The sequence below is a fragment of the Myxocyprinus asiaticus genome, chromosome 5 (assembly GCF_019703515.2).
Source record: "Myxocyprinus asiaticus isolate MX2 ecotype Aquarium Trade chromosome 5, UBuf_Myxa_2, whole genome shotgun sequence".
NCBI classification, from domain to species: Eukaryota; Metazoa; Chordata; class Actinopteri; order Cypriniformes; family Catostomidae; genus Myxocyprinus; species Myxocyprinus asiaticus.
The window spans coordinates 4836052-4893648 of record NC_059348.1 but is presented as its reverse complement, the minus strand read 5'-3'; the positions used below and the strand labels follow the sequence as shown (position 1 = coordinate 4893648).

Here is a 57597-nt window from a genome sequence, read left to right as displayed (position 1 = left end):
CTGCACATGTAAAAGTAGAAGGTAATGAGATGGTGGACAAACTAGCAAAAAAATAATTAAAATGCAATAATGTCAAACTCATAATACATTTGAGCAAATCAGAAGCCAAGGCGCTTATTCGTAAAGCTGCAAATAATATCTGGCAGAAGATTTGGGATAGAGAAATGAAGGGGAGACACTTCTATAAGATACAGGAAAATGTGGGTACAGGAGGAGGAATCACAGCTTTATTAAAAAGAAGAGAAGAACCAATAATAACAAGAATATGCATAGGTCACACTGGATTAAATGGAAAGATATATAAAATAAAAAGCACCATTTTGGGTTATGCAGTCATTGTGATGACCGTTGAACAGGTCATACTGCATTGCACAGCTTACAACGATGAAAGACAAGTTTTACACTCAGAATTGCAGGCAAAATGAATTAATGTCATGTCATTAAAAAGTATTTTGGCGAAAAAAGCAAGGAAAATTAGTTATGAGTGATGATGTTTGGAGGTTTATTAAAGCAAGATCCTTCCGCATTGCTGTTCCACACTCCAGTTCAGTTGGTGGCGGTAATGCACCAAAAGCTGATTTGCCAACCGTCTATAATCAGAAGAAGAAGACGTGCAATCACGTACAATCAGTCTGCTAACAACTATTGCAAGAGTGAAGACATGAATGATCCAAAAGTATGCAAAGTGAAAAATGAAGATAATGAGCAACAGAGAGGTTGGTGTACATTCGTTATTTTTCATAATAACAGTTTTGAGGAACACTGAGGTAAACAAAACTTAAGACAGTTTGCAAGATCTTGTTACAAACAAAAAGGCTAATACCAGAATCTACCAGATTTTGTGATACACGGGGAAGATGGGTGAAGATGCCCCCCTTAAGAAATGTGTGCATTTACTTTTAAATGGTAACATATTTAGATATGTGTTTAGCATGTACAGGAGTATGATGATGATGATTATGATGCATCACCCATATATTATCACATATGATCGTGGGAAATAAATAGAAACATTGACTAATTTAGTTTTCATTGCCCAAAATTAAAAGAAATATGAAAGGGGCCACCTTACTCCACTATCAGGGTAAGAGGATCCCATACCTTGGGCAAGAAGATTTACAGAATGTATAAAATACATTTGATATCATTATTAATTATGTATTTTTTGTCTTTTAATGTAATACATAAATAAATAAAATGTCCTATGTAATTATGTACTTTTACACTTTAGTTATTGAGTTAATAGTTGAATAATGACACACAAATCAAATAACAAAATCCCAGCTGAGGGGATTCTTTTGAAAGCAGGGGCGTAGCAATCATTTAAAAAGCGACAGGGGCAAAATTTTCAGCTCAAGACAAGTAGGCCTATATATTTTTTATATTAAAGCTACACTATGTAAAACTTTTCTTTTAAAAAAACAAAACAAAATGTTATTAATGAGAGAGTGCAACAAAAATCCATCTTCCAAACCATGTCTTTACCCAAATATGGATAAACCTATAATAAATATTTATATTTTAGAGCTGTCAGGACGAATTTTGCGGGAAATTGCATACATACGTCATTTGCCCATGCGTGTTCGCGTCATATTCGTACACAGAGAAAATCAGATCTGGCTACTGTAGCGTGTGTATGGTGTGGGAGTTGCGTGAAGCTGAATGTTTGTTGTCACAACGAATGAGAAAAATTGAACATGGATCATTCAAAATGGCAAACCTCCGGGGATTCACCGGTTGTAAAAACAAAGAAACCCCGAGCAAGCAAAAAGTGAAAGCGAAAGAGTCCATAATAAAACCCAAATCAACTTCGGCTTGGCTTTTCAGAGGTGGCAACAACTCCGAGATCTGAAAGGATTTAAAAGTGACCCAGAGATGGCTTTTTCTTACTCAACAGGTAAGATATTTTATTGATAGGGTTTATGTGTAGTTGAGTAATCACACATGTCTATGTGTGTGTAGTGAAATACTAATTATACTGTAATCGGTGCAGAACTTTTCACTTGCTAGCACACGTGTGTATTTATCTTTATAATGGCAATAATTTCTATAAATAAATCCTTTAGTCCTTGGCTTGCCAAGGACATGTGAGTCTTGAAATGATGTTGACCACTGTTTGGTAAGAATGACAATCAATAAATTAGTTACTACGGTGGTCTATTTGGCCAGAATATCCTGCAGTTCTAAAAACTTTACAACGTTTGACCTTATCAGAATAGCAATCGTGTCTAATGTTAACAAACGTTGCCTAACTTTTGTAACGTCATTTATTTCAAAACATCAATGTTTCCAGTAAGTCAAAACAACAGCATAAGATATGGCACTTGATGCTCAGGCGACATTGCTTTTGTTGGCAATTAAATGATAGTCTGTGTATTCCATTTCAAGAGTGTAGTCCATCAATAGACAAAGGTGATGCAGGCAGAGATAAATGATGAGGTGCATTGCAGTTCAACCTGCAGGTCATTTCGGTGAGGTTCGGTGGGGTCCATCCTAAGTCCAAGATTCAGGCAGTGGCATATGAATTATCCGATGTCTTAACAGCTGGAGTTGGCTTCAGTTCATCCTCTGAAGTAAAAAAAACCGAAGTGATGTCTGTAGGGCTGCCCCCGACCAAAGATTTTCCTAGTCGACTAGTAGTTGTTAGTTTAAGCCATTAGTCGACTAGTTGTCACACGTTTATGATATAAATTTAATTACTTTAATATTGGTGGGAGTCAGAAAATGGTTTGAGTTCCAGGGCTGAGAAAGAATGTTATAAGTAACATTGCTAACACTGTTCTACATTACAGAGAAATACTAAACTGTAATAATGAGCCTTTAAAATATACATTTTACAAGCGCACACACGAAGCGAGCCGCAGCGACACCGGCAAAAGCGGTAATGATTCTGAATGTGTCGGAAAAACAGCAAGGAGACTGTCTGAACATTTTGTTAATTTATAGAGAGAAATGCACATTAGGGTTGTGCCGACAGACGATGATCTCGGGGATCGACGATGGTCAGAGTGATTGCCGATAGCTGATGCCTTTGAGATGTCAAGATGATATTTGCCTCATTTTCCCATTAATCTATTAAATTATTATTATTATTATTATTTGGCTATTATTATTATCAAATTATTATTACAAATAATTTGCCCATAGACACACAGACACATGCTTGAAGAAACACATTTTATTATATTATTAAGAACAGATGACAGAAAATCCGTCTATGCGCATGTATGACACGCTGTTTGTTTGGAGGCGTGCAGTCTTATGGAACACGCGCATGTAAAAGGTTCTCACTCTTTCTTTGTTTCTGTCTTATTTTTTATTTTTTTTGCAAGAACAGTATCATCTATGAGTGCTGCAAATGTCCTCAGACATCTCAGCTCAGGAGGTGCTTTGAGTTCAGTTCACTTTATTTCTACAGAACAGTTCATTGTGAACGTATATCTACATCTGTGATTAAAACATAAAATAATACAAAAACACCTCGATCCATGATTTATATTTCAATGATTATCATCATCATTATAATTATTATCTTTACATTTATATTTTTTTTTTCCAGTTTCATTTGAATTTTTAGTTAAAATTCCCAAGTGATATTTGTTTTAAATTTGAATTGTTTTATTTAAAAGTAGACATTTTAAGCTTTCTTTAGACATATGTTTCATATTTGTCTGATAAGTATTCGCGGAGATTCAGTTCAGCTCGCGGAGACAGAGACGGCTGAAAGCGCACCCAGTTTATTTTCTTTATTTTACAAAAGCACAAGGTTTTGTTGTTATTGTGAGTGTACACAAATAAAAGTAGACCCTTTATAGTTTCTAATGATGCCTTACACTTATCTGTATGCCCAAAAATGACGGAGTATTTAAAGTTGTTTCCGCTGTTATAAGGAAGAAATCCAGCAGAACGTGCCGCCGCGTCTGTCGACCCCAGAGGGTTAATGACCATGGACCTAAGGTACACTGCACACCAACTTCTGAATTTAAAACAGAGCTCTTATTGTCCAGCTAAAGACTCTTATGAACTCTGTCGAGACGCTGACTTGCTATGTCCTAAACGATATATCCATTGGGGTTTGAGGCGCAGTTTTGCTGTCTCATCCTCTCCTAACATCTTTGTCCCTACCTATCGACATAAGACCAAAAAACAGTTTTACACTGGTGTTGATCACAGTAATTTAACATCGGTTCCCCGTGTGGAGATTAAGCCATTGTCGTCTCCGCTTCAGAGCCTGGCTTATGCCGCATTATTTAATGCCCGCTCCGTGAATAACAAGGCGCTGCTTTTATCGGATTTTCTTATAGATAAAAAGATGGACTTATTGTTTTTAACTGAAACCTGGCATAAAGAAAATGATGGAGTCCTGTTTAACCAGATCACTCCAGCAGGCTTTGGATTATTAGATCTCCTGAGATTATCTGGCAGAGGCGGAGGCATTATTGTTGTTTACAACCTGAAGTTTATCTTAAACTCTGTGCCTGTTCCCCAGTTTTCATCATTTGAATGCCTGGTCTTGAGTATTTCTGCTCCTATATCTATTATCATTGCTACAGTCTATAAACCACCTAAGACTAAGACACATGCAGCTTTTATGTCAGAGTTTGCTAATTTTCTGTCAACACTGAGTATGAAGTTCCACAGAATTTTAATTGTGGGGGACTTTAACATTCCGGAGTGACTCTGTGACGGCTAAGGAATTTCTGTCGTTACTTGATTGTTTTAACTTTTCACAGTTTGTAACTGACCCGACTCATAACAAAGGCCATACCCTTGATCTTGTGATTGCAAACGGCTCATTTGTATCGCATTTTTCATCTGTTGACATTGGTCTGTCAGATCATTAAACTGTCTACTTTAATCTGGAACTGTATCATTTATGTGAGCCTACCATCCGAACAGTAACATTCCGGAAGAGGAAGTCTATTGATCAGACCATTTTTTTTCAATTCTGTTTTTTCCACTTTAAGTGATCTGCATCCTACATCGTTGGAGGAGAAAATTCTACAGTTAAATTCTGCTCTTGCTACTAATCTAGACTCTTTTGCTCCCCTAAGGTCACGTAAGGTTACTTTCGCCAACTCTGCTCCTTGGTATAATGATAATCTGCGTACTAGAAAGGCTGCTTGTCGGAAAATGGAGCATAAATGGCGACTTACTGGCTTGACTGTTTATCATCAACCTTGGAAGGATCTTCTGGGTGATTACAGAACATTAATTGAGACTGAAAGATCATCTTATTTCTCTAAGACTATTGTAAACAATCAAGGAAATCCCAGACATTTGTTCCAAACTATAAATAGACTGCTTCAAGTCAGTGCTGTTAACACCTTGCCTGTTTCTCAACAGCTATGTAACTCTTTTCTTCAGTTTTTTAATTCTAAAATCGATAATGTTCGCAAACAAATTTCTGTCACATCTGATTCCACCGCTTCACTCTTTCATCCATCTGGGTTTGCTGGTGTTTCTTTCACTCATTTCTCTCAGCTTGATTCTGAGGCTTTCACAAGGAAGGTATCTAGCATGAAATCTACCACTTGCTTGCTCAATCCCATTCCCACAAGTATTTAAATCTTGCTTTGATGTTTGATGCCCTGCTATCCTCAGTATTATAAATGATTCATTGAATACTGGGGTTGTTCCAGCAGCTGATTTTATCAATTTTCGTCCCATCTCAAATCTTCCATTTTTGGCAAAAATACTTGAGAGTGTTGTTGCTTCTCAATTGTGTAATCATCTTACAATTAATAACCTCTTTGAACCCCTTCAGTCAGGTTTTCGTAAATTTCACAGTACTGAAACGGCTTTGGTCAAAGTTACCAATGACTTGTTGATGGCTTCTGAATCAGGAGCAACTTCCATTCTCATCCTTCTTGATCTTAGAGCCGCCTTCGATACTGTTGATCATGGTCTTTTACTTATCCACCTTGAAAGAGTTTTTGGTGTGTCGGGGACAGTTTTAAACTGGTTTAAATCCTATTTTATTTCTATGGGTTACAGATCTGACATTAGTTCTGTGCTCACTGGTGTTCCTCAGGGCACAGTTTTAGGCCCTTTACTTTTCAATATTTATTTATCTCCACTTGGGCATCTGCTGCGATCGCTCGGCCTCTATTATCACTTTTATGCTGACGATACCCAAATCTATATACACTCAAAATCTGGTGAAAACCTTGATGATTGTTTTCTTTCTGACTGTATTTCTGAAATAAAAACATGGATGAATAATAATTTTCTTTGCCTGAATAGCGGTAAAACCAAAGTTATGCTTATAGGTTCCTGTCATCAAATTCTCAAAGCTGGTTCTTTGTCTCTGTTTGTTGATGGCTTTGTTTTGGAGACTCAAAGTAAAATGAGGAACCTTGGAGTAATTTTTGATACCAGTCTTGCATTTGATTCTTTTGTACAGAGCATCCATTTTTCACCTCAGAAATATAGCAAGATTGCGCCCTATGCTAAATTTCTGTATAGATTACTGTAATGCCCTTTTCTAAAGAGTTTCTAAATCCACACTCAATAATCTCCAATATGTACAAAACTCTGCCACCAGGATCCTGACTGGGACCAGGACATGCAATCATATTACTCCTGTATTGGAGTCTTTGCACTGGGTCCCCGTCAGTTTCCGTGTTGATTTTAAAGTTATGATGCTGACATACAAAGCATTACACGGCTTGGCTCCTCATTATTTATCTGCATTGTTAATCCCTTACACCCCAAATTGCAGACTGCGCTCCTCACAGTCTAATTTGTTGACTGTTCCACAAACCCGCTTAAAATCTATGGGTGACGGGGCTTTTTCTGTCTATGCTTTTACCCTTTGGAACTCTCTTCCTCTAGAACTTAGGGAAGCTCAGACCTATGACATTTTTAAAGCTCAACTCAAGACATACTTTTTTAAACTAGCATTTGCTTGCTGATGTTTATCTTTTATTTCTATTTTTTATTTTTTATTTTATTTTATTGTGCTATGAACTGCTTATTTTGTGTACAGCACTTTGAGAAGCTGCTTTTAAAGACACTCTATAAAATAAAGTTTATTATTATTATTATTATCCTTGTCAGTAGATCGCAAGATTGTTTGGCAAAAATATTAAAGGGCAATTTCCTACACATTGTAATAATTTTATTTTCTGCCCAGGTAACATTGTCTTCCACATAAAGTTAGACAATGTTTTCTGATGTAATACGTTTTTTCACCCTCTCCCTGTCCCTCAAATTAAACGGACCTCACAGCCATACAGATTTGTCATATATTTTATTGATGTCAAACCTGACCATTCCTTGAGGAGTTAATTTCATGACTTTGCAAGCATGGATGTGAAAAATTGCACCAAAGGAGACAAGAACACCAAACACACGAGCTTGATGCATTCATTGCCAACAAATAAATAATTGAATTACTTCTCTATAAGTAGTGATTAAGCAAAGAGACTGAAAATGTATTATTACCACAAGAAATGGGAGGAGGGTTACTTTTTTGTATTTTTGCATTTGAAATGTGTCTGTTTAATTTACAATGCTAGTGTTTTACCAAAAAAAGGCAACGTTGAACGAAACTACAAAACAACTCATATGATGCTGACTTTCCTGCTAAAAGTGAGTTATGGAAAAGAAAGGTAAAGGAGCTAAAGTCATAGCTAGCAGCACAACAGTCGATTTTCACGAGGCCTGTTACAAAAAGGAAAGCATTGACCATTGCATGACCATGCTGACAGTTTTGCCATTTTCTTTTTTTTTTTTCTTTTTTTTAGATGTGGATGAAATTGCCTACTAAGTAGGAACATGCTTTCATTTGGACACAAGAGCCTTGGAGAATGAAATTCTCAAACTGCAAAATGACCTTGATATTAAGGCCAGGGCATCATCTGTGAACAGGAGGGAGTTCTGGGGGCTTCTGTTGAAGTATACTAATATAAGAAGATGTGCCTTTTACCTGTCAGCATTATTTGGATCAACCCATTTATATGAGTCAGTATTTTCTCACATGAAAATAATTAAGTCTAAATACAGATCTACTATGACCAATTAACACCATGTGGACTGTGTGAGACTTGCATTCAGGTGTAACTGCCCTGATTATGAAAAGCTAGCTGACACTTCTCAGTGCCAGTGCTTACATGAATGTAAATTTTCCATATAAGATGTGGGAAAATTATATGTTGATGGTATGTTGCCTCCCTGTATTGGTGTAAATTAGTTATCGTTATGATATCACTATTGCACAGTTTTTTTCCATGGCCTGCTTTTCAATATCAGAGTTACAAACTGACAGATCATGATGAAGCAGTTAAAGAAAAAGTAGAACTTATATTAAAAAAGGTTGGGCAGCCGTGGTGTAGATGCAGAACATTGGCTAAATATTGAGATTTATTCAAGTTTCTGATCGATATGAAGGATCCCCTTAACACCCCAAAACTTTTTTGTTGTTGTATGTTTATCATATCGCAGTTCAAATCGCAATTTAAAAAAAAAATAAACGCAATTAGATTTTTTGTCCAAATCGTTCAGCCCTAATGTGAGAGGTAATATGAGCGAAGCCAGGTGATTTATGAGCTGCTTACGACCTCCCAAAGATTTTAAACATGTTGGAAAAATTCTGACACTGTTGGCTTGAATTTGTTAGGTGTGTGAGGTTGAATGAGCCGATATGGCAATCTACCTGAAGTTGACAAATCAGGAGAAAGTGTTACAACTCGGACATTTAAGTAAATGGGCATGTTACAACTGTGCTTTTCACATATCAATAAATGATGGAGAGTTTTAAGTAAACGCAGCCCCTGGCCATGCCTGTCTCTTTCTCTTGGGTGCGTCTTCCCCCATCTTCCTCTAACATGAGAATGACAGAACTTATCTTCAGCATATCAGTGGTGACATAAAAATAGATACTTGGCTTTAGCTGCTACTTGTCATTAAATTGGAGTTCAACTGTATTTCTTGTTTCACATTTGTCTCTATTTACTGTTCATTTTAGACCTGATGGAAGTGAAAGTGGAAAGTCAAGAACTGAATTACGTGGATCAGAAACACCATCAGTGTCATAAATCTGAAAATGTCATAATGGGTGAAGAATCTTTTAGTTGCTCACAGACTGAAAATAATTTCTCACAAAAAGGAACTCCAAGAACAAGAGCCAAAAATGATTTCACATGCCCTCAGTGTGGAAAGAGTTTTAGACTAAAAGCAGATCTTCAGAGGCACCTAAGAATTCACACTGGAGAGAAGCCTTTCACATGCCCTCAGTGTGGAAAGTGTTTTGCACTGAAAGGAGCTCTCGAGAAGCACCTGAGAATTCACACTGGAGAGAAGCCTTTCACGTGCCCTCAGTGTGAAAAGAGTTTTACACTAAAAGTAAGTCTTGAAAAGCACCTGAGAATTCACACTGGAGAGAAGCCTTTCACTTGCCATCAGTGTGGAAAGAATTTCACAGAGAAAGGAAATCTTGATTGTCACATGAGAATTCACACTGGAGAGAAGTCTTTCACTTGCCATCAATGTGGAAAGAGTTTTTTACTAGAAGGGAATTTTAAGAGGCACCAAAGAATTCACTCTGGAGAGAAGCCGTTTACATGCCTTCAATGTGGAAAGAGTTTTGCACTAAAAGTAGTTCTTGATTGTCACCTGAGAATTCACACTGGAGAGAAGCCTTTCACATGCCTTCAGTGTGGAAAGAGTTTCACACAAAGAGGAGGTCTCAAAGATCACATGAGAATTCACACTGGAGAGAAGCCTTTCATCTGCCATCAGTGTGGAAAGAATTTCAAAGAGAAAGGAAATCTTAAGCGTCACATGAAAATTCACACTGGAGAGAAGCCATTCACATGCCCTCAGTGTGGCAAGGAATTTGCGTTGGAATCATACCTAAAGATACACCTGAAAATTCATTCAGATGTAAAACCTTACCTGTGTTCTTTTTGTGGAAAGAGTTTTTCACGGCTGGAATATTTTACTAAGCACCAGATAACACATAACGGTGTGAAAGCTCATGTATGCTCAGAGTGTGGTAAAGCCTTTAGCAGAGCTCACGAATTGAAAATGCACCAAGGAATTCATACTTTAGAAAAACAATACTAGTGTTCACATTGTGGAAATAGTTTCATTATGTCAGGACACCTGAAATCCATGAGAGAGTGCATACTGGAGAGAAGCCATACCACTGCACTTCATGTAGGAAGAGTTTCACCAATCATGTAATCTAGAGGCTCATCTAAAAAAGCGTTGTCCAAAGTTATCATTGTGAGCATAGTTTATTTTCAGAGTGGACACTTTCAAGTAAACGGTGTGAAATTCAGATAAACAAACATGAAATATGATGATCAGAAACAATGGGTCTCATTCACTAAGATCTGCTTATTAATGTTTTCACTCCTGGGGTCCCTTATAAACATGGAATAAACAAATTATATTTAGGCCAATATATTATTATAAATAAGAATTTTTATTCGAGCAAGCGTCGGTTCTGGGCATGCATTCTAAGTGGTAGAATGCACAAATGGCTTAAGCCCATCGTTCGTGACATTCTTGGATGCAGCTGGTGGAATGCTCCTATACAGCCCGGAAAAGGTTTGTCAGATGGTTTTACCATGTTGTGTACACATTTCATCTCACTCACTGCGATCCATTGAAAATTAGCTCTCAATCCAATCTTTTGTCAGCCGTGGAAGCTGGGTTGTAGACCAGCAGAGTGGGCCACCGCCTCCACACACAGTCCTAAGAAACATTGCATTTATCCGTCCCAGTATCCATCCAGAAACGGGCTTCAAGGCTCACCTCAACCGCTTTGGTGACTTTAGATTAGGGGTGCTCATTTCTGCACCTGGATGTCTATCTACCTGACAAATTAAGTTCCAACTCTAATCAAGCACACTTGAATCAGCTAATCAAGATTTTAGCTGTACTTAAAAACCACATGTAGCTGTGCTACAGCAGGGTTAAAACTAAAATCAGCATGAAGGTAGATTTCCAGGAACAGGATTGAGCAACCCAGGTCAAGTAACCTTGGGCCCATAGCGCAACCCTCATGGCAGCTACAACTCATTAGATTGCGCTATCAACTTTAGATGTTTTAAGCGCCTACTATTAGAGTTCGATTCCGGAGAGGGAGCTTGAGAAACCACATCCAAGGAAGACAGCAGACACGCAAATTATTTCTTTCCACTTCGAGCACTGCCCTATGGAGCACACACACAGCCTGAACGTGTGGACGATGATGCACAGATAAATGCTCCATCACAAGCAGTGTTCCAAGCATGCCTTAAGTTGATCCAACGTCTATAGTGGTACATATTTTTAAATCATTTTAAACAGTTTTGTTGTGTGATGGTTTTTTAGCAGCATGGCATTTTTATCTATAAATCTGCAACTTTACAGGTGTTGTGGTGCCTAAAGCCCTTATGTGGAGATGGTTTTGGTGTTTTATGCAAATTACCAACTGTGGTGATGTGCTCCTTTTAGAATAATCCTAATTCATCAACATTAGAAAGAGGGTAAGAATGCGTACACAACTGTTGTAAATCTGATGTCGAGTAAGTTTTTCGTGATAAGTTTTTCTGTGAATATAAGTATTAGGGATGTGCATGGTAACAGTTTGTAGTATTACACATAAGACAGACTAACTTATAAACAAACGTGTGTACAGTGCATCCGGAAAGTATTCACAGCGCTTCACTTTTTCCACATTTTGTTATGTTAAAGCCTTATTCCAAAATGGATTAAATTCATTATTTTCCTCAAAATTCTACAAACAATACCCCATAATGACAACGTGAAAGAAGTTTGTTTGAAATCGTTGCAAATTTATAAAAAAAAAAAAAAAAAAAATCACATGTACAAAAGTATTCACATCCTTTGCTCAATACTTTGTTGAAGCACCTTTGGCACCAATTACAGTCTCAATTCTTTTAGAGTATGATGCTACAAGCTTGGCACACCTATTTTTGGGCAGTTTCTCCCATTCTTCTTTGCAGGACCTCTCAAGCTCAATCAGGTTGGATGAGGAGTGTCGGTGCACAGCCATTTTCAGATCTCTCCAGAGATGTTCAATCGGGTTCAAGTCTGGTCTCTGGCTGGGCCACTCAAGGACATTCAGAGAGTTGTCCCGTAGCCACTCCTTTGTTATCTCGGCTGTGTGCTTAGGGTCGTTGTCCTGTTGGAAGATGAACCTTTGCCCCAGTCTGAGGTCCAGAGCGCTCTGGAGCAGGTTTTCATCAAGGATGTCTCTGTACATTGATGCATTCATCTTTCCCTCGATCCTGACTAGTCTCCCAGTTCCTGCCGCTGAAAAACATCCCCACAGCATGATGCTGCCACCACCATGCTTCACTGTAGGGATGGTATTGGCCAGATGATGAGCGGTGCCAGGCATGACGCTTGACATTCAGGCCAAAGAGTTCAATCTTTGTTTCTCATGGTCTGAGAGTCCTTCAGGTGCTTTTTGGCAAACTCCAGGCAGGCTGTCATGTGCCTTTTACTGAGTGGCTTCCGTCTGGCCACTCTACCATACAGGCCTGATTGGTGGAGTGCTGCAGAGATGGTGGTTCTTCTGGAAGGTTCTCCTCTCTCCACAGAGAAATGATGGAGCTCTGTCAGAGTGACCATCGGGTTCTTGGTCATCTCCCTGACTAAGGCCCTTCTCCCCCGATCACTCAGTTTGGCCGGCCGGCCAGCTCTAGGAAGAGTCCTGGTGGTTCCAAACTTCTTCCATTTACGGATGATGGAGGCCACTGTGCACATTTGGACCTTCAATGCTGCAGAAATTTTTCTGTACCCTTCCCCAGATCCGTGCCTCGATACAGTCCTGTCTCGGAAGTCTACAGACAATTCCTTGGACTTCATGGCTTGGTTTGTGCTCTGACATGCACTGTTAACTGTGGGATCTTGTATAGACAGGTGTGTGCCTTTCCAAATCATGTCCAATCAACTGAATTTACCACAGGTGGACTCCAATCAAGTTGTAGAAACATCTCAAGGATGATCAGTGGAAACAGGATGCACCTGAGCTCAATTTTGAGTGTCATGGCAAAGGCTGTGAATACTTATGTACATGTGATTTTTTTCGTTTTTTATTTTTAATAAATTTGCAAAGATTTCAAACAAACTTCTTTCACATTGTCATTATGGGGTATTGTTTGTAGAATTTTGAGGAAAATAATGAATTTAATCCATTTTGGAATAAGGCTGTAACAACAAAATGTGGAAAAAGTGAAGCGCTGTGAATACTTTCCAGATGCACTGTATGTGTGGTGCATGGAGTGGTAGGGTGGGTTGGGGGTTCAATCGGGAAACTCCAAAGGTTAGGTGGAGAAAACAAATCTAGCACATACCTGGATCTTGACTACACATTTCCTCAACTTTTCTGCCAGTGCTGTTGGCAAATAAAGTGTAGACTCAAATCAGTTGCTTTCATCTCTGCATTGCAACATGATCCTTCTAATGTATCACTCACCAAAACAGAGACATGAGCCACTGTTGGACAGTGCAATGGTTGCTCTTCGACCGGACACACCTGTAATGTCTCCACTGCCGCCTCCGTTTCGTCAAACACCTGTGTTTCTCTGCACTCTGTTCCCATCTCACCGGTCTCCCCCATATTGTTCCAATCCGCGGCCTTTTAAACATGCTCTCTCCCGTATATTTCATTAAATTAATTTAGGGCAAGTGCAAACAAGCATGTATATGCAGTTTTCTTTACCGCCACAAAAATGTTGAATCTTTGTGACACCTGCACAAATAAAAGCTAGACGAATCACAACAAATGAAACAGAATGCAGGTTTCTTTAGTGGCTTTAAAAAAAGTTAGACACAGTGTCTAAAAATGTGGTGGTCCTGTGCAAGACACTGAAAGAAAAAAAAAAAACAGCGAGATGTGGTGCAATGGTCAAAGACCTCTGTCCAGCATGCCTTTACATAGAAAAACAATGAATTGAAAAACAGCGCAGACACACTAAAACACGTGTTATCGGCAACTAATGCATCCTATAATTGAAATACTGACCTGAACACTGCCTGAAACTCAATGGTTTGTTGGGTCCCAACAGGCTCAGGTCGTTTTGCAGACCTCTATTGCTCATGTAGAATAAACAAATGGTGATTTTGGTATTTGAATAGAGGCATGTCAAACTGTTAACCGAGTGACAGACTATCCATGCACATCCCTAATAAGTATGCAAACTCTGCGCAATTATTAGTGAATGAGACCCACTATCTTGTAAGTTCCTGCTCCATACACGCAGTTCTGGTGCTTGAAGAGGAACAGATGTAGCTCCCTGGACAAGTGAGAGAAAGAAGCATGAAAGTGGAGGTGCAGAAGTGTAGAATGTTTTGTTTTATTTGACAGTGAGCCCTTAAATTTCCTGAAAGGAACTGAAGAGTCTTTCTTCAGGAGAGAACTACATCTGTTCTGCTCTGTACATGTTCTGGCAAGCATGGATGGAAATGTTTTAGTTTTTTTCTTACATTTCCCTGACACTGCACATGCAGTAGTTGTAGATTCTAGTTTTTCTTAAAGAGGACACCATGAGATTTTCAACATATTTTATGGATAGAACATTAGATGTATTATTTTGTAATTGTTATTATTTGATTTGCACTTTTCTCTTGCAAATAAACATCTCAAGAAAAATGTAGTGTTTTCAAAGCAGGAAACATTTTTCTTTTATAAGAAAGACATTGATTTCCTCTGTAAGGGACATTAGGATCCAGTACATCTGTTGGGGAGACACACAAAAACATGTAACCATATTTCTATGAAAAATTTGATATACTTAAGAAATATGAAACATTTAATGCAAGCTCTGCAGATTCACATCTACAGTTGTGTTCAAATAAATAGCAGTGCATTAATAAAAGTGAATAAAGTGCAAATACTTTTTTAATAGCTTTTATTTCCATATTTCAATTGTAGTGGAAACATTACACATTCAATTCCAAATCAAAGCATTAACAAATTTGATCAAGTCTGCATTATTCTTTTACAGGAAGAAAAGAAAAGGAATATTAATCTGTTGATGACGTTGTTAGACACAAATTTTACTGTATTCACCTGTAGTGTCTCCATTAAGTACAGTACATTAGCCTGTATGGCCATGATATATTGCCTTAGCTAAACTTTAGCTAACTTATTACATTAGCTAGTAGCTCATGAGTCATGCACGTTAGTAAGACACAAGTTAACTATATTTGGCTTTTGGCTAATTAGCTGTAAAGTCAAGGCACTGGTAGCTTAGTCTTTTGTTCATCACCACTCAACACAACTGGGATAGGAGCTGAGAGGGGCTGCTGCCTGCCTTTCTGTGTGTCTGATGTGCCGATGTGTGCTGCACTGCTGTGCGGAGGGAGAGAGAGAGAGAGAGAGATGGAGGGTGGGCATCGAAACTCGACAAAGTCTCATCTCCCGACCTATTTCAATTTTTTATTCAATATATTTGTTTGACAGGGATGCTGTGCACAAACAGGATATATATATATATTCATTTATTTAAAAAATAAATAAATAAAAAAAAGCACCGCAGAAAAAAGGGCACTTTCTCTCGAGGAAGAAAAAGGGCAGGTGCTCAAGCCCCCTTTGATGTCTATGTGTGCACGTGCCTGACTGTGGCTTGAATTCAGTACCCAGGGTGTCGATGACCACTAGACACAAAAAGAACAATTTTACTCTCACTAGTCCACAGAATGTTACGCCATTTCTCTTTGGGCCAATCGATGTGTTCTTTGGCAAATTTTAACAGATTCTGCACGTGCCGTTTTTTCAGCAGTGGTGCTTTACATGGGCTTCTTACTGATAGCTTAGCTTCGATCAAACGTCTTCTGATTGTAACAGTGCAGGTAATTTTAGATCATCTTTGATCTTTCTGGAGGTGATGATTGGCTGAATCTTTGCCATTCTGACTATTCTTCGATCTGTTTTAACAGTAGTTGCTCGTTTTCTTCCACGTGTTTCGGGTTTTTGTTGCAATTATAAAGCATTTGAGATCATTTTAGCTGAGCATCCTATAATTTGCTGCACTTCTTTATACGTTTTTCCCTCTCCAATCAACTTTTGAATCAAATGACGTTGTTCCTCCAAACAATGTTTGGAACAGCCCATTTTACTTAGCAATTCAGAAGGAAATATATTTTATAACAATGTGTGAAACATTTGCTTCCCTTCTTCCTTAATAAAGGACAATTAATGACACCTGTTCTTTCACAGAATGAATTAATTCTCTAATTAAACTCAACACTGCTATTATTTTGAACACGCCCCTTTCAAAGAATGAGTCAATTACTCAGAACAAGCAGCGTGCATGTCATGACAGTTGGGTCTGTTGTTTTTCTATTACACTACTACATCTACAAGTAAATTATTTGCAATGCAGAAATATCACTACTACTAATAACACTGGTTCATCAGGTTGCTGGTGTTGTACTGCTATTTTTTTAACACAACTATATACCAGAATGCATTAAAAATACAAGATATGAAAATTGTTTATATACATCTTTTTCAACTTTTTCCATAAATCAGTGTTAAAGAGTATAGAAGATTTGCTTAAAACTTTCCTTCAGTTTTGAAATAACTGTCCTGAGGTCTTATGAAGATGATACAACAAACCTCATCTGATTATCTTTCTTAAGCTTGTTTATCTGTATCAACAGACAGAAATAACAGGACCATCACTCTTGATAAAGCTGCTGAAATGCCTATTTATTTCACAGCAATAGTTTCATTTCGAAGTCTCTTTGATGCTGCATCAGTTGCTGACACAATGGGAAACACCCCCAGGTGGCGACAATGGTCTGTAGCCCTATAAAATCCCACAAATTTATTGGCAGATGCCTCTTAAGCGACACCCCTAAGGAGCTGTGTCATCTGCTGCTTATAAGCATCTCAGATTTTCTTTAATTCACTGAACGATTCTGTCTGGCCCGTGTTGCTCGAGTAACTCACGCCGAAGCGAGGATTACTTTTCTCCCTTTTGAGTTGCAACATGTTAGGACGTCGTTGGAAACAGTGTGATCTGAAAGAGCAATTTCCTATGCATTTTTATCTGCATTACGACAGCATGAGGATGATGGCACGTCATTGAGGCTTGCTTTTTTTCTCACCACGGGTTGCTACCCCCTTTGCTCTGGTTCTATAGCCTCTGGAAAGGAACCACATGAGCTATGAGCCCTAGGGATTTCTTCTTTGGACTTAAAAATATGGAGTGTGTGGACAATGGACTTCTCGTGTCTTAATCCCCACCTCAGCCATTTTAACAGGGGAAGAGATGCGATTGCTATCTGTAATAGACATTTTAAGACTATATACTAAGTAATATGTAATCACAATCATACATTAAGTCTTAAGTGAATATACTGTGTATTTTCTGTGTTTCTCTCTGTGTGCATGACTAAACTCACTCCCTGCACCTATGGAGATAAGAGTGGCCTCGCACCCCCGCCTTCGGCTGAGGAGGATAGAGCTGTCACAATGGTGGGGGCGGCTAACCCCTGAGAGAAACAAATTATTACTGTATGTCAGTCTGTTACCAGGAATGCTGAATGATGGAATCCAGCTGTCTCCTAGGGCCTATATACACTGTAGAGTTTCTCATTACCTGAGAATAAGTCCACTTGCAAGTGTGTTTATTAAATACTTATTAGAAAGGCACCTCAGTCTTTGAGTCTTTTATTACAGAATTTCCACAACAAGCTGGCAGTCACAAACAAAATGGTCATCTGACTCGACAATGAACTCAGTGCTGAAGGATAAAGCTGTCGGGGTTATAGTCCCTAAGAAATCTGAACCTCCCCTATAAACGAGGGTGAGAAGCGGGAACCTGAAGCCTGAGTATGGGATCGGATCAGCGCACCATCCAAAGAACAAAACAAAGGGGAAAACCCACAGACTCGGACAAAGGCAACGTTTCTGGTAAGAAAATTCCACTGTGATTCTCAACAGATGATCATTTTTATAATTATTTAGTTGAGGAAAGACCAATGCTGGAATAGCCAGTCTGGGACCCCAATAGAATTTCTGCTGTGATTCTCAGTTGGAGAAATTGAAATCTTTAGTTAAGAAAAGACCAACGCTGGAATAAATTCCGCTGTGATTCTTAATTAGAGAAATTTAAATCTTCAATTGGGGAAAGACCAACATTGGAATAAAAAGGATTCCACTGTGATTCTTAATTAGGGAAATTCAAATCTTTAATTAAGGAAAGACCAAGGATGGAATAAAAGGGATTCTTAATAATTGATGAAATTATTTTAACCGATGGGTTACTAGGGCAGGTTTGGAGCAACTAGAGAATTGCCTAGCCACAGTAATGAGAAGCCATCCATGGTCTTACCTGTGTAAATGGACTTATCATTACAAATGCTAAACAAGGGTAGAACAATGGTAACTTGCATATAGGCAAGTACAATTTAGAATGAAGGGATACAACTTCCATGAATTATGGACAAATTATTAACAGACTTTTCTCCTGTTCTAATTGTAACATAAATATTTTAAAGGTGACTTAAAGGGATAGTTCACCTAAAAATGAGAATTCTCTCATCATTGAATCACCCTTATGCCATCCCAATTGTGTATGACTTTTTCATCTGCTGAACTAAAATGAAGAGTTTTAGAAGAATTTCTCAGCTCTTTTGGTCCATACAATGCAAGTGAATGGGTGCCAAAATTTTAAAGCTCACAAAATCACAAGTCAGCATAAAAGTAATCCATACGATTCCAGTGGTTAAACCCATGTCTTCAGAGGCGATATGATAGGTGTGGGTGAGAAACAGATCACTTTCACATTCTTCTTATCTTTGTTTTCAGTGTTTAAGCTTTAATCTCTGCCATTTTTCAGCATGCATTGTTTTCCCCCCTGCATTATTCTCTTATTGTGCTTCAGTTGCGTGCTTTTTTCTGCGTGCATCTGCTTTCTATTTTTATCGCGATTAAACTGAGTACATTGTACTGTGCGCACCCGTTTTCTCCTCTATGTTTCACGGATTATTGCATCGATCTCAAAGCACCGCTTATCAAGAACAACCATAACAACAAACAATTGTGTGAGGGATTCACATTGATCTCAAACCTTTACCACTCAAGAACAACTATAACAACAACAAACAATTGCGGTAAGTCATGGCATCCGCTCATGTTATTGCTTCCTGCATTACATGCCACATGTTTACTATAGCTTCTTCCATCAGCAGTGAGGGAATCACATGTGAGAAATGTAAGGAATTAGTCAGGCTGACGGAGAAGGTTAATAAGTTAGAGACACACATCCAAACGCTAGTGGAGGTCAGTGAGAAAAAAAGACGATAGATACTGTTACTTATGCAGGTAGAACAGTGAACAACACACACACACTTTGGTTCCGACTGTAGAGGCATTTGGGTGACATCTTGGCAGCATACTCGCTCAGCAAAGCGACACCACTCTCCCGTTCCTGTTTGGGTTTCCAGTCGATTCAACCCACTCAGTGATGCACCCACTGAGAATCATGTTGAAAGCGCCTTTGTTATAGGAGATTCTATTGTAAGGAACTTGGAAATAGAGACTCCAGCCACTATTGTTAAATGCATTTCCGGGGCTCAGGCATCTGACATCAGATCAAATTTACAAGTGCTGTCTAATGCTAAACGTAGATTTTCTAAAATTGTTATTCATGTCAGCACTAACGATGTCTGGCTTCGCCAGTCGGAGATCACTAGCGATAATGTTAAAGAGGTGTGTGAACTTGCAAAAATGATGTCAGACACTGTAATATGCTCTGGCACTATAAACTTCTATTCCGGAGAATAGAAGTTTAGAGAATAGAATAGAGTTTTTGGGGTAGACCTGACCTGCTAAAGAGAGATGGTCTCCATCCCTTCAGGGAAGGTGCTGCTCTCCTCTCTATTAATTTGGCTCATACTCTTAAAAGTGATAGTATTTGACTAACTGGGACTGGATGCAGAAAAACTGGCTAATCCGAACTTCTGCTAGCTTCCTTGAGATGTCACACAGCTCACTAGATATCATATAGAGACTGTGTCTGTTCCCTGAACTACCAAACACAAAACTCTCACTAAATCATTTAGAAAAAAATTGATTAAGGTAAAACTTGAAAATAACAAAAAAAGGGGAGTCGCATGACACCATGCGAGGTTCGGACGTGTGAACGGCGAGCTCTGCGCACTTTGATCATTTTAATTTTTGTGTCATAATCCTGTGAGACTCTATACACCCTGATTCTTAACTGTTCTAGGAAGACAATATGTCAAAGAATTAAAAATCCTCGGGCTCTGGAGACATTAAAATACACTTACGTGCTCAAGCTGAACCCCTGAACAGCAGGCCGAAAGCCCGGGAGTCAATTTTGCCAGTGAGGTGAATGAAATTTGGCGACAATTGATGAACGTGTCGGCAATGCTGACGAAGGTCGTTGCGGACTTTGAGGAGCTTGCTGTAATACATCGATCGATCACGGCCATGGAGACTAAATTCATTGAGGGGGGTACAAGAGTGGCGGATCGATTATCTGGAGTCATCGGAGAGGGAATTAGCTGCTAAACCTCTAGCGACCAAAGCAGACTTGGAATGCTTTGGGAAAAGTTGGAAGATATGAAGATTCTTAACTGACAGAACAACGTCCGAATTGTTGGAATTCCTGAGCAAGCAGAGGGTCAGAATATGGTGGAACTTCTGGACAGAGTCTTTCCGAGTCTGCTCGACATAACAGGCCATAAGCTGGAAATCGAGTGAGCTCATAGAGTTCCGGTTTGGCGATCCGCTGAGGGAGACAGGCCCTGATCAATTCTGGCCACATTTATGAGATTATCCAATAAATATCTTGTGTTACACTAGGCGAGGTGTAAAGGAAGGCTTTCTTGAAAGAACCACAACATTTTCTTGTTCCCAGACTTTGCGAATTCGACAAGAGAGAAATGTGATTGATTCAAAGAACGCAAGAATCAATCTTACATCAACGGAAGGTCTCTTCTGCACTGATGTTCCCGGGCCAAATTGAGAATAGATGCTAAGGATGGCCACAAAGTATTTACATGTCACCAACAAGTGATGTCCTTCATAAAGTCAATGGAATGAGTAAGTCATTGTGTGATACTTTGCAGTCGAGTGGGCCTGACTCACTGAACATTCACTTGACCATCCTAGGAAACTGGGCGCCTTTTTTGTTTCTTTTGGTGCTGGTTCCGCCTAATGGCTGGAGTTTGTTTTGTGGAATAACACTCCTTCGGGACAATGTTGTGGATGAATCTGCACGTTCTTTGTGCTTATGCCTCCTATTGGCTGGAGCTTGTTTTGTGGAGTATTTTTTGCAGGACATTGGAGTGATTAGGTCATTTGTTCCACCCATGTAAAGCTGGCTCACTGAACATTCGTTTGAACATTCTGCTTTTTTTTTTTTTTTTTTGTGCTGGTTCCGCCTAGTGGCTGGAGCTTGTTTTGTGGAGGAACACACCTTCGGGACAGTTATGTGGACGAATCTACATGTTTGTGTTTATCCCGCCTATTGGCTGGATTTTGTTTTATATGTTCATTCTGATTTTGTTAATTCTGTCTCATAAAATTTGTATAGAAACACCGGACTTGAGCAATCTGATGGCAAAGTTGTCGCGGGGGCTCTCGTAGGTGTACATGGACTGTTTGAGTTTAGAGGGATGGATGCCAGATGGCGCTGTCATGCGCATGTTTTTCTTTTTTCTGTTTGTTTGGTTCGGGGGGAAGTTCGGGGTTTGATTGTTGCACTAATGGGGAATGTGGTCTTTATAATATTGTTTTTGACACACAATCTAATTTTTCTAACATGTCAAAGTTTCAAATGTGTGGATTGTCCTTCTCCACGTGGAATGTGAATGGGTTGGGGCACCCCATAAAAAGAAGGAAGGTTATTTATTTTCTTAAACGTTAGAAATATGATATTGTGTTTCTTCAAGAAACGCATCTTTCTCCGCAGGAAGCTGAAAAATTTGGGAAGATATGGGGTGCACATATTTTTAGTGCTGGCTCAAGTAAGAGCAGGGGAGTCATTACATTGATAAGTAAACATCTACAATTAAAATGTCTCAAACAGATTAAAGATAAATTAGGAAGAGTCATTATTGTTTTAGCAGAAATTCAGGGGCAAAGGTTGATTTTGGCTAATATTTATGCACATAACGCTGATGATCAGGGTTTTTTTATAGATCTTGAAGGGATGTTGCAAGCTGCTGGCACCCCTCATGATATAATATTGGGAGTAGACTTTAATATTTTGATGGACTCAGTCCTTGGTCATAGTGAAGCAAAAGTGTGTAAGCCCCCTAGAGCAACACTGACACTCCACAGGATGTGTAAAAATCTTGGTCTTACAGATATTTGGAGACTTTTAAACCCATCTGGACTATACATTTTTTTCATCAGTCCATAAGATTTATTCTAGAATAGATTTCTTTCTTGATATCTAAGTCCCTCATTTCATCTGTTGTTGATTGCTCAGTTGGAAACATTTTAGTCTCAGATCACGCTCCGGTGTGTTTAGAGGTGTTGCCACATACGGAGAAAAATAAATCATATAGTTGGCGCTTTAATGTATCCCTTTTGCAAATGTTAAAGGCTGAAATCAATGTTTATATGGAGACCAACTGGTCCTCAGTATCCTCTGTGGGTGTGGCTTGGGAGGCATTCATGTCCAGTATTTCATGAAAACCTGCAGCGCGATTTTTGAGGAGCTGATGTGAAGGGAGAGGGAGATATTTGATAAAAGAGAGCCTGTGATACATTAACAGCAGCCACATGGTCACAGCACACTGAGACAGAACCAGGCTTCTTTATGGGCATTAAAAACCTATACATTACACAAAAATATCTCTTATTACTGTTCTCGCTCGCGTAACGTCTCGGACTCTCTGGTTTGCAGCAGCTGCTTCTTGAGTGTGTCGTTGCTTTCGGCCAGTGACAAAAATAGAAAAACACTACACATTTCTGGTGCTGTTTTGTGATTGGTTTGGCAGTCTACAGCCCACCCTCAATGTTTTTGCAACACACAGCCCGCCCCCATATTGCTTTTAACCAATGCACAAATTGGAAATATATATATATTAATTATTTAAAACCGTGTTTCCCAAATGTTTGATTGGGTGGGCAAGACTCACGTTTGGGTGGGCTCAGCCCACACCTGCCTATGCTTACATCCAGCCCCGGCCACCACGAGGACTGTGTATCAAAAACTAGCAAAGTGTGCAGAACTTGCCGTTCACACATCCGATCCTCGCATGGTGTCACGTGACCCTCTTGTCATTTTAAAATTAGTTCTCTTTCCCAAAAATAACTTGTAACAATTCTATATGTGGTGTCATATCGGAAGAACTTTGTTCATAATGTTGATTGGAAAAAAGTGTGGACATTGCCTCTTAAATACATGTTAATTAATTATGTTAGGGAAGTGTCGTTTAAGTTATTGCATAGATTGTACCAAGACAAATTATATTTAAAAAGGTTTTAATAGATATAGAGATACATTGCTCTTTTTGTGATGCCACAAATGAATCTGCACTTTTTTTTTCAGGATTGTCCTTTAACACAATTATTTTGGATAGACTTTTGTCATTTAATTAAGGAAAATTTGCTTTTGGATTTCTCAATGTTGTTTAAGGATGTATTGTTTGGTTTTTATAGCATCAGCATCAAAGAAAACGAGTACTTAATAATCAACCTTTTATTGCTGTTTGCCAAATTTCATATTCACCGAAGCAAATTCAGTATTTAAAAGCCCTCATTTACTCGTTTTGAATAAGAATTCAAGCAATACATCCAAACCATTTCACTTTTAAAGAACACACAAAGCTGTTAAGACTTTAAAACTGTGCTTCCCTCTTTAAATATTTTTTGTAAGTGTTGATATGCAGTATTTTATACTTTTATACATGGTGCTTTTTTATTTTCTATTGTGCATTATTACATTTAATTCTGTTTTAAATGTACTTTTTTGTTGTTATATTTTTTGGTAATACCCTAAAAAAATAAATAAAAAAACAAACATGTTGGACGCACAGTGCACAGTAGGTGGCGGTATGTGCCAATGGTGTCAACTGGTCATTTAACCCGAAGAAGGAGGAGGAAGTCAGTTGAGCAGAAACAGAGAGTGCTCGTGTTTTTGTGCATTCATCTGTTCAAAAACATTTTCTCTTTGAATCACATTCCATGTAAGTGATTTAATTTTGTTATTACATGTATTTATTTTAAAGTGCATTTTGAGTAGTGAGATATTTATATTTTATATAACTTGGGACCACGTTTTCTATCTAATCAGGTCTATAAATATTCCTTCATCTTTCAGTCTGTGATGTTGCCTTATAGAATCAATGTTTTATCTTTTAAAAATATAACTGTAATCTATAAGTTAGCTGCAGCAGTTTCACCTAAAACCAGTGGATACAACCAGGTTTATGTGTATGTAACATGTAACTTTCTGTCCAGTAATTGGTACATTTTTAGTAGCTTGTCAAATGCTGACAGAAATACCAGGACCATCACTGTTCATAAAGCTGCTGAAAAGCATCTTTCAACACTTTTAACAAGTTAAAGGTTAGACCTATTGAAAGATATTTTCATATATAAGCAGGTTTGGGGAGTAACGGACTACATGTAACGGGATTACGTATTTCAAATACAAAATATAAGTAACTGTATTCCACTACAGTTACAGTTTAAATAATTGGTATTTAGAATACAGTTACATTCAAAAAGTATTTTGATTACTGGAGAGATTACTTTGCATTTTATTGTCATTTGTTTAATTTAATATTTAGTCCTTTCAGATGGAAAACATTTATACATATAAATGATGTGATCCAAAGTGCATTTGAACAGTGGTGAAACACTTTCTTATGATGTGTTACATTCATACGAGCAGACAGAGAAGTAAGTTTGAAGTAAGTTTGGAGCAGAAGAAATAGAAATAAACCTTGTGTAAATTGTCAGCTTTACGCTAAGCTAAAATGCTATTTCTAGCCATTTTACATGCACGTTATCAGGCACGATCATATTTTTTTTATCAAGAAAATTCACATTGGATCATAATTTCTTTTTTTCTAGTATGACCTTTGATAATAGGGCAAATATCGTATTCTTGATGATGATTTTTGTATTGTTTTCCTGTAAAAATATCTACAAATCCTTAAAACAAGATCAGTTTTAATGATTTTGTTTTAGAAACAACACTGCATAAGATATTTAGGTTTTTCAGAGAATGTATTTTTAACAGTGTATTTATTTATTTATTTTTAGTAGTTTTTATAGTCAAAACAAGTGAAAAAAATCTACCAGTGCTGAAGTAATCCAAAGTATTTAGAATAAGTTACTGACCTTGAGTAATCTAACGGAATACGTTACAAATTACATTTTACAGCATGTATTCTGTAATCTGTAGTGGAATACATTTCAAAAGAAACCCTCCCAACCCTGTATATAAGACAGGTATGCAACCATTTTCTGGCCAAGGACCCCTTGGTGGGTAGAGAGTCGAAGCCAGGACCCCTGTGACATATTGTATAAAACTGAGTGATGCGTTTTATGCCTATAAAAACGTGTATGGTAGGCTACCATGTTATTGTATGTACATATGTCATGATGTTTACATTGCAAAGCCATTGAAATAATCATTAAATGCTGCCCTGCTGAAAAGACCAGCATAAGCTGGTTGGCTGGTTTTAGCTGGTCAGGCTGGTTTTAAAGAGGTTTTGAACACTTTTGTTTTTTTAGCTGGTCTTAGCTGGTCAGGGTTGACTTAGCTAGTCTCCTAGCCTAACCAGCTAAAAAGTGTTCAAACCCCCTCTGAAACCAGCTAAAACCAGCTAACCAGGGCTGTGTTTCACAAAAGCATCGTAAGCTTAAGTTGATCGTAGAGACCATTGGCACCAATGGTTTCTATGAGCTACGAAGGCTTACGATGCTTTTAGGAAATGCAGCCCAGCTTGGGTCTGCAACATTTTTGACATGAAGTGACATTTTTAATTTTCCTTGTTAATCCCTGTGTCAAACCACCTCCTCCTCCAAAAAAAAAAAAAGAAGAAACAGATAGACAACAAACAGACAGACCCTGTCAATGCAGAATAAAATAACTTTTATAAGGTAACTAAAATGGACTCTTCATCTCATGTGAGTGATCGATTTTATACATATATTCCCAAATTACTGTTAGTTTCATTGAGGAAAAATGTGTAATGAGGAAACCAATGACTGAGTGCACCTTGAATTATGTTGATTTGAGAGTCACCGTCTTGTGTGTGTGGAACGTTAAGGACCGCCTATGCCAGCTTGATAATCTTAGCGGTAACTATTTCTTTACACCAGGCAAGTAAGCTACTGTTCTGAAAGCAAAACACACCTAATAATAAAAGAAACTGTAGGCTGTCATCTGCTCAACCGCACAGCGCGACCAATGCAAAGCAGATGCGTTTACTCGTGCGACCCTCCACTGCAGGTTGGTTCTTGATTCTTCATAATGATTCATTAGATCTGGCAGCTGTAGTTAGAAAATCATTAATCCTCTATGGACATGTGAAAAAAAAAATCGCTAGTACATTTTTGTTTTTACTCGCCAGACTTTTGACATGACATGTAAGCATAGTGCAACTGAAAATGATATTAAGGAAACCAGGAAGTTGGCATATTCATGTACGTATATGTAATATATTAGGGCTGAAATGATTAGTCAACATTATTGACAACATTGACAATAACAAATTGCTGACAAATATTTTTGTTGTCGAATTTTAGATGTAACATGAGATCATATGATACTCTAATGATGACACCCGAGAGCGATGCAGAGGAGCACAGCAGCTCCTGTCCAGACGCACTTCAAATGTTCCATCTTTTCGTGAAGTATGAGGGAATTATATAATAATACAAAAGTTAATGCATTCGAAACTGTAAAGGGTCTACTTTTAATTGTGTCCACTCACAATAAAGACAAAATGTTGTGCTTTTGTCAAATGCACTTTCTGCTGCCTCCTCTGTGAACTTTTGCTGGAGCACATCACAAAAATGAACTGAAACTCAGCATATAATTGTCACACAGACATGATAAATATGTCTAAGGAAACCTTGAAATGTCTACTTTTTTTATCCCCTTTTCTCCCCAATTTGGAATGCCCAATTCCCACTACTTAGTAGGTCCTCGTGGTGGCGTGGTTACTCACCTCAATCCGGGTGGTGGAGGGCAAGTCTCAGTTGCCTCTGCTTTAATCTGTGCATTTTATCACGTGGCTCGTTGTGCATTACACCGCGGAGGCTCCCAGCATGTGGAGGCTCATGCTACTCTCCGCGATCCAAGCACAACTTACCACGTGCCCCACTGAGAGTGAGAACCACTAATTGCGACCACGAGGAGGTTACCCCATGTGACTCTACCCTCCCTAGCAGCCGGGCCAATTTGGTTGCTTAGGAGACCTGGCTGGAGTCACTCAGCACACCCTGGATTCGAACTCACGACTCCAGGGGTGTTAGTAAGCGTCAATTCTCACTGAGTTACCCAGGCCCCCTCTGAAATGCACCAATTAAAATCCAAAACAAATATTCTCAGATTATGTAATGCGTATGAAACGAATGAGAGGTACAGTTTTTCTGTCTCGTATGGTAATGACCTGGAATGAGCCTTACAAATATGGTAAACGCCCTCATCAATGCTATAAAAATGGCATCAACATCAGATTTATTGATTTACGATCGCTTTTGGAAGATGGCACACTACTCGCGTGAGGAAGCTCTCCAGATGATCCTTGACAGTGAGGAAGAATTCACATTTTCCTCAGAAGAAGAGTGCAACTCTGATGATGAACAGCTGCATTTTGAAGAGCGACTTGATCCAGCGGAGGATATCATTTCTGATGAGTAAGTCAGTTATTCTAACTTGCAATACTTAACATGTTGTTTTAGATGTTTTAGCAAGTACATATTTTACTAGTTGGGCTATTTCAGACAAAATGAGTATGTAAAATTTAGTTTTGGCTAGCTTATGACCAGTGTTTACTGTAAAATACTACCTCATCAACGAAGCTTGTGTTCACGAATAACTTCTCGGTTGTAAATTTTTGGAATGTGCTATATGGCCCATCAATAAACATATACAGTGCATGTCCATACTGATTAATTGCTCATCAGTTATGCATGTACTGGTATGTCATTTTGGACAATATAAGTTAACAATTGTTTACAACTATCTGTACTTTTTAGGAATGTGGCTGCACGACCCAGGGAGGGCACGCAGGTGTCCTTTAGTTTTCAACGCGAGCGAGAATCTTACAGTAAGTGCACATTTACCCGCTGTTTTACAGATGTTACTTTAATTTTGATTATGTTCTGTGTGATTATGGCAGCCCCTAATAGTCGACCAAACGTTAATCGATGAGAAGAGTCTTGTTCGACCAGGTTTTGATTGGACGGCTGGACGCAGGAAACCGACGTACACCGGTATTACTGCTGGTTGAACGCTAGGTGGTACTATGGTGTAATTTTCGTTAAGCAGGGTTAGGGTTAACCCTACACAACAAATCACACCTTGATTTCAAACTTTGAACTTTATTATTTATTTTAACTAAAAGTTCAAATGAAACTGGAAAAAAAATAAGTGCATTTAAAATGTGTGTGTTTGAAAGATGGCTTTACAACAGTTGTGAACATCTCTCTGGCAAAGAACCTGCTTCATCTGTTTATTCTCTACCGGTCGGGTATTTCGTTGTCTGGGAAAATACAATGTGTGTGAATAAGTTAGTTTTATATATTGCTTATATAATTATATATATATATATTGCAATATCCAATTACATCATCAACCCCTGGGCGGAAGGATCGGTGAATATTCTTGCTGAAGTGATTTTGCATTGAAAATTAATTTATTTAAAAAACAAAAAACTTAAATACATTTCTAAATTCAAACTGCACTCCAAACTAAACGAAAAAGCAAATAAATAAATAATAAAGTGATAAAAGAATAATATATATATATATATATATATATATATATATATATATATATATATATATATATATATATAAGTAACCACCTTTCCATTTACCATCTGGCAAGTATCCATCTAAACATGCAGGCGGGAAATTACGGACATAAATGAAGACAAAAACAATTATAAATGTAAAAATAATAATTATGATAATAATCACTGAAATATAAATCATGGTTCGAGGTGTTTTTGTATTATTTTATGTTTTAATCACAGATGTAGATATACGTTCACAATGAACTGTTCTGTGGAAATAAAGTGAACTGAACTCAAAGCACCTCCTGAGCTGAGATGTCTGAGATCATTTGCAGCACTCATAGATGATACTGTTCTTGCAAAAATGTTTTTTTTTTTTTAAATCAGAAGACAGAAACAATGGGAACCTTTTACATGCGCGTTCCACGAGACTGCACGCCTCCGTATCTGCGCGTCATATATGCGCATAGACAGCTTTTTTGTCATCTGTTCTTAATAATATAATAAAGTGTGTTTCTTCAAGCACGTGTCTACGGGCAAATTATTTGTAATATTAATTTGATAATAATAATAATAGTCTAATAATAATAATTTAATAGATTAATGGGAAAACGAGGCAAATATCATCTTGACATCATCAAAGGCATCAGCTATTGGCAATCACTCTGACCATCGTCGATCCCCGAGATCATCGTCTGTCGGCACAATCCAAATGTGCATTTCTCTCTATAAATTAACTAAATGTTCAGACAGTCTCCTTGTTGGTTTTTCCGACACATTCAGAATCATTACCGCTTTTGCCGGTGTCACTGCGGCTTGCTTCGTGTGTGCTTGTAAAATGTATATTTTAAAGGCTCATTTTTACGGTTTAGTATTTCTCTATAATGTAGAACAGTGTTAGCAATGTTACTTATAACATTCTTTCTCAGCCCTGGAACTCAAACCATTTTCTGATGCCCCCCCAAAAATATGTTATCAGCCGACTCACAGTTGTTTGCTTTTTTTACAGATGTGAGAATGACAGTGACCAGATACCTGTTGCAAGGAGAGCCAAGACAAACAAGCAGGCAAGCTACTGGCAGTCCAATGTGTCATGGAAAGCAGAGACTGATGTTGACATGGTTCCTCAGACTATAAAAAGCCTGCATGGGAACCTGGACAACAGCTGAGTCTTGCTGACTCGCACTCTCCTGAGTCTCTTCAAACTGTTTTTCTCTGAGAGTGCTGTGTCAACTCTGTGCCATAACACAAATGCTCAGGCTGTCGGGACAATTTTCAAGGTTCGCAAATACAAATGGACAGATGTCAGCCTCAGCGAGCCGTACCGCTACATTGGACTGATATTCTACATCGCCATGGTGAAGGTGAGCTGCATCACTGACTACTGGCGGAAGGGCAGTCTTTTCTCCATGGCTTTTCCTGCCACAGTTATGTCAAGGGATGGATACCGCACCTTTTCATGGAATGTGCACGAGTCACCCAAACGCAGACAAGGAGAATGACAGAAAGAGGGGCACAGCTGAACATGACCGTCTTTTCAGGGTCAAACCCCACTTGGACGCTATCCGTCATGTATGCAAAACCTTCTATCATCCTAGAAGAAATTTAGGATGAAAGAATGGTGGCATGCAGAGCAAACACAGGAATGACATGGTACATGAAAGCCAAGCCAACCAAGTGGGGATTCAAGTTGCTTGTCCTTGCGGACTCATCAAATGGATACACTGTGGACTTTTCTGTGTATACAGGAAAGAACAACTTTCTAACAGGCCATGGACTATCATATGATGCTGTGATGTCTATTTTGGACAGTAAAGTTTTGGGCACTGGATACCATGTGTACATGGACAATTTCTTCACACGTCCAAAGCTTCTAACAGACTTGTTTGGTACTTGTGGGACTTACAGGGACTATAGGAAGGACAGCCCACGGAATGCTGTTAATTCACTGACAAAAAGTCAGCCAGGGGATCAATCAGATGGATTCGGGATGGACCTCTTGTGTTTGTGAAGTGGATGGACACTCGAGAGGTGTCTGTCTATTCCAGACACCTCTCGTGTGTCCATGGGTGAAAGCACAAGATGTATGGATGACAAAGACATTGTCCTGCACCTGTGACTACATACAACCTCCACATGGGGGGTGCTGGCCTGTCCGATCAGCTGTTGCAGTACTACATTTCACAGCACAAAACCATGAAGTGGTACAGAAATATATTTCTACACTTCTTGGACATTGCTGCCACCAATGCTTTCATATTGCACAAAGAGCTACAAGGCAACATGACCCACAAGGAGTTTATGGTAAATGGTCTGCACTTATATAACGCTTTTTTTTTTAACCTTAACGGTTCCAAAGCGCTTTACACTGTGACTCATTCACCCATTCATGCACACACTCACACACACTCACACACCAATGACGAGCAGCTTATTGCAGAGCTCTGTGGTGTGTCACAGAAAGTATCACCAAAACAGACCAATAGTGACCATGTGCCAGATCCAGAAGCTGAGCTGACCTCAGATGCCAGGAATATGGCCACTGCTGGTCACCAGATCTGTGTGCATTGCAAAGCAGTGCATGGCAAGAAGCATTAAACACCTTGGAAATGCCAGGCATGTGACATTCACTTGTGTCTTCAGTTGAACAGGAACTGTTTCCAGAAATGGTACAAAGGTGTGCAACTGTTAAAATCTTTGTGCTCAGAAGTGTGCCTTTGACCCTCATTATTTGTATTTTGATTATATTGTGCACTGTGTTGTAAATAAAAAAAATAATAAAAAAAAAGTGTTTTTCTTTTAATCTCACATTATTTTTGTTTCTTCAGTCACATTCCACATTGATAGCCCCATTATGGGGTGGGCCAGTATCACCCTAGTTGAGAAAAACATCAATATTCATGACCATTGACACTCCCTTGCACACAGCCTTTCTAAAACAAAAGGCATCAGACAAAAATTAAATCAATAGCCACGTTTCCACTGTTGGGCATGCTAGTGTGTGCCAGGGCCAGTTGCGTTCCCACTGTCACTTCCGGGGCTTAATCGTGCCTCCTCTGGGCTTATTCGGGACCAACGGCCTTTGGCCCGCTGATTACCCTTGGGCCAAAGAAGGCCAACTGGGGATTGAGGCGGAGTTTAGCGAGCTACTTATGCTGAGTTTCATTCAAGTCGTATGTGGGATATTCCTACTTGAATTCTTGGATCTCAGACTGTAAAGGAATTCCATTGCCAGATGCTTGGAAAATTACGTTTAAACAACCAAAACTGCAATGCTTCTGTTAGCATAACAAGGGTTTGACTGTTACCAGAGACATCTCCTAGCAACCCAGCTGATAAACAATGCTTTTACGCTAGCATTTGTGCTACAGGTGTACGATCATCAAAAGAGAGTTTAATTTACCGTGTTTTATACACCTGTTTCTGCAAACATTTGTAAAACAAGCTTTAATATCATGTAATGTAGGAACTTTGACTCCTTGATCTAAATCATTTAATAAACTTTTTTATCACTAACTTTGTAGGTCTCTCTGGGTGCCGACATGTTTGTGTGATGTCACACACCTTCATCTCGGTGAAAAATATTGTGGACACGCTACAAATCTGTTAAGATGCACAATGGACGGGGGCCTGGGTAGCTCAGTGAGTAAAGACGCTGACTACCACCCCTGGAGTCGCGAGTTCGTATCCAGGGTGTGCTGAGTGACTCCAACCAGGTCTCCTAAGCAACCAAATTGGCCCAGTTGCTAGGGAGGGTAGAGTCACATGGGGTAACCTCTTTGTGGTTGCTATAATGTGGTTCACTCTCGGTGGGGTGCGTGGTGAGTTGTGCGTGGAAGCCGCGGAGTATGGTATGAAGCCTCCATGTGCGCTATGTCTCCGCGGTAACTCGCTCAAGCCACGTGATAAGATGCGCGGATTGACAGCCTCAGACGCGGAGGCAACTGAGATTCGTCCTCTGCCACCCGGTTTGAGGCGAGTCACTACGCCACCACGAGGACTTAGAGCGCATTGGGAATTGGGCATTCCGAAAAGGGGAGGAAAAAAAAAAAGATGCACAATGGACAAAGCGGTGCCCAAAGGAAGAACTTTCCATGGTTTGCCATGGACAGTGTGCTGGGACATTGTCCCATTGTTAATGGAGAGACCACTCGGAACACCATGGCAGTTATGTTGCGATCATAGAATTCCGAGTTTACAAATTGTAATAACGAGCACTACAAAGATGTGAATGCTTTTTACAAGTTGGAATTCTGACATAACGTGAATGCACCATTAAAGTCGGTGAGTTGTCAATGTTAACTTATCTTGCTAGCTTGCTAATGTTTACATACATTATAAACTTGATATTTTACACATAATGTAGAGTGATTTTGGTCTCACAGCCCAAGGTCCGAGGCTATTGGTGCCGGCTGACCAGTTTATGGCCCTGGCTCGCACTTGCCCAATAGTGGAAAAGCGGCTATTGTAGTGTTTTATATTAATGAATGGGCAGGATGGTTTTCACAACATATTGTGACAGGCTCTGGTCTAAATCCGGCACTTAAAAGTCTTGTGAAAAAATATTTTGTATGTGTTTTATAGCCCTATCTCAGTGCCCTTTTTTATTTTTTTACTTACCAAGTTTTAACTTGATTTTCTCAAAAATACAAATGTGTACATACAGTACATGTTGCTCACATGTTATTGCCACACAATTTGTGCAGAATACAGTGTAACGAGACTTTTGCAATTAATATAGTGTAAGTAACTGAAATAAGTACAAATGTCAGGACATGTCAAATCATCTCCAGGATCCAAAAATGCCTCAGACTCCAGAGGGTTAACATAAGAATGAGAGAGCTAACCTACAGCATATCAGACATAACATAAAAATAGATGCTTGACTTCAGCTGTTTATTGTCATTATATTAGAGTTATTAGACTGTATTTCATGTTTCTCATTTGTTCATATTTACTGTTCATTTCAGACCTGATGGAAGTGAAAGAGGAAAGTCAAGAACTGAATGATGTGGATCAGAAACACCATCAGTATCATAAACCTGATAATTTCATTACTGCTGAAGAATATTTTAGTGGCTCACAGACTGAAAAGAATTCCTTAAGAAAAAGAACTCGAAGAATAACAGCAAAACATTCCTTCACCTGTCCTCAGTGTGGAAAGAGTTGTTCACAAAAAATAGGTCTACAGAGGCACCTGAGAAGTCACACTGGAGAGAAGCCATTCAAATGCACTATGTGTGAAAAGAGTTTCTCTCAAGAAGGAAACCTTAAGAGTCACATAAGAATTCACACTGGAGAGAAGCCTTTCATATGCACTCTGTGTGAAAAGAGTTTCTCTCAAGAAGGAAACCTTAAGAGTCACATAAGAATTCACACTGGAGAGAAGCCTTTCACTTGCCATCAGTGTGGACAGAGTTTCAAATATACAACAACTTTTAAAACTCATCTTCTCGATCACTCTGAATTAAAGCTATTTAACCGTGATCAGTGCAGCAAAGCATTTACGATGGCATCAGAGCGAAAGAAACGCCTGACCATTCATGCAGATAAAAAGCCTTACCAGTGTTGTTATTGTGGAAAGAGTTTTTCACGGCTGAACTGTTGTAATGCACACCAGAGAATTCATACTGGTGTTAAAGCTCATGTATGCTCAGACTGCGGTAAAGCTTTTGTCAGACCTTACGACTTGAAAAGGCACCAAAGAATCCATACTGGAGAAAAACCTTACAAGTGTTCACACTGTGTAAAGTGTTTCATCACATTTGATCACCTGAAAATCCATGAGAGAGTGCATACTGGAGAGAAGCCGTACCACTGCACTTCATGTGGGAAGAGTTTCTCCCAATTAAGTAGTGTACTGAAGCATTTAAAAAAGTCTTGTCCGAAGTTTTCACACTGAGCAAAGGTCATTTTCAAAGTCAACACTTTCAATGAAATGCTGTGAAATTCGGAAATTTCATGATCAGAAACAATTACTTGTAAGTTCCTGCTTCATTCGCACCTTTCTGGTATACCTGAAGAGAAACTGATCTAGCTTTCTAAACAAGTGAGAAGACAGGACTTCTGCTATGGATTGTGTACGAGACACTTGCAAACAGATCTAACATCAGAGCAAGATTCTTCCTGGATGAAGAGGTTGAAAATATTCCAGTGAAGTGCTGAATGCATACGTGTTCTTATGTGTCTTTGAAGACTGCAGACTATACAGCAGACTGCTGTATAGTTTCATGTCACTATTTCTCAATGATAAAAGGAAAAATAAATATATTTAAAGACTCTGTTTATACACATGTACACAGAAACAAACATATTGATAAAACTATAATGTTCAAGAGAGAAGTGCTATCCTCTAACATCCTTAGGGCGATATTAAAGACTTCCATTCGAAGTGGCAAACCAGAAATAATGGCTTATTCCTCTAAGAAAATAATAAGGGGGGTTAATTGCATTGATTCATTTGATAGAAAACATTTTTAAATATGAAAAAATCGATTCTGAACCATTGTGAGACTTTTTAGACACTGCTGAGAAAATGCACAAACTCTGTTACCACATCCGTATAAGATGAAGAGGTTAAACATTTGTCTGACATACTATAACTTACTAACATGTCCAATAAAACTACACAACACTGAATAAAAAAGATGCTGGTAGCACAACATTAATTGTGTGTTATATTTCTTGTTGTATATTACGGTGTTATTGTTTCATTGATGTTTTTGGTGCCAACAAATCAATATGATCACACAGGAAATTTGTGTGTTAGTTTACTACTAAGTCAGAACACAATGTGTCAATACTCTGAAAGAAATTATAGGGCCATCACTGAGCATTAACGTGCACGTTCTTACACTGATTATAAATAAAAAGCCGACAACGTGTGTGGTCCTGTAAATGCCTTTATCCGTGTACGGTCATACACCGCTTAAGAATAAACTGATTGACATGTAGATTTTTGCTCGTTACCCCGATTTTGCATTAAACACCTTACTTGCGCTCTTATCGGCTTATCCAGTGAACGTAAATGTTGTGTGCATGGCTGTTCACGAATTGATGTCCGAAGCAGAGAATATTTATTTCAGATGTTTATTTAATTATTTAGAATTATTTCGTAATTATTTATTACTGTGACAAGGAGGAGGGTGGGGCCCAATCGGGCTAATCAGCCAAGGAGAGGGATAAAGACGAGCTGGATGCAACAGTTCGGCAGAGAGAGAACCACATGCAGTTGCCGTGTGTTTATGTTTGTGTCTTTTTGTTTAAATTAAATATTACTTTGATAGTCCATACGGTTCCTTTCTCCGCCTTTCCCATTTTAACTAATTACATTATTTCAGATATCATGTAAACTTTTTTTTTTCTTTTTTTTTTTTTTCTTTTTTTTTTTTTTTGGATTTTAGGGAGTTATCAGCGTATTGGTGTGCATGTAAACAGGCTCGCAGTTAACAGAGCTGCTCATAACCCTCTTTTACCACTTTTGATATGTGTACTCCTCTCAATAGAGGACTCTTATTTTGAATTGTTTTATTTTTTATTATCAGTTGTGCTGCAATATTGGACATGACTGCAATTATGTGTATCAAATATTTCCTTTCACACCTTTCCTGATATATTATTCACCTCTAAGTAATAAAAAGTGGATGAATTTGACATTAAACAATTTTATTCAATGGAGCACAGAAAATGAGTATTTTAGTTATTTTGTGAATAAAAATGCCAGAGTAATCTGCCTGCAAATGATGCAGGGATGCAATTTACTCATTTTTCAAGACTTGTGTCTCCGCAGAACCAAAATAGACATTTTCCAATCAGTGCGCGTTTTTCAACCCCTTACACGATTTGCCTACTACATTAAAATTCCCTACTTTCATTGGATAGTTCAGAAACATCCATACTGGTTTGGAAACGTCCACTGATTTCTACATTGAGATTCTCTACTTTCACTGAATAGTTGAAAAACATACATCCTGATTTGAAAACAACCACAGATTGAGAAACACCCATTATTGTTCTGCAGAGACCTGTACTTTGACCTATTGGCAAAATTCTGCGTTTTGAAAGCAGAATTGGTCACTTTTGTGAATTGTGCTGATCCAAACATTTTTTTTTTTTTTTTTTTTTTTTTTTACTGTGCACAGTGATTCTGCATCTGACAGGAATGGCTCGTGAAGGGCTCTGCAGAAGCTGCAATCATGAAACTTTTCATTCATGAACAAACAGAATGACCTCCCTTACAAAAAATTCTTAAGTTCTGACAAACTTGCAGCAAACTTGCCCCATATTTCCCACACATTATTTTCACATGCAAATGAGCTTGCGATTCGCCGCAAATGTTTAGCTCTTTAGCTCAGCTCTTCACCGGTAGTGTTGAACCTGCAGCAAATCTTTGGCAACAATGAAGAGTTTGCCACAAAGTTAATTTGCATGTGAAAATAATGAAGTTTGCATTAAGTTTACCAGAACTCTTGATTTTTGTAAGAGCTGGTAAATGTACCCACATTTTAACCAAAAAGTTGGGTTATAAAATAACTAATTTGTTGTCCCCCCATCCCCCCCACCAAATTTGTTTTTGTTTTAATCATCCTTTTCCTATTATTATTATTGCCACTACTACTACCATTATTATTGACATTAATATCTATATAAGGGTTCAAAATATATTTTTTCTAAATTCTTTGTTTAGACCTCCAGTGCCACATGATGGTTGGCACAAGGAAGGCTTTTTGTTGGACAAAGAAATGTCCTGGGACAGATACATTTAAGAAGCAAAGCTGACAGTACCTTAGACATCACCTATGACAATGTTACTGCTTGCGCAAGCATTCCAGACAAAAACCCCTGTCGATTATACTACATTTAAAGAATAAAAGACAAACCCCACTGAACACTACTGCTGATGACATGCAGGTTATCAGCTGGGGTATTCCGGGTGTATGGCTGGCTGTTCCACTGTGTTTTGTGGAGGCAGTGAGAACGTAACAGTTTAACATTTAAGCAATACTATAAATCAGAATAACAATCAATTTCAATATCAAATGAAACAATATTTGTACCATTTTGTTTGTGATCTATATTTGATCACCTGCATGATAGACAAAAATGTTCCAATCACAAATTTGTTGACTGTGAAAGTATGCATGCATGTTGGACATTTCCTAAAAAGCTGTAGCAAATCGTCACCATATACAATATATTTTGTGGCATTGCCTGTGCAAAAAGCAGCACAAAATACATTAGCTATAAGTCACGACATTCTTTATAATGAGCCCAGCTCCAGATGTCCTGGCATTTCCCATACATAAAATTTAAATTGTGAAAACTGGAGAACACGCATATGAAAACAAATTTCAAGGTAGTCGCTACAAAATCTTGCTGGCTAGATGGCATGTAACCCCTTCAGCCTCACGTGCAAGTGTGATTATAATCAATTCCATTAGAAGAATGCTAACAATTGCATAATGCCCACCAGTGTTGTGGCCGAGACCAGAGTAGGTTGAGTCCGAGCCAAGACCGAGACCAGAAGATGGTCTAATCATGCATTTGCATTTATTTCATTTGTATTCTCCACTGTTAATATTGTTTAACCAACATAAGCTTAAGCAAATAATAAATGTGAAATTTTTTATATCCCGGCCAGACGTTTTTTACATGTCTGGTAAAAATCTGGATGTATGGTCACCCAACTGGACAGACAAAGCAAAATAACATAATGCTGTGCTTAATTCATGTCATCTTAAGCAATGATGTATGAAGTGAAAGATGTGCAAATCACATCCTGCAGCTTTAAAGTCATCAGAAATGTCTTGTGAAAAAACTAAAGGTGTGAGCAGAGAGCATGATGAGTGATTTTTGAGGATGCACCTCATGCTCTTTTTAATAACTATAAAGTGCAAGAGAGACAAATGTTCAGCAGAAAAATAATTAAGAAAAGATGAGCAGATTATCTGTATTTGGTTTGTTGTGTTAGTTTTCACCTCAAAATAAAGTCAAACCTTTGCTGATTGTCTTGCAGGTGTGGAAAGAGTACTGAAAAATAATACTCAAGTAAAAGTACTTTTACTTCTTAAAAAATGTAGTATGAGTAAAAGTACCTGTCCTAAAAACTACTCAAGTAAGAGTAAAAGAGTAGCTCATTTAAAAGTACTCATGAGTAGTGAATATTGAGTACTGAGCTGCGAAAGCTATGCCTCTTTATAATAAAAACTCTATGCTTCAATTTAAAAATGTAGCACACATACTGTAATTTACATTCCCTTTTATGGCTGTTTGCCAGAAAGAATAAAAAAAAAAAAAAAAAAAGTATTTTATAGGTGTTTGTGATTGACAACTTAAAATACATCACTTACCTATGATACTGTAAACACCACATGAATCTGATTTGAAAAAATAAATAAAAAGGCGACATGATTACAGAAATGACAAGATGTCTTTTCATACATCACAATGTACGAAACAATTACATTAAAATAAATTTATGTGTAGGGTCTAAATTTCCCTTAATGCTGACAGAGAGAGTTACTGCTGCGCATAAAACATGTCCAAAACAATGCAAGGAATGCAAAAAAAAAAAAAAAAAAAAAAAAAATTATGAAAACCCACAAAAAAAGCAGGGTCACTTGGTGCGTTATGTTCCGCACAATAGAGGGGGTAGAGTAGTTGTTTGGTACAGGGGCCACATCAGGCTTCAAAGGAATAATTCACACAAAAATTAAAGTTCTCTCATCATTTACTCACCCTTATGCCATCCCGGATGTGTATGACTTTCTTTCTTCAGCAGAACACAAATTAAGATTTTTAGAAGAATGCATCAGCTCTTTTGGTCCATACAAGTGAATGGGTGTCAAAATTTTGAAGCTCCAAAAATCACATAAGTCAGCATAAATGTTGCCTAACCCATGTGACTCCAGTGGTTAAATCCATGACTTCAGAAGTTATATGATAGGTGTGGGTGAGAAACAGATCAATATTTAAGTACATTTTTACTATAAATTCTCCTCCCTGCTCAGTCAATCTCCCCTTTAACTTTCACATTCTTCTTCTTTTGTTTTTGGTGATTCACATTCTTCATGCATATCACCATCTACTGGGCAGGGAGAAGAATTTCTAGCAAAAATGGACTTAAATATTGATCTTTTTCTCACCCACATCTATCATATTACTTCTGAAGACATGGATTTAACCACTGGAGTCATATGGATTACTTTTATGCTGCATTTATGTGCTTTTTGGAGCGTCGAAATTTTGGCATCCATTCACTTGTATTGTATGGGCCTACAGAGCTGAAATATTCTTCTAAAAATCTTAATTTGTGTTCTGAAAAAGCAAGTCATAGATGGCATGAGGGTGAGTAAATGATGAGATCATTTTCATTTTTGAGTGAACTATTTCTTTAAGTAGCACATGGGAGGCCACATTGTCCTCCTTTTGAGATACAATGTTCTACATTGATTTAGTTCTTGTATCTTTTAAGACCAGAAATAGTTGTGTTCTCATTCTAATGCATGATACACAATTTTCTGAAGTTTGTGACAGGTGGAATATTCTGCCTGAAATATTGCTCAACAAAGGTTGATACTTTTCTATCAGGCATTAGAAAAAAACATGGTAAAGGCTGAGCATAATTATAAATTATTTTATCATCTCTACTTTCCTGGTAATTTATTATACAAATGAACACACTCTCTACATCAGGGGTTGATATTATTAAAAAAACTAACAATATTAATAAAAAATATCACTGTTTTATTCTATTACATTAATATTTTTAAAGCTACTCAAGTTATTCAGCCAAAAGTAGTGAGTGGTTTTCTCGTTTCCTTGTTATTGTTGTTTAATTAATAGCTTTTTTATGACATAGCCTACTAGGCAGTGCTCTATTTGGTTACACTTCAAGTCCAACATTTTGATGCAAATACGCTTTTTGTCCCACTGTTTACGCTCACTTTAAACCAAACCGACTGCGTTTACATTAATGCATCATCACTGGCAGAATTATAAAGTGTTTTTGATCGTTTAGGTACGAACCCGCAATAGCGCTCAAACATTAGCCGCCTGTCAATCAAACAGCACGCAGCTACAGATACCTGGAAATAAAAAGTCAATCTTTATATTTTATCTAGATCAACCAACCAGTGTTTGTCTTGTTATCACGATCGATATAATGAACACCCCTGGTCTAGATGTAGAACATAGGCTAAGTGTAGAAAATTACTCAAAAGTTTATAATCATGTTGATAGTTAAAAATAAAATCAGGACAGGGAAGTAGCGAACACAGACGGTGGGAAAATAGCGCAGTAAAAGTACAGTTACAGCACATAAAATGTACTCAAGTAAAAGTATACAATTTATAAACTACTTAAAAAAAGTACAATTCCTGGAAAAAACTATTTAATTACAGTAACATGAGTATTTGTAATTCGTTACTTTACACCCCTGTTGTCTTGAAAGGCTAATTTTTTTATGTCAATAGTCTGGTAGGAAATAACTAGACCATTACTGTTAACAGAGCTGCTGAAAATAATTTTCTGTTTTCACCTAATTCATTATTGTGATGTCTTTAGCTCTCCTGTAAATTACTACATAAAGCATTTCATTGGTGTCTACAGGCACACCGAAGAATCACCACTAGTTATATTTTAAACTCTGTTACCCCATCTGTATCAGATGAAAAGGTTAAAAAAAATGTCTAATGTTAAGTCTGTCAATAACAAATTTTGATGTTGGCTTGATTAAGCCTTGTCTGAAAGATTAAAATAGATTTAAAAGCTTGAAGGTTTACATGTCCTACAGTCAGAAAGTGAGACAGAAAGAATTTGAGACAGACAGACAGACAGACAGACAGATAGACAGATAGATAGATAGATAGGTAGATCGATCGATCTCTGTTGCCCATAAGTTCGATCCTATGGGCAACAGAGATGCAAATAAGTATATCTGTGGAGCTTATGACGTCACAAGGACCAAATACATCTGCATATGACTGCCTCCAGCAAGACATCAATGGCTATTTTTCATCATTGCACCCTTGGCTCCGCCCACTGGTGCACAGACAGTCACACTCACACAGGTGAAGAGGAGAGAAGGCCTGTCATGGGAGATTCATCCAAAAGGGACTTACACAGGACACCTTCATGTACCTATCTGGATTTAATAGTTTTTCTACATAATCCTGCATTAGATGACCGGCTTTGACCATTATCGTTCATCTCGTACCGCTTTTAAAAGACGTGATATTAAGTTAGCACTCTACAAAGGAGACCCCCATCCTGTTTCATCTTGCTGTTGGGCTGTTTTGAAGGCGCCCTGGACCGTTTTTGCACCCATCTGTGCTATTTTAATCATTAGTCTTTTATACACATGCACTATATGGATGTCTTTAATCATTTTGAAGCATTTTCGGTGATGTGCAGCACATTTTAAGATCGATACAAATGCAACTTTGAATGAATGCGTCTCATTCTGTTGCTGCCAATGACTGTGTAAACAAACACTGAAGATGTGAGATGTAAAGACCAGCATCTCTGCTTTGGCCTGTTGCCAGTTAAAGCACCAAACGTCACCATGGACTGTATTACGTTTGCATATTCAGAACATTTCATTGTGAATTGTATGTGTTTACAGCTCATATCAGCACAGATTGCTTGTGAATCAGTCAATACATGATTCAAGCTTTGCAAAGGAACTGCCATTGAAGGATGGGGCAGTTAAACACTACCCAGATAGCAAACTGACAGAGAATCAACATAGAATCGATATCTCTAGCGACATTGAAGCGACGGTGATCTCCGACATTTATTCCACATCTTTTTGCTCATCGAAGTGACGTTGAATCTACGTCGTTCATGCCATGGAAAACTAACATAAAACCGATCTAACTGGTTTGCTTACCTGACATTGAAACGATGTTGATTTCAGTTGGGTGAAACAATGTCATAGAATCAACACAGTTTCAATGTATAATCGATCTAATTGGTTTGCTTACCTGATGCTGAAACAACGTTGATTTCAGTTGGGTGAAACGACGTTATACAATCAATATATTTTCTACTTTTGTTTTTAAAATCCCAAATACTTAAAAATGAACAAATCAGCCTATATATTTCTCTGGAAAAAATTAAGAGACCACTACAGTATTATCAGTTTCTCTGGATTTACTATTTATAGGTATGTGTTAGGTATGTGTTTGAGTAAAATTAACATTTTTGTTTTATTCTATAAAGTACTGACAACATTTCTCCCAAATTCAAAATAAAAAAAATATTGTAATTTAAAGCATTTATTTGCAGAAAATGACAACTGGTCAAACAAAATTAATAAAAATAAATAAATAAATAAAAGACGCAGTGTTTCAGACCTCAAATAATGCAAAGCAAACAAGTTCATATTCATTTTTAAACAACACAATACTAATGTTTTAACTTAGGAAGAGTTCAGAATTCAATATTTGGTGGAATAACCCTGATTTTCAATCACAGATTTCATGCATCTTGGCATGCTCTCTACCAGTCTTTCACATTGGTGTTGGGTGACTTTATGCCACTCCTGGTGAAAAAATTAAAGCTTTGTTTGATGGCTTGTGGCCATCCATCTTCCTCTTGATCACATTCCAGAGCTTAGCAATGGGGTTTGGGTCTGGAAATTGGGCAGGCCATGACAGTGTCTTGATCCAGTTTTAGCAGAATTTAGAAGAGGATGGTTTTGATCCATTGATCTCTGGGTTATGAGCCCAGGATGCTTCCAATGCACCACTCTGCTGAAATTCACTCAAGATGGGCTTGGATCAAACAATTCCTGGCATAGGAGGCCAGTGCCTTATCCATTAGAGCTGGGGCTTTTGGCATCTGAAGGCTGCATTGTTGGCCCATATTCATTTTTCCAAGTTCATTGCATACATTCTGTAATACTATGCATTGAATCATGTGGTCAAAGCAAACAGACAGACATCTGGATAGAGAACTAATTTCAAAACTTCATAGCACTCTCAAGATGTTGCTGTTGTCTTCGGATTAATTTCTGAGTGTTCTGCTGCCTTTAAAAGAACTTCCATTTAATGAAATGTATTTCTACATCTCCATTCTTAAGGTCTGTTGAAAAACCACTTGGCTTGTAGTCTTGCACTGTTATAGCTTTTCTTTCCCAAGGAGCTGTACATGGGCACATGTGAAAAGCTTTCAGCAAAGGATGGTTTTGATCCATCAACCTCTGGGTTAAGAGCCTAGCATACTTATGCTGTACCACTCTGCTTTCCCACTGATGAGGTTTTCCAAGATTTCTGCTGTCTTTAAAACAACTTTCATTTAATTAAATTTATTTCTACATTTCTATTCTTAAGGCCTGTTAAAAACTGCTTGGTATCACACTGTTGTAGCTTTGTTCCTAAGGAGTTGTGCATGTGCACATGTGAAAAGCTTTTAGCAGAGAAAATTTTGATCCATCAACCTCTGGGTTATGGGTCCAGCACACTTCCACTGAGCCACTCTGCTGAAATTCACCCAAGATAGGACTCAAGCCCACAATCCCTGGCTTATGAGGCCAGTGCCTTATCCATTAGGCCACTGGAAATGTTGATGTTAGAAGGCTGCATTGTTAGCCCATATTCAAATTCATTACATTCATGCTCTAATACTATGCATTGAATCATTTGATCAAAGCAAACACACACAGACATCTGGATAGAGAACTCATTTCAAAGGTTCATAGCACTCTCAAGATGTTGCTATTGTCTTGGGATTGCTTTCCAAGTTTTCTGCTGCCTTTAAAACAACTTTAATTTAATTTAATTTATTTCTACATTTCTTTTTTTCTGATTAACATTTTTTATTAATTCATATAGATAACAAAGAAAAGCAAAAGAAAAATATACACAGAATCAACATTTAACCCCTGCAACTACCCCTCCCCCTCCCAATCCCCAACCCCGCCCCCACCCCCACCAACATCCCTGTGGTCACACATGATTATAGACACGACATGATTATATAATATAATAATCACACACATTAAAACTAAACTTCTCTCTCCAATGCCCCTCCCCGAGAGCCCTCCAAAAATGCCAAATAGCTGCCCCATTTCCCATTAAATGAATCCCAATTCCCCAGCCTTCTACATGATGCTTCCACGAAAGCCGCCACCCTCCCCATCTCCGTGCACCATTCTTGAAATTAGGGCCCTCAAGCCGACTTCCATCCCCTTAAAACAATTCGTCTGCCAATCATAACACTGGTCAGAGTGGATTGTGAGAGAGGTTAATACACTCAGTGACCTATATGAGAGTGGAGTGTTGAGATCCTTTGAAAATTTGGTTCATCATTTTGGGATTCCCAAATCTCAGTTCTTTAGGTATTTACAGCTGCGCCACCTGCTCTGTACTATTTTTGGGAGTAGCATACACCCCCCCTAAAGTGGCAGATACTTTGGGAGTGGTGATTACTGCTTTTGGAAAAGGTCATGAGGCATCAGTGTATTACTCCCTGCTAATTCAGAGTCTGGGGGACGGAGCTTTAACTTCTGTCAAGAGATTATGGGAGAAAGATTTAAACTTGGTATTGGAGGAGGGAGTGTGGGCTAGGATTCTAAAAAACATCAAGTCTGCATCTAGAGATGCAAGGGTGCACCTTATGCAATTCAAGATTTTACATCGATTCTACTGGACCCCCTCTATATTGCATAGGCTTGGTCTTAAAGACACACCCACCTGCTGGCGATGCCAATCCGAAGATGGAGACACAACCCATGTTTTCTGGCGGTGTGTTAAGATCCAAGAATTTTGGTTTGAAGGTTCAGAGTTTTATGTGTGATGTATTGGGCACTCAAATTTCATTTTGCCCCAGATTCTGTATTTTAGGCGATGGGGCGGTCATCAATATTGGGGTTAAACACACAAAAAAATTGGGTCCTAACCAGCAGAAAGGGGACTTATTAATATATAATTCTGGGTTCAGCCATATGCTCGAGGCAACATTTAAATAAATGTCTGAATTAAACACTCTGGACATTTTTTCCATACCGAGTGCAAATGCGAGATAACGGGGTGTAACTTAACTTCTCCGATTAGTTTGATAGAAAGGCTTTGCAATGGCAAAATACGGGCAAGAACTTCCAGTTCAATGCAAAACCAGGGAAGGGCTCTCTCAGGTGGAAGTGACCAATGAGCCAAATGTCTTAGACCAAATTCATAATAATAAAACAAAATCTTGGGTGGGCCAAGCACACCTTGTCAATTGGCCTATGCAACTTACTGAAATGTAATCTGGGACGTTTACCATTCCAAATGAAGGACTTCACTATGCTATCAAATTGTTTGAAATAAGAGAGGGGGACATCTATAGGGAGAGACTGTAGCAGGTAGTTAAATTTTGGAATACAATTAATTTTGAAAACATTAACCTTCCCAATCATAGATAAATGTAATGAACCCCACCTGCCCACATTGCTCAAAAACCTTTTTTTAAAGGGTCAAAATTAACTCTAACTAAATCACACAAATTTGCTGGGAATAAAATACCCAAATACTTAATGCCCTTTTGGGCATGTTTGGGCCATTGGAAGGCGCCTGGCTGAAAAGACGTTATGGGGTAGTATGCTGTCAGAGCCAAAGCTTCGGATTTAGACCAATTAACTCTGTATCCTGAGAATTTAGAAAAGGAATTAATAATTCTGTGGAGGCAATGCATAGATCTAGTAGGGTCGGAGATGAATGATAAAATATCATCTGCACACCTCCCGCCACCACCCCTGGAAAATCATCCTCCTTTCTTATCGCAGCTGCTAATGGTTCCAGGGCAAGACAGAACAATAATGGGCAAAGAGGGCAACCCTGCTGGGTGCCCCTATATAGAGTAAAATAATCTGAAATGAATCCATTCATTTGTTCTGCCGCTACCGGGTGTCTATAAAGTAACTTAATCCAAACAATAAAAGTATTCCCGAACATATACATTTCCAAAATCTTAAAAAGATAATCCCATTCTACCATATCAAATGCTTTTTTGGCATCAAGTGAGATGGCAGTGACAGGAGTTCATGATATTCATCATGATATTGATGAAACGCCTAATGTTATCAGAAGAGCTACGGCCCCGAATAAACCCCACCTGATCTATATGTATAAGAGATGTCATAACTTTACTTAATCGGTTAGCCAGAATTTTTGACAATAATTTAACATCTAGCTGGATCAGGGAAATTGGACGGTAACTATTACACTTGCTTGGATCTTTTTGGACCTTTTCAAGAATTATATTGATCCGGACTTGCATCATGGTTGGCGGAAGCATTCCATTCTTGATTCCGTATAAACTTGTGAAAAAGTGGAGCCAGTTCTGTAGCATAAGATCTAAAAATTCAGCGGCAAAGCCATCTGGCCCCGGAGGCCTTAATTGCCTCACCAAGCTCCTCCAAGGTTATCTCAGAATCAAGATATTTTTTTGCTCAGCCGTCAGTTTAGGAAGTTCTAATGGTCCCACAAATTTTCTAATATCCTCATCAGTAGACGAAGATGTGGAAATATAGAGCTCAAGATAGAATTCTTTAAAAGCATTATTAATATCAATGGCTGAGGTAAATATTTCACCACCAGCAGATTTCACTGAGGGAATGGTAGAAAAAGACTCTCTCTGTTTTGTATTTCTAGCCAGAAGTTTCCCTGCCTTATCCCCCGACTCAAAGTATGACTGTCTCTCCCTGAATAGCCAAAGCTCCACCTTCCGTGACAAAATAGTATTATATCTGTATTTCAATTGGGTCAATTCTCTGAGGCCATCAGATGACATTCGGTGCTTCAACTTTGCCTCTGCACTTTTCATATTCCCTTCCAACTCTACGAGTTCTTGTGCTTTGGATTCTTTTGGTGAATGAGGCATACTGTATGATCCGGCCCCTAAGAACCGCCTTAAGTGCCTCCCAAGCCACTCCCACTGAGGATACTGAGGACCAGTTGGTCTCAATATAAACATTGATTTCAGCCTTTAACATTTGTTGGAATTCTGGATTTTGCAAAAGGCATACATTAAAGTGCCAACAATATGATTTCCTTTTCTCCATATGTTACAACACTTCTAAACTCACCAGGGTGTGATCTGAGACTAAAATGTTTCCAACTGAGCAATCAACAACAGATGAACTGAGGGACCTAAATATAAAAAAAAATCTATTCTAGAATAAATCTTATGGACTGATGAAAAAAATGTATAGTCCCTACCAGATGGGTTCAAAAGTCTCCAAATATCTGGAAGACCAAGATTTTTACACATCCTGTGAAGCGTCAGTGTTGCTCTAGGGGGCTTACACACTTTTGCTTCACTATGATCAAGGACTGAGTCCAAATATTATATCATGAGGGGTACCAGCGGCTTGCAACATCCCTTCAAGATCTATAAAAAAGCCCTGATCATCAACATTAGGTGCGTAAATATTTTTGACTTTGCCCCTGAATTTCAGCTAAAACAATAATGACTCTTCCTAACTTATCTTCAATCTGTTTGAGCCATTTGAATTGTAGATGTTTACTTATCAGTGTAATGACTTCCCTGCTCTTACTTGAGCCAGCACCAAAGAAAACATATCCAACCCATATCTTCCCAAATTTTTCAGCTTCCTGCGGGGAAAGATGCATTTCTTGAAGAAACACTATATCATATTTTTTAAGCTTAAGAAGAGAAATAACCTTCCTTCTTTTAATGGGGTGCCCAAACCCATTCACATTCCACGTGGAGAGAGACAATCCACTCATATTAACATTTGATATTTTGACATATAAGAAAAAATAAATTGTGTGTCAAAAACAAGATTATAGGGGGCCTGGGTAGCTCAGCGAGTATTGACGCTGACTACCACCCCTGGAGTTGCGAGTTCGAATCCAGGGTGTGCTGAGTGACTCCAGCCAGGTCTCTTAAGCAACCAAATTGGCCCAGTTTCTAGGGAGGGTAAATTCACATGGGGTAATAATTAATAATTTTATTTATTTATCACACATTATACATACACAGTGAAATTATTTTTTTTCCACATATCCCAGCTAAGCTGGGGTCAGAGCACAGGTTCAGCCATGATACAACACCCCTGGAGCAGATAGGGTCAAGGGCCCAACAGTGGCATCTTGGTAGTGCTGGGGCTTGAACCCCCAACCTTCTGATCAGTAACCCAGAGCCTTAACTGCTGAGCCACCACTTCTGAGTAACTGCCTCATGGTCATGCTTAGTGGATCTCGCTCTCAATGGGGTGCATGGTAAGTTGTGCATGGATCGCGGAGAGTAGCATGAGCCTCCACATGCAGAGTCTTCGCAGTGTCACGCACAACGAGCCACGTGATAAAATGTGTGGATTGGCAGTCTCAGAAATGGAGGCAATTGAGACTTGTCCTCTGCCTCCCGGATTGAGGTGAGTAACCGTGCCACCACAAGGACCTACTAGGTAGTGGGAATTGGGCATTTCAAATTGGGAGAAAAGGGGATAAAAAAATGTATATATATATATATATATATATATATACACAGTTGTGCTCAAAAGTTTGCATACTCTGGCTGAAATTTTGGCATTGATTTTGAAAATATGACTGATCATGCAAAAAAACTGTCTTTTATTTAAGGATAGTGACCATATGAAGCCATTTATTATCACATAGTTGTTTGGCTCCTTTTTAAATCATAATGGTAACAGAAATCACCCAAATGGCCCTGATCAAAAGTTTACATACCCTTGAATGTTTGGCCTTGTTACAGACACACAATGTGACACACACAGGTTTAAATGGCAATTAAAGGTTAATTTCCCACACCTGTGGCTTTTTAAATTGCAGTTAGTGTCTGTGTATAAATAGTCAATGAGTTTGTTAGCTCTCACGTGGATGCACTGAGCAGGCTAGATACTGAGCCATGGGGAGCAGAAAAGAACTGTCAAAAGACCTGCGTAACAAGGTAATGGAACTTTATAAAGATGGAAAAGGATATAAAAAGATATTCAAAGCCTTGAAAATGCCAGCCAGTACTGTTCAATCACTTATTAAGAATTTAATTAGAAATAGAAATTCGGGGATCTCTTGATACCAAGCCAAGGTCAGGTAGACCAAGAAAGATTTCAGCCACAACTGCCAGAAGAATTGTTCGGGATACAAAGAAAAACCCACAGGTAACCTCAGGAGAAATACAGGCTAAACATTCAAGGGTATGTAAACTTTTAATCAGGGCCATTTGGGTGATTTCTGTTATCATTATGATTTAAAAAGGAGCCAGACAACTATGTGATAATAAATGGCTTCATATGATCACTATCCTTAAATAAAAGACAGTTTTCTTGCATGATCAGTCATATTTTCAAAATCAATGCCAAAATTTCACAATTTCTGCTAGGGTATGCAAACGTTTGGGCACAACTGTATATATATAAAACAATATTATAAAGACCGCATTCCAACATTAGTGCAACAATCAAAACCCGAACTTCCCCCAGAACCAAACAGAAAAAAGAAAGACTTGCGCATTAACCCCGTGCACGACAGCGGCAACTGCCGTCCATCCCTCCAAACTCAAACAGTCCATGCACGCCAATGAGAGCCCCCGCAACAACTTTGCCGTCAGTTTCCTCAAGTCTGGTTTTCTATGTAGATTTTGTGAGACAGAATTACACGGCAAAATATAATCTATAAAACAAACTCCAGCCAAAAGGAGGAATAAACACAAAGAGCATGTAGATTCATCCACAAAACTGTCCCGAAGGTGTTACTCCACAAAACACACTCCAGCCGCTAGGCAGAACCAGCATAAAAACAAAACAAAAAATGCTCAGTTTCCTCGAACAGTCAAGTGAATGTTCAGTGAGCCGGTCCACTTGGCTGCAACAAGAGTGCAACAAATGACCTAATCACTCCAATGTCTTGCAAGAAATACTCCGCAAAACAAACTCCAGCCAATAGGAGGAACAAGCACAAAGAGCATGCAGTTTCGTCCACAAAACTGTCCCGAAGGTGTGCCACTCCACAAAACAAACTCCAGCTGTTAGGCGGAACCAACACAAAAAGAAAAAAAAAGGCACTCTGTTTCCTCGAACAGTCAAGCGAACGCTCAGCGAGTCGGTCCACTCGGTTGCAACATGAGTACCACAAGATGACTTACTCACTCCATTGACTTTATGAAGGACATCGCTTGCTGTGGGCATGTAAATGTTTTTAAGTCTGGGAACAAGAAAATGCTGTGGTTTTTCCAAGAAAGCCTTCCTTTACTCCTTGCCTCGCATAACACAAGATCTTTATCGGATGAATAAAAATTCTATTTGCCTAGAATTGATCGGGGTCTGTCTCCCTCTGCAGCTCGCCAAGGAGGAACCCTGTGAGCTCGCTCAATTTCCAGCTTATAGCCTGTTATGTTGAGCAGTTTCGGAAGGAGCCCATCCAGGAATTCCATCATATCCTGACCCTCTTCGGCCTCAGGAATTCCGACAATACGGATGTTATTCCGCCGGCTACGGTTCTCCATGTCCTCCAACTTCTCCCAGACACGCTCCAAATCCACCTTGGTCACTAGTGGATTAACAGATAATTCCCTCTCCGATGACTCCAGATAATCAATCCGTTTCTCAACATCCCCCACTCTTATAACCACATCAATAAATTTCACCTCCGTGGCAGTGATCGATCAACGTATCACAGCAAGATCCTCCAAGTCAGCAATGACCTTCGTCAGCATTGCCGACATGTTCAACATCTCTTGCCGCATTTCCCGCATCTTTCTGACTAAATAGACTCCCAGGCTCGGGGCCTGCTCAGGGGTGTCAGCTTGAGCACGTAAGTGTCTTTTAATGTCTCCAGAGCCTGAGGATTTTGAATTCTTTGACATATTGTCCTCCTAGAACAGTTATGGAACAGAGTGTATTGAATCTCACCGGTTTATATCATTAAAAGTGTTAAACTAGCAAAGTGTGCAGAGCTCACCATTCACACGTCCGATCCTCGCATGGCGTCACGTGACTCCCTCGAAGTAGTGTTCTTGTTAAATTGGCAGAAACATTCATAATCAAATGAATGTTTTTGGGTCATGTAGGCACTAGAGAAAAAGACTACATGACTGAGGCATCTTAGTCAGCAGACACATTGTCGCACAAGACAGATATGGAATGGTCTCAAACTGCTTGTATGAGCATGAAACCACAGAGAACATATAATAAGAGACTATAATAATGATTCATTTGCTCACAAGAATATGATATGTGTGTTATAATGTTGTATACATAATTAACTCAAAAGAATAATGATTAGTTTCACTAAAATTATTCAGTTAATCACATTAGGTTAAATGCTGATCAGTTTAGATTTAATTCACTCAAAGGATATATATATATATATATATATATATATATATATATACAACGCCTACAGTTCTCCACTCTAACAGCTGAGATATTGAAGGCACAGTCCTTTTGAGTGCATGTTCCTTATTTACAGAGCTACTGGTTCCAGGGGAATGCAGCATTGTAATGCTGTAAGAGTCAGGGAGTACAAAAAAAGAGAAGCCAACTGAGCCAAATATAGAATCTTCTGATTTGTAGTCAGACACATTATCCTTTGCACCACTGGCCCACTATGCATTTACCCACTGGCCTGTTATTTAGCTGCTTCCTGAGTGGCAGGAACTTGTGTCAAAGATACCAGCTTTGGTTCGAATCGTGGTCAGAGAACATGTTTTTTTGTCGATCCAAAGCTGGCATCTTTGACGCAAGTAGTGCTTCCAAGTGGTAAAAAGCGTGTTCCTTAGAGCCAGAATTGAACCAGCGACACAAGGATAGCCAATGCAATGCCTACAGTCTTCTGCTATACCAGCTGAGCTATTGAAGGCACAGTACTCTTAGATGCATGTTCCTGCTGTACAGAGCTACTGGTCCAGGGGACTTTGGATTTGTAATGCCATGAGAATCAGGGTGTACAAAACAAAAAAAAGCCAACCAAGCCAGCCAAGAGTCAAACCTAGAATCTTCTGATCCATAGTCAGACTGGCCTTCTGCCTATTTGGCCCAGTGGCCTGTCATTTTGCTGCTTCCAGAGTGGCAGGGTGCCAATTAATGTGGTGTGCTTGAAAAGTTCTAGTATCCTAGTAATCATTAAAAAAAAACACAAAAACCAAAGTGTGGAACGAACGATAACTCCTTCCCTTTTCAGTGCTCAGGGGCTCAAGCAAAAGTGCAGCCGGTGCCTTTAATTGGAAAGTAGCAAATGAGACACCACAATGCTGGTCACACAATTCCAGTATGATCACAGATGAAAAACAAGTCAAAAGTGGGGTTTGAACCAACACCTCCTGGGAAAGCTGTAACATGAATACAATGCCTAAGACCCCACAGCCATCTTGAAACATGTGAAAAAGTGATAGTTGCCCTTTTGGGGCCATACTAAAGGCCAATGTGCTTAAAAAAAAACTAAAGGGTTCGCTGCTCAGCTTGTGCATGCGGCATGTCTTGTTGGTGCAGCTAGGCAGGGTGTCAGTCTTGTAATCTGAAGGTCATGAGTTTGTGCCTCACATGAGACAGGGCAATGCTTGGCTTTTAGGACAAATGAGAGACTTTCTTTTCTACAGGCAGAAAACCCAAACTTGCTGTTCAACAAATTTTACAAGGTGTCCTCAGCTGCTCTGGAGGGCAGACAAGTACCAGGCCATCCCTGATGGTCTAGTGGTTAAGGTTTGGTGCTTTCATCACTGTGTCCCACGTTTGATTCCTTGTCAGGGAATGCATTTTTGTCGATCCAAAGCTGGCATCTTTGATGCAAGTTCAAGCAACCGTGAGTTTGTGGGCAAGGTAAGTAGTGCCTCCAAGTGGTAAAAAGCATGTTCCTTCAAGCTGGAATAGAACCAGCAACCTAAGGGTGACCAATGCAACACATACATTTCTCCATTCTACCAGCTGAGCTATCAAAGGCACAGTCCTCTAGAGTGCATGTTCCTAATTTACAGAGCTACTGGTTCCAGGGGAACGCAGCCAGTACTATTTAGGGAGGGATAGGTATGGCAGAGGGCTCCTCTTTGGTGCTCTCCCAACAGGTGGTGCCCTAGACGACTGCCTAGTTCGCCTATGCCTAGAAACGGCCTTGAACGTGACATTGTAATGAGAGTCAGGGAGTACAAAAAAAGAGAAGCCAACCTAGCATCAAACATAGAATCTTCTGATCCGTAGTCAGATGCATTATCCATTGGGCCACTGGCCAACTGCCCATTGATGCGGTGTACATGAAAAGTGCTAGTTTCCTAGTAATCGTTAAAACAAACAAACAAACAAACAAAAAAAAAAAACACAAACACACACAAACCAATGATAACTCCTCTATTAAGATGCTTTTTTTCTTTCTTTCTTTTACTGTAAGACCTGTACAAATTTCCAACTTCAAGCATTTAAAACTACTTTAAACTTTCAGACCAGGTTTTAAATGTGCCCTTTATCCCAACCCTGTGCGTCAGGAAGGAGTTAAAATCTCAAGATTTACTCTGATTGCACGTGTTTACAAGCATATCAGAGAGTGCATTCTGAGCAACGCTGAAGTGATGCAGCAGACAACCCTCCAACTCCCTGAGGGTAATACAGCCACACTAACACAGTGGTGAGTGATTTGATTTCTGTATTTAACCAACATAGTTTGTCTCAACAAACTTTAAGTTTCTAGGTCAGTATTTTTGTACCACACAAAATAAAATATCAATATCTTATTTTCCCAACCACCTAAGCCCAGTTATTTTTTGTAATATTGGGGAGAAATGCAGTTATAGCAATGAATATTACAATAAATGTTTTTGTTCGACAGCCCTTTTATGCAAAGCATAAAGCTTAACGCTATAAAGCCTAAAGTATGAAAAAATAATCAGAAAATTCAAATTTCAAATTAGGTTCCTATAAGCGAGCTGGGGGCCCTCATAGTCACAGGGCCCTATTAAGGGGGCCTTGTATAAGCTGACAGCTGTGGGGGCCACAAACATTTGTTTTCAAAGTTGATGGGGTGCCAGACCTTGCAGTCCAGGGCCCCATTGGGCCCCTGGTAGTCAAGGGCCCCTGGGCACTGGCCCCACTGGCCGGTCTGTAATACTCCTATGAATAGTACACACCGTTATGTATTGTCATGTGTTTGCTGATGTTTGTGTACGTTATTGTGGCAGCGAAGCATAGATGTGAAACTGAAGTGTAAATGTGAAGCTGATGAGTAATTGTTTAATTGATTTATTATGAAGCTGTAAGTCCAGAAAGTTGCCAATTAAAAGCCTTACCTGTGTGTGGAGAAAACCGGTTCCCTGTGTCCTCCTTCCCTCCTGCTGTGAAGTCCTTTACAGTTATCATTCAGATTTTATATTTTAAAATATTTCTACAGTTTCACCTATACTGAAGCAAATATTTCTTTGACTGCAACAGTTGCGGCACTGTACTGTATCTCTGCTGTATGTTGAGAAGGTGTTAATTATATTTTCTAAAGACAAAATCGTTTACTTGAACAGACTGCAAATGTAACAAAGCAAACAAATATTAAGTATTATAAGTATTTGTCATTATAATTATAATTATGATTATCATAATGTTGATGATCACATTATCGCATTAAAGTGATTGTACACTCAAAAAACAAGGCAAAATGAAAATTTCCTTATCATTTATTCACCCTAATGCCATCCCAGATGTTTATGACTTTCTTTCTTCTGCTGAACACAAACAAAGATCACATGGTAATACACATCTGGCATGGCATAAGGGTGAGTAAATGACAAGAGAATTTTCATTTCTGGGTGAACTATCCAAAATGCATCATTCTAAGTACTCTTCACATGTATAAACTAATACACTTATCAAGAAGAACAGTAGCACTTGGATGACTGAAAAATCTAGAAATATATAACATTTGTTTGAACTATAAGCTTAAAGTGTTAACAAAAACCTTAAAAGTGTCAAAGTTGGCAGTATGAGGCTGTGCCATATTGTTAATACAGTCACGGCTGAAGTCATGCTTTATGTCATGTCTAACAATATACAGTATATTTTAAAAAATATCATATCAGGGGGCCTGGGTAGCTCAGCGAGTAAAGATGTGGACTACCACCCCTGGAGTCACGAGTTCAAATCCAGGGCGTGCTGAGTGACTCCAGCCAGGTCTCCTAAGCAACCAAATTGGCCCAGTTGCTATGGAGGGTAGAGTCACATGGTCTAACCTCCTCATGGTTGCTATAATGTGGTTTGCTCTTGGTGGGGCATGTGGTGAGTTGTACGTGGATGCCGCGGAAAACAGCGTGAAGCCTCCACATACGCTATGTCTCCACGGTAATGCGCTTAATAAGCCACGTGATAAGATGCGCGGATTGATGTCTCAGACGCAGAGGCAACTGAGATTTGTCCTCTGCCACCCAGATTGAGGCAAGTCACTATACCATTATGTGGACTTAGAACACATTGGGGAATTGGGCGTTCCAAATTGGGGAGGAAAGGGGAGAAAAATCACACACACAAAAAAAATATCACATCATCTCATGCCTTATTGCTTAATTAATACACAGTATCTCATATACATTACCACAGTATACATTAATGTTTTGTTTTTTTGATAGAAATGGAGCCTCAATTTAGGAGGAGATCTGAGGGAAGTCTGAATATGTGTAACTCTTCTATGGCTCTAAAGGTGAAAGAGGAGAACAAAAAGAGACCTTGGTCTCGGGCTCTGTCTCCAGAAATGGTCATGGAGTCTGCAAGGAGAGCTGTACTGCGCCAAGGTGAAGACATTCTAGGGCAGCATGAAATGCAGTTTGGAGTCTTCAGAGGCCAGGCCTTCAAGTGAGTTGCTGAAAATGCACCGGGTTATGCTGGATAACTGGTGGCAAGTACGAGGAGGGAACCATCAGAAGTAAAAGACTCCAAAAACCACCAGGCTAATAAAGCAACCTTTGCTGAGTACATTGAGCTTTTCCCCATAAGGCTGTGAGGCCATTCGTGTTAAGACCGAGAATATGGGTTCTAAAAGCTCCCAGCAAATCCCCATCTCAAAAGAGTCCTCCAGCTCCACACAGTCCTCACCTTCCGTCTCTTCTGTCGTTCCCTTCTTGTTGGCAAAACACGCAATCCACAGAGCCTTGACAAAAGAGTCTGAAGGCTGTTTACATCACCAGTGGCCCAACCAAGTAAGCAGTCTTTTGAAGTATCACAGTTTTTTTAACACACCATTTGAGTAGTGTAAAGTAACTATGCCAGTTGTGAAAGAAGCACTGATTTGGCCTCTGAGCAAGAGGACTGTGAACTGGTAGAACTGGCGGACTTGATGGAGTCCAAAGTGTCCAGTAAGCACAAAAATATCTGAATGTGATTTTGTTTGGAGGCTTTTTTTCATGTGTTTGTAAAATGCAATAGTAATGTGTTTTTTTTTTCACAGGTAAAAAAAAATTGCCTTCCTGTGGGCTGGACTCACACATTGCCACCTGCTGATCAGCACTGGATATTGAAGGCTTTGTTTAAGTGGTCAGCACAAAACCAGCCAGAAATGGACTTCACCAAGGTGGACCGGATGTGGTTGTACCCTCCCCAGTGTCCCTTTGCCATAACTGCAGTACCAGAGACAGAATGTTACTTTGGCCACCCCTTATTTCTCTGGATGCCACAAAAGCTATGACGAGTCAAGCTGACATGTCCACATTCAGACTGTGTGAAAGAGGAGC

At 38.9% G+C, this 57597-nt stretch overlaps 2 protein-coding genes across 3 annotated transcripts; both read left to right on the top strand.

Moving 5' to 3' along the window:
• The first annotated feature begins 605 nt into the window (after positions 1 to 605).
• Positions 606 to 11689, top strand: LOC127440822 (gastrula zinc finger protein XlCGF8.2DB-like). Its single transcript, XM_051697755.1, has 2 exons — positions 606 to 716; positions 8972 to 11689. Exons 1-2 carry the CDS (start codon positions 662 to 664, stop codon positions 10069 to 10071), a joined length of 1155 nt encoding a protein of 384 aa, XP_051553715.1. The 5' UTR covers positions 606 to 661; the 3' UTR covers positions 10072 to 11689.
• Positions 11690 to 23834: 12145 nt separating this feature from the next.
• LOC127440808 (gastrula zinc finger protein XlCGF52.1-like) lies at positions 23835 to 34843 on the top strand. 2 transcript variants are annotated; one of them, XM_051697736.1, is made up of 2 exons: positions 23835 to 24147; positions 33912 to 34843. In XM_051697736.1, the coding sequence occupies exons 1-2, from the start codon at positions 24024 to 24026 to the stop codon at positions 34841 to 34843; spliced, it is 1056 nt and encodes a 351-aa protein (XP_051553696.1). In that variant the 5' UTR covers positions 23835 to 24023. The 2 variants fall into 2 exon arrangements, with proteins under 2 accessions (XP_051553696.1, XP_051553695.1); XM_051697735.1 differs by lacking the exon at positions 23835 to 24147 and adding an exon at positions 30921 to 31245.
• Positions 34844 to 57597: the final 22754 nt, after the last annotated feature.

Coding starts and splice junctions, on each gene's coding strand:
- LOC127440822 (XM_051697755.1), top strand. CDS start 662: ATGAATGATCCAAAAGTATGCAAAGTGAAAAATGAAGATAATGAGCAA. Junction 717..8,971: donor AGATAATGAGCAACAGAGAG/GTTGGTGTACAT, acceptor TGTTCATTTTAG/ACCTGATGGAAGTGAAAGTG.
- LOC127440808 (XM_051697735.1), top strand. CDS start 30,921: ATGGATTCGGGATGGACCTCTTGTGTTTGTGAAGTGGATGGACACTCG. Junction 31,246..33,911: donor TGACCCACAAGGAGTTTATG/GTAAATGGTCTG, acceptor TGTTCATTTCAG/ACCTGATGGAAGTGAAAGAG.